Source organism: Dermacentor variabilis, unplaced genomic scaffold (genome assembly GCF_050947875.1).
Source record: "Dermacentor variabilis isolate Ectoservices unplaced genomic scaffold, ASM5094787v1 scaffold_12, whole genome shotgun sequence".
NCBI lineage: Eukaryota > Metazoa > Arthropoda > Arachnida > Ixodida > Ixodidae > Dermacentor > Dermacentor variabilis.
The window spans coordinates 31,152,018-31,221,464 of NW_027460280.1; the positions used below are offsets into that span (position 1 = coordinate 31,152,018).

Genomic DNA, 69,447 nt, shown 5'->3' on the forward strand with positions numbered 1-69,447 from the left:
TATATAAAGCCACACTGCTGTTTGTGCCCAGCTTTCTTTTTGTGCTTGTTTCATGAACTTGGATGCACCATTCCTGTTTATGTGCATACATGTATTACATGTGATGGGTGGGGAGTAGATAGTGACTCAAAATATTATGGTATTTCTCGTGCGGCCAGCAGTCATAAAAATAGGCCAGGTTTTCTTTTTCCTTATTTGTTCTATGCCGGTCTTATTTTTTATTTTCTTTTATCTGTTTCTCAGCATTTCTAGCATAACACTTCTAGGCTGAGGATAACATTGTGAAAATTTTCATTCACCTGTGTATGATTAATTTATTATGCATTTCGGTGCATAATTACCCACTGTAGCAAGTTAAAGCAATGCATAATTGTAGTAATCAGCTCAGTTGGGTATTTATGCAAGAGCTGATTGTCGATGCAAGTAATTGATTGCATTAAGATGCGAGCCGTACTCAGGTGTTGCGTTGCCAGTGCTGATGCAAAGGGCAGTTATATGAGCTGAAGTTGATAATGGGCACTCAAGGAATTGTTTCACTCAGGTGCAGAGGGATCAAATCGGTCACTCAGCCAATAACCTACTTTTGATAGCTGTATCACGCGCATGCATGCACAAACACACACAAAGTGAAGTTCACAATGCATCACACTTTCAGTTCATTAAGATCACGAATGCCAACATACATGCTGGTTTCTTTTGTTCAGTGGTAAACTTTCTTATAATACTCTCAGTATTAGGTGTCCTCATAAGTTTTATCACTTCAGTTGTTAGCTAAAAAATTGGTGGAAAGTAATGCTGAGAATGAACTGAAAAAAAGATTGCAAATATACTCAGGTGTGTTTACAAGTGTTCCATTTTAGTCCACATTATCATCTTAAGTCATGCCTTTTGCACCATCTGGCAAAAACTGCCATTGTATGCACAGTTTATGAGAACAGTCTGCATATGACAGACGAGTTCACATAATTTTTAACATTCTGCATGGTGGTGCTGGTTTTGTCTGGTGCAAAAGCTATGCCTTGTTAATTGTGCGTGCCAGTGTGCTCATCACAGTTTGCTCTGACATGCAGGAAGTCTTGTGAAGTGAGTGAGGCACCCAAGAGCGTTGCCCAGTGGAGTCCCTGTACATAGGTGACAGATACTGGTGTGTGGAGTGCAGTGTGGACAGAAACACCTATAGTTGGTGCATATTGGGCTGTGCCCTTGGTTTGATATTTGTATGAATTGCACTGGTATTAGTTGAAGTTGGTCGTTTAACATCGTGTTGAGCCAGAATCTGAACTCATCAGATTTCTGCATTGAATAGTGCAGTGGTGGTTGATTGTTTTGAGAATGCACTCCTACTTAAATGTTCTGCCATGGTACAAAGCTCATTGCATGCTGTTTTAATGTAGTGTGCTTTCAACCTTTATAGTCGCATGACAGTTTGCAAGGCTTGAAAAGCCCTACAAGTAGTCTTGCACCATAATGCCTTTGAATGAATGCTGCAGTGCAAACTCTGGAATTTCAATTATCAGACGTTTCTACTGTTGATTGGATTGCTCCCACATGGCAGCCATTTGGCATGTAACCGTTAGTTTAAGATTTGTCTGTGTTTTGTGCTTAAATAAGAAGTGTCTGAATGTGTTAGAATGCAAAGAATTTAGGTTTTAGAATTCCCATTTCTGAACGTACAGTGCAGCAAAGCTATCTACACAGGAGCCTTACCATTTACCATAGAGTGGCTTTATAATGTTGTTGCGATTGTAAAGCAAGCCAGACCAGGGCAAACATTTTGGATGTAGCAAGTGCAAGCAGTGTTTAGTTATGCAATGTGTGAACAGTATTGCAGTGTTGGACATATTGTGTGGAAAGAAGTTATTGTATCAACTAGACCACACTGCACAATATTACTTTCTCTAGAAAGCAGAGATATTGGAGGATCCATGTTAACATTTCTTTTTACCAGTATTAGACTTATGACAAAACAAAAATAAGGTGATGTGCATGCTAGCTTCTTGCAGTTCTTTGCATGTGATACAGAGGTAATCTAAAGTTGTGATCCAAGCGCACAACAGAATGGCACTACGTATGTAGAAGACGGCAAGGCAAGCATATGCCCAATTCTTCTAGGTTCTGCATAAGTGATCCTCCTGCCACAACTTCTTGCTGTGCATGTTTGTTTCTGTAAGTGCCTATTTATAGACATTATGCATCTATTCATATCTTGTGTTTTTCATCTGTGAACAGGAGACATGTGGTTCCTTAAAGAAAAATGTTGCCATTTCATCTGCATGGCATCTGCAGGCCAAGCATTTCTAGTTCATGTGGCAGTTGTTGCAACACAGTGCTGTCATAGACTAGACCAAACAATTACTTTAATAGCGTTCAGTCTTGCAAGAGCATAAAGTTTTTTGCCTGTGTCTGTGTGCAATATAGACAAGCTGCACATTTTTTGTGCAGGACTACCACTAGTGCAGTTTCAAAGTGTGAATGTCACAGTTTTATTTTGTTCTTGTACATATGTATTTACTGTGTTGAGCAAACGTCGCTTCTGTGAACAAGTATATAAGAAAAATATATAAATATATATATATATAGACTTATACATATGTACATAATAAACTGTTTATTTATGAAGCGTGTGTTGGCCCATTTTTACTCCAAAGAACATGATGGGGGGTATAAGGTTGCAAGAACAAGAAGCATACAGGAACTTGGAATCCCTTTTCCTGCCCTGCAAGTCCCTTATGTTTTTGTCTCGTATAGTTCATTGCTTCGATCTAAATTGAAATGTGTGGCCTACGTCCCTGTGACCAGCAGTGCTGAAAACCAGTCGCCCATCATGTTGCGATAAAAGACATGATGTGTAGACTGCACAGTATTGCACAACAATTTCATTTTAAAAGTATTGGTGAAACAAAATATTGTAAAGTGCCATGAAAGGTTTCGGTGAACCTGGATAACATGCCTGCGATTAGCAGTTTCGAACTAACAAAATCAAAACAAATCCAAGCATTATCGTCAAAAGAGAACCTGCATTGAGTATCTAAAATAGTGCTGTGTTAGAGTGCAGATCGCTATTATTGCATCTACACTCTGCAGAGCTTTCAGTAATTTTTATCATATATATGCTGCAATATTTATTGGAATGCCAACTCACAATTTCTTCATCTAAAATCACTGGAGTGTTTAAGAGATGTGCGCAACATAAATTTGTAATTGGAAACATGAAAAAACAAGCTTCATACTTGGTAACCATAAAGACTAGGCCTTCATGGTTGCTAATGCACATAGACTGCACAGCACATTTTTTTCATTAGACAGAAGTATGCTCCATGACTGAAAGTGATTCAGAGGCATATGCAACCTAAGCTAGTACCCGGAATTCTTGAAAAGCTGCAATTATACTAGCAGTTGCGGAGGCAAAGCCATCATGGTTGCTAGTGCACATACAGAGGAACTTTTTTTCATGTTCCAAGAGCGTTTTAAGTTCGTTCTATAAGTAGATATCAAAATGAACACACACCTTTCTAGCTTTAGCAGAATAAAAGAATTGTATAATATGTACCGCAGGACACTGCTAGAGCATCAGGAGAGTTAGCTGAAGCATGGGAAGTGACGCACTTTCTGCAAAATTTGGACACCAGTCTGATTCATGCCAAGCTGGTAGCATTGTGCTGTGACCATCGCCGTACAGTGCTTGCGTTCATTCTTTTTTCCGCTAACCTCACATTCCACACTTCCAAGCTCTGAACTGCAATCATGCCATGCACCTATAAGGCTATAGTAAAATACTCTGCTTTTGTTCGAAAGTGTGAAGAAAGGCTTAGCGAAAAGGAAATTTGGCTCGGAGTAGACTTGCAGCCTGAAACTGAAAGTGACCTGCAGACTCCTTGCTGCATATTTGTTTCTATAAGTGCTTACTTGTGGGCATTGTGTGTGTTAATTGCTTTTTTTACTCTTTTTTATTTGTGAGCATGACATGGTTCCCCTGAAAAATCTCTCTGCCATAGCATCCAAATAGCATATGGAGGCCACAAATTGCGAGTGCTTGTAACAGTTGCGATAGGTTAGACCAGTGACTTGAATATCATTCAGTCATGCAAGATGAGATGTACATTTACAGAGAACTACCACTAGTGAAATGTGAATATAACAGTTTAGTTTTGTACTTGCTTATTTGTTTTGAGCAAAGGTATCACTAACATGCTGCTCGAGCACAAATGCACACACATATATGTGCATAGGCAGACAGACTTCCACCTTGATGCACAAGTTGCTTGCTTGTAAAGCTCGTGCCCCTCTAAAGGAGATGGATAGTAGTGCATAAAATTGAGGAAAGTGCAAGAACTGAACTACTTTTCTTCCCTGCACGCTTGTTGCAGTTTTGCCTCTCGATTTACTGCTTTGATCATAAGACGACAATATAAATTCTGTGGAAACCCAATAGGTGGAAGAAGATTCATAAAAAGAGAAGGAATAGCGATTTGGGCGAGTTGGTCAAAGTTCATGGCATGACTTTCAGCGCAAAGCACCAAAACGCAGAAAGAAAATAACAAAGGGTTAGCAAAAGGACAAACACAAGCGCTGTTATTTTACTACCAAGTGGATTTATTGGTCAAGAAGAAAGATATATACACAAGCTTATAGGGTTATCACACACTGTATCAGAGGCATATCATCAATAGGTCATTGAACCAGCAGTAAAAGCTTGTAAAAAATTCATGTATGACAAGAATTTGTAGATAGGTTAAAACCAGACTCAATTAGGGTTGACATAGATTCAAAAGCACAAGCTTATTGTGTAAAGCCACTGATGGTTGACTCATGCACTTGTCACAGTATTTTTTTATATAATAGGCCTCAGAAATTTCCTGTGTTCTACATGGCAAATTTTGTGTTCCCCGCAAAAGAAAAAAAGCGCTCGTGTTTGTCCTTTTGCTAACCCTCCATTATTTTCTTTCTGCACATCATGCCATGAAAAAGAAAGTTGGCATTCACAAGAATGTAGAAATCTACAAAGGAAAGTCATATGTGTTCCTCTTAAAGGAAGGTTTACAGTTCAAGAAAAAATTTTCCCGTTCCAGGGATTGAACCTGGCATCACCTTTTTGGTGTAGTCGCTCTACCAACTGAGCCAACCAAGAGGCGAGCAATTGGCTGTGGGAGATCGACAAAATTAATTCTGCAAAAAACTCTCAAGGTGGAGGAAGATTCATGGAATGTAAAGTTAGAATCCACCAGTCTGTTGGATGCCAGCTTTCAGTTTTATATTAAGTGGAATTGGTGCAAGTGTTAACAGCATCACGAGCACAGACTGCACTCTGTTGCAAGAATTTAATTCTTTAGAGTGCAGACTGCACATCCCACATTTAGGCAATCTGTTTATATTGCAAGACTATGCACTTTTTATGGAACTCGTGACTGACAATGTTTCACCAAGAGTACATGTGCATAATGGCAAAACACCACTGTAAGCCATGCACCAATATATTATAATCGCATCTCCAGAAAAGAATGTGCAACCTGCTGGTAAAGAATGAAGCAGATCAAGTGAAGTTCTAATAGTTCAAAGCTTGTGTGCAATGTAAAAGCAGCACAGGATTTGCCAGTCTTAACTAGCTCCCACTTGCTCGCTATAGTGGCTATACAAACATGCCATAAGTTCACTCAAAACATTTTTGTCATCTTTGTGAAATTTGCAATAGAATATCGTGTTTGCCAGGCAAAGTAGCCCTGGCCCGTAAGTGTTTGTGTTCAGCTTTTTTTAGGCTATTAAAGAGAAAAATTGAGAACAGCAGATATTTTGAAGCAGGGGCAGTATAATGTAAGGATTCCTTTCGCTTGATACTATTCCTTCGTCGTCCACTGCTCGTAACTAGCCAATTGTGGTGATAACGGGAGTGAAGAACTGCTCAGTTCACTAACAAAGTGCAAGGACAAATAAAATTGGAATAAGAATTGTTACATTATGCCAGCCCAGCAGTACGTGTAGTAGCACAAGCGTAATGATGTGAATTTTTTTGCTTTCACAATCGTAGCATTTGTGATATTTCCTTGCCTATTGAAAGTCATTACTTCGTACAGATATGACCCAAAGTTGACAAATGGACAGTTTAAAGATTGGAACTAAAGGACATATCTGTACTTCGTACAGATATGACCCAAAGGTGACAAATGGACAGTTTAAAGATTGGAACTGAAGGACATAGCAATGCATGTACTCAAGATTTTAATACATCTCAGTACACTTCAGGTGAATACACAAAGCAGATATGTGCAATTTTTTACTAGAACGGTAATTTGGGCTATATTAATCGTGGTCACCTAACAGTATGTAAAAGGAGGGATATAACAAATACTGTGCGTCTTTCTTTTTTGTTATATCGCTAGTTCTACACGCTATTAGATTTGCAATGCATATAAAATTGGTTTATTCTTTGTTCACCCTAATGGGGCACTGATAAACTTTTTTTGAACACAGTAAGAAAATGCCCTCAATCTGTAGAAACTGCTGCAGTGAACATGCAAATATTGCTCTGCTGCATGCAGCAGGGAACCTACAATCTTACAGAATAGATTACTTGCTCTCTCCTACAGCTTTCAAGGCTGCCAATGATTCTTTCCGTCTTGTGCGATGTCAGCAATGATGTCACAGCAGGCACTGAGCTGTCGTTAATGACAATGAATCACTCGTAAGCAATGTATGCAAGCACATCCCTCTACATCTTTGGGCTCTAGACATGAGGGACCGTGTTAAATAAGGTTTTCTCTCCAGATTTTCTAGGAAATGCCGAAGTAATAAAGCATCCCACCTGTCCCATCGTCACTCCTTCGTCACTCTTGGGCACCTTCGTTAGAAACCAACATTGAGGAGTTAGCATAAGCACCCCAGCTGAGAAAAACCGATGAGTTGTGGAGGAATGAGGAAAATAAACTTTGTACTTTTATGTCCCCATTCATATTGGGACTTTTTCAAAATTTGTTCGGGAACGTGCTCCATGAAAAGCATCACACTCATTCCAACATGATGCCGAGGTTTCAGAAAAATGTTTCAGGGCTTCTTCAAGCCTAAGAGATGTCCGATAAGTTGCCTAGTATGCATTTAACTTAGAAAAAGTCATGCATAACTTTAAACAAACAGCTGAATGTACTAGCGAACAGCAGTAGGTCACGCAACAAGGGATTTGTGTTCAGTGCACACTAAAGCAAACAATTAATGTATACAGTTGTATTGTGCTATGGAAGTTGTGCAACATTTATTTTGTGCCAGGAACTTGGTTGCAGAGAAAATCATGACTGTTCTTCCAAAATTCAAATCGCAGATGATAAATCAGATGCCAAAGCTCTGGAACACATCCTATTCCACCATCTGCTGCTGTTAGGACAGTGGAGCCAGGAAGTGAAACCACCAGCATATTAATAAACAAAACAAAGCAGGTAAAGCATTGATTATGCATGTATGTTACAACATCACAATTTTAGAACACTTGTTGCAATGGACTTCATTGACGCAACTGTAAACGGGAGTCTGGGTTGTACTGGTGACCTCCGAGGTTATGCTCCGCTGGTCAGTAGCAAGCCTTTTCCTCGGTAAGAGTGATGCTTAAGACATTTTGGTGTACCAGTCTATCAATAGAATTACTGCTTGCCTTTAGTGTCCCCTTGAGATAAAGTGCACAACCAGTGGAGAGTCATGCCAAGAAAAGCTTCCGTGTTAAATTCCCAAGCATGAGATACCACATAGATTATACATTCTATTAGGTTCTATAAAGTGCAACACACATCTGGGCACATAAGAATGCAAATCAGCATTTCTCATTTCCCAAGTGCCAATGATCAGTTCAGAATCAACAGTTCCTGGGACCATGCCACTTTATTAATGAAGTTCTAGAGATACAAGCCCTTTCAAGTCACATGTGCACACTGCTGAGAGTGTAAATAGTTTAATAAAAACATACTTTCATACAAAATGCATGCAAAAATATGGTGGCTTATAGAGCAGTAACAGGTACAAAATTCCAATATATGCATACATATATGCTCCTTTGGTATAGTTCCCAGGTGCTGTGGACATTACAAAAAAAAAAGTAACTTCATAGCTATTATTGCTGACCTTAAAAATCAATGTTATCATGGCGTAGAGAATGGCTGTTGCTTGTCTCCAATTTTACTAATTTGAATAAAGGGACACCAGTAAAATAAACTTTCATTGTATCCTTTCATTTTCACAGTTCCAATAGTGTACATTGCATACAAATATGATCAACTTATGTATAGGACATATAAGTTAGAGTGTTGCCTTATAAGGCAAAGCAGTCTTATTTGATAGGTGCTCCCTTTAGCGAAGCACATGTGACAGGTTGGCCATTCACAATGAATGCACAACCTCCCCACTCGGCCACAAGTGATGCAGAAACCTTCATGTCCACCTGCAGCTTCTCCCAAATCTTCTTTTTCGGATTTAGCTGGCTGTCTGGCTGGATGCTGGCATCCTCGTAGCCTTCAATGAATACTCGGTCTCCTGGACTGCAGTTGCTGCGAACAATAAATTGGCTTAATACCATCAAATGAGCTATGCAATTGTAGGCTGCTGTCACACTAGTGACCAACACCGATAATTACTAGAACAACATATTTTCCAGCTATTTGGGAATGCTTAAGCAGTCAAAAACAGGTACCAGCAAGTGGACAGAGACAAGCGCCAAGTATGTCTAGTTATTTCTTAACAATGCTGAACCTCAACGCTCGACAAGTTCATTTCCAGCTATGCCTGGTTCCTTGTCCACTTTTCGTTGGTGGTGTTTGTACCGTTCGGCTTATTTAAGTACTAAAGTAAAAAAAATTATGCTTCATCTGCAGCATCTGTTAGTCTGGCTTGACACAACGAACGGCAAGCTGTAAAATGCCACCTTCAAAATTAAAACGACAGAAAGCTGAGCTAGTTGGTAAGGATTCATTATGCAAAATAGAAGTGAGGCGTGCAGACAGGACACAAGAGTAGAGAAGTGGACAACACGAACGTTTGTGTTGTCCACTTCTCTACTCTTGTGTCCTGTCTGCACGCCTCACTTCTATTTTGCATAATGACTTCAAAATTAAGTCTTGAAATTGGCACTGATATTGAAGTGTTCCTGACGGCTGCCCAATTATGTACTTAAATGTGCAGTTTACTACAAGACTGGTGAATGTACTGTTTGATAGCATGGTAGCATATTCGTGCACATTATGCAGGTATCATTAAACACACCACAGTGAAATACAAAACCACATTTTTCTCAAATGCTTGTGAATTATGGATGAAAGAATGGCTCTGGTACATTAGAAGCTTGCTACAATGTCACATAGGCACAATACAGCTGTACATGTTGCTGCTTACTCACCTGGGTGGCTTTAGGGGCTCAACTTGCCGTGGCTCCTGCACAGATGCGCAGAGCACCATTGCTTGCGATTCCACGCCCCGCATCTTAGACGGCTTCAAGTTGCAAAGCAGAACAACGTTCTGGTTGAGAAGTGCTTCCTTAGGTACCAAGTTTCGTAGGCCACTCACAACTGTACGGGGTCCAGTAGGTTCAGCCAAGTCAACACGTGACACATAAAGTGCATCTGCATCTGGATGGTCATTAACTTCCACGATACGTCCTACCCTCAAGTCAAGGCGCTGTGGGGTTATTTCATCAAAAACCAATTTTGTTGGAGGTGGGTAGGCATCTGCAGCCAGCTTCTGAAGCTTCGGATCATTGAAGGTTTCTCTGATTGGATCTAGCAGCCGATTCAGCTGTACTTCGACCATGGCCTTCAAATCACCTGGGTGCAGCTTGAGGTTCTTGAAATCTTCCTCCAGCTGTTCATAGCTCGAGTACGTTATATTACCACCGTGTGCCTCGTCACGCTCTATTACCAGATCAGTGCGCTTCTGAAGAGGAATAAGGACATGCTTCACAAAGGCAAGAACACCGTTGTCCTCTAGGTTTCCTGGCTCGCAGAAAGCCTTCTTGAGTTTCTTTTTCACGGCTGCCGGGGTGTCCAGCAAGTCGATCTTCGAATCTTCTTCCGAAGAACTCATCTTGCCGCCCGACAGGCCAGGCACCATGGGGTTCATTAGATGAATGCGTTTTTCATAACCCAGTTGAGGTAAGTACTTCTCGGCAAACGTGAAAATCTTGCGCTGGTCAACACCGCCGAACTGCGCATCAACATGCAAGTACTCCTCATCCAAGGCTTGCAATAATGGGTAGAGCATGCTACTAAGGAGAGGGTGCTCGACTTGCTTCACAACCTCAGCCCCGGCTTTCTTTGCGTCATGCTCAGTCACCAAAGACACCAGGCGATAGACATCCATAGAGAACTCTTTGCTCAACTGGTAAGTGGAGCCCTTCACAAACTTCAGCTTCTCCAGCGGCACGTCAATGGACTTCAACATTGCCTTGATTACGTGCTCGTAGTACTGCGTTCGAAGTTCGAGCAAACCCCAAGGAGCCTTCATATTATCCAAATATGCGTGCAAATCTGCGAAAAGAATGGTTACCTCACAACCCGCTTTCAAAAAGTCGGCGATCTTCGACATCGGGACGAAATAGGCAACGTGAGGCTTGCCGGTTGTTGCTGTACCCCAGTAGATTTTCAGATCTCGATCCTTCATGATTTCATTCATTCGTGCTTCACCGAGCACTTCCTGAAGGTTTCTCGTAACGTAGTCCACTTTTGCTGAAACAGCTGCGGTGCCGGCGTTCTCTTCAACGGTGTGCTCAGCCATTATAGACACTGATGTGCACAAAGGGAAAAGCTAAACTGCTGATATTATACAAGCACGACAACCCGTAATGAGCATACGGTGGGCTGACACGTGTAGCAGGCGAACAAGCGCTCCACGCAACACTTCAAAGACATTGACGCGAAAAACAGGCAGCCAACGGCGCCTGAGGGCGCTCTAGGCAATAACGCACGTCATGAGCAATAAGTGAGTACTTACCCAAATTACATGCTACTCAAGACACTTAATTTGCTTCGAAAATTTTGGCGGGAATATAACAAAGTAAAAATTACTTATTTACTCACTTCTAAGAGTTCTGCGCGTTTTGTTTGGTTTCAGTTTCGTTTTCGGAGGTGTTGCGGTTTTTTTTTTATCTAAACTTTTGTTTTATACTAGGCATGCGTAACTCAGCGGATGCTCGCGGATCATGACCGTTCAAATAAGATGTACATGTTTTCAAGGCAGTTTTGAATTGTAGGAAATGACGCAGTTTGTAAAGCTTGTAAATCTCCGCTATATGTTTTTCGTTTCCATTCTTTACATCCAACTCGCTGTTTGTTCTCTCACTAACTTCCCGATTCATCTGTCTATCTGCACTTTCAATTACCCTGTAACTGTGTCCACGCTTTTTAGGTACAGATACTTGTGCATTTTAGCCGCCCATTTCTTTTGATTCATGTTCCTGCGCCTTTCTTCCAAACAAATTTTGCTCTGCGCTTCTCTGACTTCAAACGAGGCCGAACTCGTGTCCCCTTGCACTGCCTCGTTTGTGCTTTTACCGCGGGCTCCCATGGAAAGCCAACCGGCCCATCGATCTTTGGTTAACTTTCAACGCCGACAATATATCAGATTTTAGTCACATAATGGCATATGCGAACGTTAGCGCTGGCACCATGACTCTTTTTCAGATCCCATGCACCACTTCATATTTATTGTGGCCCCAAAGTACCCTATGTTTCATTACCGTTGCATTCCGCTTCCCTTCTATTTTCAGGCTATCGTAGTCGGTGCCTGAGTAAGTCTTTCCTTCGTTTATGTATTCGCCGAGGTATTTAGACCGTAGCGCCGCGGCAGCGCCAGTAGCACGACGACAAATTCAATTCGCGTTTGGAGCAGTGGTTTATGCAAACCCCGCGACACTACCCCCAGGAGCGTAGCCAAAGGTGCGACAACACCCGCCTGCCCTCCTCCCCCCCTCCGCCAGTCAAGTGTGAGCCCGCTCCTCGTAGGTGTTTGTCTTTGTACTACCCCTCCCCCCCCCCCTCCACTGCTTCCGGAGAAGCTGTCTAGAACCCCTAAATACATCTATTGCATTTTATTTGGGGGGGGGGGGGGGGAGTGCGTCACTGGTGCGACATTTTTGTGCACAAATATCTGCACCTGAAAAGCGTGGACACAGAATGGAGGAAGAAGTCAAAAAAGTTGGCAAGTGAGTACAGGGTAAATGAAAGTGTAAATAGACAAGCAAAGGGTCATGAAAAAGAACGTGAGAGAAACAGAGACATCAAATTGGATGCAACGAATAATAAAAGAAGGACCAGGGATATTTACAAGAATGGGAAGAAAGAAATTGGCATTGAAAATCTGTACGATAACACATAGCGCAGTGCCTTGTTATCTGAAGCTAGAGCTGGTTGCCTACGGACAAAAACCATACCAGAGCAAATACTTTCAGCAAGTTGAGGCATGACATGTATGCTGCAGCAAAAATCAGATCACTCAATACATCCTAAATGGAATGCGAAGGGAATCACCCGGCGAGACCCGTAGGTAATTAACGTACACTTTCCAGAAGCGTTTGGACATGAAGTGGACGGAAGGATCATCCGGTCAGCAGTCGATAAATGCAAGAGATGTGCAGAGTACTGGTGCAAAAAAAGCAGGGAAGAGATTGATGCGACCGGATCCGTTACAGGCATATATAGCAGTACAAGGCAGATAATGAAGTTTTGAGCAAGAGAAGAAAGACCAAGGAGGTATGTAAAGCACTGAAGATAAAAATGCGATTCATTAGAAACCGAATTATCGGGAACGGCGGACGTTCGGGAAACAGGTTGCGTACTAGGTTTCTCGCTAATTAATGAATACAATAATTAATCTATTAAATTAGCGCAGTTAACGGGAGACGTCAGAAAACTTCAACAGCCGATTTTTTCTTTTCTTTTTCTTTTTTTTTTTTTTTTTTGGATACGTGGTTTCCTGAGCTACTCAAACGCTCAGTTTCACTTTCCCAGCGAAAAACTTCGAAGCTTTCTCGTGGTACAGGGCCTAGGGGAAGGACTTCTTGCGCGATTTAAAAAGTGATATGACATCACCTCGTCAGTAGCTACAAACTTTACATTGTCAGTAGCCGCGCGTGTAATTGCGCAACTTATTACATTACTTAATGTGTTCAACTAATTAGCGAGCAAATTAGAACATTCATCCTGTTTTTGAGGAACTTTCGGCAGCCTTGGCAAAAGCACCGTATACAGGGTGTCCCAACTATCATGCAGCAAGATTTTAAAATACGCAAATGCCACGTAGACGGACAGAACTACGATAATACTGTATGGCGTCGCTTGGAGATACTCATTATTTTTTGCATTCCGCCTAATTACATAATTAGTCTTACCTAATTAATAAACTTCTCAAATGTTATAATTATTTTAGTAGTGTCAACGAGAAAATTGCAGAGCAACACGAAAAACTCCCGATACAGCTTTCTGTTGCTCAATACGTGCTACATGAAAGTGTTTTTCCGAGCTAAGCCCGCTACACGCAAAATTGCCGCGCGACTGGCCACTTGAGGCACTGCAAGATAAAGGCGGCGTGATACGAGGGAGCTGTGACCATGCTTTTATACAGGGTGCGTTGCGAGGCCCGTCGGAAACGCAGCTTTGCTGTGCGGTTTTGCGCAGCACGTTTGAGGCAGCCTGGCGTATACCTCAGTCGTAGCGCGCTAGGCTAGAACGCAGCGTGTCTGTGGCCTATTCCGACTATCATCCGGAAATGGCCCTTAATTTACTAAGTGGCGCACCATCGGCGAAGGGAGCTTGGGGGTGATAGTATGCCATTTAGTGTTTATGACAGTCTAGTCATGCAGCAGTTTTATGTTTTATACTACAACCAGTAATGTTTTCCTTAGAACGGGCCCTATTACAGGTCTCTACGGCACAGAAGTCCTTCAGCAACTTATTTTTCTCAACTTTTCACTTTTTTGGTAACCGTTTATTTGGCATTTATGCAAATCCGGTCATAAAGCAGCCATTTATTCTTGGAAAGTTTGTTTGCAATCAGGCTCTATTATATATACATATATATAGACATGTTGAGAGGTTACTCTTTCAGTTTTAATGACAATTGCTAATGTTGCGCTTAAATGTGATCGTAATTGTCTGGTAGTTCGTGGTCTTTTTTTTTTTCTCGCTTGTTGCAGTGGAATTGTGGTACCTAAATATACGGAAATAAATATTGCTGCTGTAAATATATGCGTCTGCATTTGACTATTCTATATTCGATTCGATATTCGATACCTACTATTCGTATTCGATTCGAATCCCGAATGATTGCTTCTGCATCAGTAAATTACCGTTCTACAACACCAAAAACACCACTCTTACAACGATAAGACGTTTGGTAAGCCAGAAAAAGCGCAAGAACGAAATACGGGTGGCGACGCCTACTTGTTCCCGCACCTGGGGGCTTTGACGTCTTGGATTTTGATGGCATCTTCTAGGGCCTACTAATTATACATAGCGGTACAGATTGACTACATTGTGCTCCAAGGGAACAAAATATTCAACATGGCAAGTTTCGGGAACCTTTAGTCAGCCAACGCGGCCCAAATGCGAAAACATGCTTTGGAGTCCCTGACGTCACACTGACGTACCGGCGTCGGGGTTTCGGCGCGAAATTCAAATACTAATACTTCGACCTTCATTTTCTTATCTAATAACGAAACTATTATTTTGAAATGACTACCTGCAGGGTTCTCAAACAATGCTTTATTAGTCTAAGCTGATTTGTTGTTTCGCTTTAGTGTCCCTTTAAGAACCCCAGGGGGTCGAAATTAACCCGGAGTCCCCCATTACGGTGTGCCTCTTAATCAGATCGTGATTCTGGCACGTAAAACCCCAGAATTAAAATTTTTTTATTCCTATTCGAAAAATTTCATATTTGCTTACCTCTAGTTTTATTCCAGGTCACTGCAGTGCAGTCTCTGAAGGAGGTTCCCCACTGCTGTCTTTTTTATAAATGTATGGTCATTGTTAGCGAGTAGAAAGCGCTCCTTAAAGTGTATTCATGAAACCAAGAAATCCTACAGCGAGTCCATGTCTTCGTTTACAACAGAGCTCTGTTGCCTGAACTGCTATAATGCCTCGCTTATGTATGCGTGCACAGGTCCCGAAACGAGTTATTCATTCGAGATGAACTGGAGACGCAGGAAAGGTTTTCATGAGGTTTGACAGCTTCACTCTGCCGTCAGCGCTGAGGCTCGTCGGTGAACCTGACGTTAGACTTCGCGCAGACCCTACCTCTTGCGTGGATGTCAAGCTTTTCATTGAATTCGAATGTCCCTGGTGCCACGCTGACTTAGGTAATCTCGGGTTTTTATTTGTTCCGTGCACAACGAAATCGCTACGCCACGGCATCCACTCCCGCATTGTGCCATTGTTTACACACTTTGGGAGCGAGCGACGCAAGGGCCGAGAGACGAAAGAGTGGCTTTTCACTCTGTGCAAGCCGCGTTGTAAGCAGCGAACACTCTACAGCACACGCCAGTCGTACAACAGCCAACAACTCCGCCGCTGACCGTTTATCTCGCCCACGGTCGCCGCCTGGCCACCGGAGCGCGAAAGAAAGCGTGTCACGTTTTGGGCGACTCAATTGCGCAGTCACCTCAAAGATGAAACGGGTTTAGCAGCGAGAACGACGACGGGGAAGCGAGAGCAGAGGCGAATAAGAAAGAGAGACAAGGGCAGCAGAAGCGCGCAACAGCGCGGGAGGAGGACTGGAAGCACTATACCATTATGTCTGTCTGTCGATGGAATCGATACCGACGACGAAAAGTATACCTGGTCTGTGCAGCGCCCAGTGGTGTGGAGCAGGCGGGTCCGTTCCTGGCGCCATTGCTTTGTTTATTTTTCAACTTTTTGTTCTTTTTTCTTTATCGGGGGAACCGGCGTGACTGGTCTAGGGACATTCCGTCGCGCTGACTTTGCCGCAGCCGAGCCAAGGCCGAAGAATAAAGCACCCACACAGCGTACGCACGTACAGTGATAAAAAATTGAAACGTGAACAGCCACGAACACCTTTGATGCGTATAATAATATGGAAGTGTGACGTGTAATCGCTCTGTAACCAGTTGCATGGAGTTGATAGTGTACTAAAATTTTACTAAGACTGCCACTTTATTTTTAAAAAATACTTACACTAAGCGTACGTTTTGGAGTTTGAATTAAGCTGCTGTTACAAATAAACATAGGCGAAACTGGGAAGGACACAATTTGAGACAGCATTTTTAGCTTTAATATTTCTACCACATGAATGAAAATCTAAATACTAGCTATAGACAAGCGATAACAATCAATATAGCTGAGCGAAGTGTGGCACACCAACTAATAATGTGCCGAACAAGGTTAAAATGGAAAAAGCAACAAAGCAACACTCACATTGATTTCTGACTGAAAAGACGACGCCTCAGTTGTGACATATAGGCGTACGTATACCGGGTTTTTCAACGAACACTTTCAAAAATTTTTTTATAGATTTCCAATGGCAGATAGCGCAATTCTAGTTCATCAGCTGGTCTACTCGAAGAGGCGGATATTACTTGCACAAAACAGAAATGCATAATCGACTAATTAACAAAAATGTACTAATTAAAGTTTTAACTAATTCTAAGGATGACACTAGTTTCGATATATTAATTCCTGAACTTTGTGGAGAAATGCACGGGCGTTCTAGGTACTTTTGTGCTCCAATGCATAAGACGACGTTTTGCTAAGAAAGTAAGCTTGTTTGTTTGAGAGTTCTTTATTGTGCATAATAATAAGGTTACAAATGGGGATTATACATACATACAGAGGGAGGTCCCATAGTCAACAGACTGTACAGAGGACCTCCCATTACAAATGGAACGACAGTGCATATTTACCGCAATTTTGACAGCGCATATCTCGTAGATGCTGTCATCTACACAATTCTTTTCCAGTGGATATGCCGCACTACATCTGCAGGCTTGGAGTGACGCCAGACACCGGCGAAAGATGCCGAGTATGAGTGGGGCTATACTAATCCAGACTTCAATGCAAAAGTGAGGGAAAAGCAAGCGGTTGAACAGGCAATTGACAACTACGACGTCGATTCTAGAAACGCTAGAGGAAAGATGCCGGTAGAATTCGCAGAAAGGAATAAGCTGAGAATAATGAACACCTTCTTCAGGAATCGTAGCAACAAAAAGTGGGCCAGGAAAAGCCCTAATGGTGAAACAAGAAATGAAGTTGATTTCATACTTTCTGCCGATCCCAGCGTAGTGCAGGACGTAGAAGTGATAGGTAGGGTAAAGTGCAGTGATCATAGGTTAGTGAAGGATAAGATTCACCTCAATTTGAACGGAGAAAGAGTAAAATTGGTCAAGAAGAAACAGGTCAACTTACAGGCAGTAAGGGTAAAAGCAGACAAATTTAAGCTGGTACTTGCAAACAATATGCAGCCTTAGAACAGAGAGATAATGATGATGACATAGAGGTAATGAATGAAACCGTAACGAGGCTGGCTTCAGAGGCCGCAATTAAAGTGGGAGACAAGGAACCAAGGCAACCAGCAGGCAAGCTCTCCCAGGTAACAAAGGACCTAATAAAGAAACGACAAAGAATGAAAGTTTCCAACTCAAGAGATAAGATCGAATTCGCGGAACTGTCAAAACTGATCAACAAGGCGAAAATATTCGAAATTGATATGATGAAGGTGATATTCGAAGTTATAACGTGAGAAAGACTGAAGAAGCCGAAAAAAATGGACGCAGCCTGAAATCAGTGCGAAGGAAACTTGGCATAGGACAAACCAAGATGTATGCGCTGAAAGATAAGCAGGGTAACATCATCAGCAATCTCGAAGGTATAATAAAAGCAGCGGAAGAATTCTATACTGAACTCTAGAGTTTGTGAAGGAGTGCTTTTACCTAGGTAAACTAATCACAGGGAACCCTGACCATAAGAAGGAAATTCACAAAATAAAAATGTGTTGGGTCACATAAGGCAGACATCGTGAGCTCCTGACTGGAAGCTTACCGTTATCACTGAAAAGGAAGGCGTACAATCAGTGCATTTTACCGGTGCTGACATATGGGGCAAAGACTTGGAGACTGACAAAGAAGCTTGAGACCAAGTTAAAGGGACACTAAAGGTTACCAGAAACTCAAGTTAAAGTGGTAGAGCAATGTTCTAGAACGTCTAAGGCGTCAATATAATCGCGAACAGAGCTTTAGTAACCGAGAAATTGAGGTAAATGCATGACACGATTTGAGACCCCCCAGCGACATTCCGGTACTAGCCCGATGACGAAAGGTCTCCTCATAATTTGTGTTACTAATACTCAACTACTCGTATTAAAAATATCATTTCATTCGATTATAAGCCGGAAAAAATGCTACTTGTCTACGTCTATTCGATTCTAGGAAAAAATAACATTTTGACGTTACCCTTCAGTAATATGGGTGTTCGAAAGGTTTCGTTTTCGCTCGACTCTGCGCCGCGCACGCTTTGGAGTTTCAGTAGTTTCGTTACCGCGTCGTGCTGTGAGGGTTCTGCTCGCGAAACTTTCATTTGGAACAAGCAGCGAGAATGCCACGTCCATGTGATGTCGTGGGAAGCCCTCGTTGCTTTCCCGCTCCGGAGAGCCGGTGTCGAGGCCGCCGTCGTAGTACGCAACGACGCCGGCAGTGCGAGCCCTCAGAAGCAGGTCGCGCTCGTCGGTGCTCAAATCGCTGAAGTTGAGCCCACCATCGCGAGCCAATCTGTCGGTGTCAGGGTCCATTGCGACGAGCGTCGAAGTTAGCGTCATAGAATGAAGTACCAGCTTATGGGCGTCTTGCGCTGGAGTGTGAGGTATAGTAGCGGCGCCTGGTGGCGGTGCGGGAAACGACATCTGGGTCGTGCCAGCTTGGGTCGTATTGAGCCCTGGCTGTGGCGAAGCACGTTTCTAGGCCGAGTTTTGCGTCGATTCGCACATTTTTATGCCCTGTTGCGAGTGCGAAAAGGCTCGTCGCTTCTCATAGACCACGCCGACCACGCTGCGAGCTCGCTGCAGCCTATAGTTTAACGAAAACGGACTCTCCGTGTGCCGTGGGACGTAACGTGGGACGTAATTCGTTTCTCCTTCCGCTAGCCACCATACTCCCGCTTTCGCTCTGCTGTCGGCTCTGTCTTGGCTCTGTTTCTGGCCGCGCGTTCGCGTTTTGCGCAGAAAAGCCGTAGCGCCGTCTGCGGACGCCGTTCTACTCACCGATGGCGCAACGTCACTATGAGACCATGATGTCAGTTCTCCTCGATCGGAGGGCGGGCGATTTGAACTGCGCTAGAGGTACGCGGACGCTTCAGAACGCATTTTCTCTTAAAATAAGTCTCTCCTTGGCACGAAACAAGCGTTTCGAGGTTTCTGGGATGGTATTTCAACAGTCCACGTTGACTTAATAGTAACCTTTAGTGTCCCTTTAAGGACCGCGCGAAGAGCGACGGAACGAAGAATGCTAGGCATAACTTTAGGAGACAGAAAGAGAGCGGTTTGGATCAGAGAGCAAACGGGGATAGACGATAGTCTAATTGACATTAAGAGAAAGAAATAGCGCTGGGCAGGTAATGTAATGCGCACATTAGATAACCGTTGGATTATTAGGGTGAGAGAATGGGTACCAGAGAAGGGAAGCGCAGGAGAGGACGGCAGAAGACTAGGTGGTGCGACGAAATTAGGAAATTTGCGGGTGCTAGTTGGAATCGGTTGGCGCAGGACAGTGGTAATTCGAGACCGCAGGGAGAGTCCTTCGTCCTGCAGTGGACATAAAATAGAATGATGATGATGATGATGATGATGATGATGATGATGATGCCGGGCATTCTCACCCACTACAATTTGTAAATTGCAATATGTGCCATAAGGTAATTAGTTAAAAACTCATAGTGAATTTTTGTCGACTAGTCGATTATGCATTTAAAAGGTTTGTTCAAGTTATGTCCGCCTCATGGATTAGAATTATGCCATCTGCCACAGCTAATAAAAAAATGGGAGGGTTCGTTGAAACGCCCTGCATAATTTCTTACTGTTCATTGCATGCCTAGCCTGGACTTTTTGCCGGTCCATAAAATCAGACCAGTAAACCAAGTGCCTTAAAGCTTCCCGCGTCCGGCGTGCACAGAAGTAGTCTATACCACAATCAAACGAGATACCAGAGGAATTTCTTAGTCGATAGACGAGAAATATAATCTTATAATTCAGTGTTCTGCAATTTTTTCGCCGAGAAATGTCTTTAAAGCGCTGAAGCGATTGCGTCGTACACGAATGATAATTAATGTTCACATGAGCATGGCAGTACTTGGGAACCATTAATTGCGTCATGTGGTGCACCTTTGTGACATAAATCAGAATAGCAAAAACAACATATCATGGCAAAAACAACGTGCAGATCAATATACAGGAGGAGGTCCGAGAGCACGCCGTAGTCGGACCTCCTGCCAAAGGTTACAAACAAGAGTAGTTGCTAAACTAAAACAGCATAATAGCAGCAGTAAGCTTAGTTGTGTTAGAACAAGAAAATTAACGCACATAAAATAAAGAAGTACGAAACTAAAACTATGAGCAATGAACATTATTCTAAGAGGTCGATATAAACCTAATAATTCAGTGAGAATACAAGTCTTTTTCAAATGTACCAAGTGATGAACAGCGTTTAAGATAAGTTGTTAGAGTGTTTCAAATAGATAAAGCAGAAAAATATGTGGTAGGTCGACTATATAAAATTCGTATTACAGGTATTAAACGTTTCCATCTTACGCAAATCTAGTAGGATCGGTGTTAAGATCAACACTACAATATACACTTGATCGTGTAAGATGATGCAATGATTTGATCACGATAATCGCAAGATAATATTTAAGTAAACTAGAAATTGACAATATATATATATATCAAAACTGTGAAGCAACGAGGAGGCACTGTTGTGCCATGAACTGCACTTTAGTATTCTGATGGTTTGCTTTTGTATGCGCTATTTAGGAGATAAATAAGATAAGTATTGCCTCATGTCGTGATTCAGTAGTTAATGTGACTGTGAATGAAGGCGTGGTATAGTGTAATTGTATAGTGTATAGTGTATAGTGTAGAGCTATGGAAAGAATAATGATAGGTGTAACGTTAAGGGATAAGAAAAGAGCAGATTGGGTGAGGGAACAAACGCGAGTTAATTACATCTTAGTTGAAATCAAGAAAAAGAAATGGGCATGGGCAGGACATGTAATGAGGAGGGAAGATAACCGATGGTCATTAAGGGTTACGGACTGGATCCCAAGGGAAGGGAAGCGTAGCAGGGAGCGACAGAAAGTTAGGTGGGCGGATGAGATTAAGAAGTTTGCAGGGACGGCATGGCCACAATTAGTACATGACCGGGGTTGTTGGAGAAGTATGGGAGAGGCCTTTGCCCTGCAGTGGGCGTAACCAGGCTGATGATGATGATGATGATGATGATGATGATAGTGTAATTAAAGTCCGAGTGAGGTTCTCCGGTTTAAGTGCCATAAGCTAGTTTTCTTCGTAAGTACGCAGCGTGGTTAGCGCATTTTAAAGGGACATCAAGAATAACGCCTAGGAAGGAGCATTCGTTAATGGTAAAAATGCGCATGTCATTGAGTTTGATCATAGGTTATAATGTGAAAGAACCTTGTGATTTGAATGGAAAACTATGAACTTAGTCTTTGAAAGGTTAATACTAAAAGAGTTATATCGGGCCCAGGTTACAATTTTTTTTTACGCCTGTGTTTAGTTTTAGAGTCACTGCGTAGATGGATTCGCCAGAAGCAAGTTTAGACGTGTCACCTGCATAGAGAAAATGTTCAGAGTTATTGACAATCTGAGGAAGGTCATTTGTGTAAATAAAAAAAGATATAAGTAGGCCGAGTAATGATCTTTGAGGAACGCCTTTATCAATAATAATAAAATTTGGTAGTGTAGGGCGAATGTGTGCAGCCTGTTGCCGATTAGATAATTAGCTATTAATTAGTGTTAAAGTAGGGCCAACAATTCGAATGGCTTGAAGTTCAGCTTACAAAGTGATGTGATTAACAGAATCAAAAGCTATTGTTAGATCTATCAATAAGGATGCAGAAAACTTACCAGGACCAATAGCTTTCTGTTAAATCCTTTAAAGATCAGTAGGAAAAGCTGATCGGAAGCCGAACAGATGAGTTAAAATGGCGAACTTAGATAAGTATTTAGTTAGACGTTTCTCGATACCCTTCTCAATTGTTTTACTAAAAAATGCGAGAATCGCAATAGGACCATAATTTAAGATGCATGTTCTGTCGCCTTTCTTAAGCACTGGGATAGCTCTCTTTAGGTTGGAATGGAAATGACCATCTTAAAAATTAAACTAAAGATGCTCGAAAGGGGGACATTGTACTTGCTCGTTCTTGCGTTACATTTGCTTTTTTCGTACATTGAATTACCATGTAAGCCGAACACGCTTAGGAGCAAGAGCCCCTGTCAGGCCATATGGCCTTTAGCTCATGTTTCCTCTTTCTGTAACAAAGAAAGAAATAAACTTCAAACTTCAAACTTCAATGTGGTGAGTAATGATTTTAATGTTGTATGAATAACTTTCATCAAGCCCGCCACTATTGATATTTAGTTTATAATGTCCATTATTTCATTAGGGCCTGTGGGAAAGAGGTGGAATGACTGTGAAGAACGCGCGAACGATTGTATGAAATGAAGAAAGGGGGAATTCAAGCAAAATGATAATTGCTTTAGAGATCGATATTGAGGCGTTGTTTCTAGAAGGGCGCTCTGCTTTTGTGAGGAAAACTGTCCCGCAACATTGCCCGGGACTGGTGGCTAAAAACGCCACGTATGTGCTAAAACACGTGCACACGCGCACGCAAGCATACATGCGCTTTGTACCATTCTGCATGGTAACAATACTCATCAACACGAATGGCATTGGTTGCGGCAAGATCGGGACGTGACCATGTGATCTTGCAATATGACCCAGATATTGGACACAGAACTGAAGAGCATATACACGTTCGAAATGTACATAAGTACAGTTTAAGACCTAGTTTATTTCCTTGGCGCTCTTTGGCCACGTCTAATTCTTGCGCCAATAAACCCCACTAATCATCAACATCATTCACATCGTTCAGTTTATTTCTGTTCTTCGGCAAGAGATTCTCGTTCGTCGGTGAAGCCCAGCCTGACGAAAGAGTCGAACGGCGCCGTTTGTTGCAACGCCTGGAAAGTGGCAAGGGAAACGTGGCAACATGAGAGATAGAACGCTGTTATTACCGATGAACCTTGATTTATGTGACAGAACCAAGATTCACCGTATATTGAACAAATTAACAAGTGCATGAGACTAACACTGGACGATAATGGAGAAAATGCCACTATTTATGTAATGAAGAGCCCATGCATTCACGGTTCTCTGTAACAGCCAATGTGCATGGAAACGATTTTTTAGCTCTTGCAAAGTGTCAGCCAAGATCTAAAATGCGCCTGCTTATTATAACGCAGCAATAAAAGTAAGCCAATTAAGTGACCTGCTACCATCTCGTATTCTGTTGGCCGATTTCTAAGAAACCAGCGCCACCGGCCATCGCAAATGCTACGGCATTTGTTTTCTGAATGTCACCGAATACTTCGCTCCATCACCAATCTAAACTGACGCGCTTTCTAAATAACCAACAAACGGTGCTTTCAAACTCAGCTTTAGATCAATATGCCACTCGAATAGTTTCGAAATTTCGCAATTCGACGCTGTCAAATTGCGAAACCCGAATATAGCAAATTACAAATAATGTCGAGCTTTTCCTCACTTTCGCGGGAGCCTGTTAGAGCAAAGTTAGATACAGTGAGGTAATTCTTAAGGGAAGCGACAAAATGTCTCAGGATGGTGCATACCCTTAAACCGGCGACGAAGTTGCTGAATGCCGACGAGGAATTGAAGTCCCGTCTGTGCAGAACGACGCTAATTTCTTTCAGCCTTGGGCAGCCTCCTGCAGAAATCAGGCCTGTATCAAGCCTCAGCCATGGCTATATGCATGAATATATAATAAGAAAAAAAGTATGAGAGTAGGCGGAGTAGGCGGAATGGAGACATGAGAGTAGGCGGAGGTGAAAGCTTTCACCACGACTTGGCGGAGTGCATTCTCTTACATGAAGTCACGTGAACATCATAAGCGGTCTCAGAAGTTTATTTTGTGCGATTTCATCACTGACCGAGCTGCAAATAAACTTGCAATTCATCTGAGCATTGCTTCGCGGCTGTGAAGAATGTATAAGACAGCCAGCTGCATCCATCGTCACCCTGGCCTCTTTTCCACTTTCCCTCTCCCAACGGAAAGCAACAGGCGAAACCAGACTGCCTCCCGCCGGTCTCTATAAAATTCTACACATCTCTCTCTCTCTCTCTCTCTCTCTCTCTCTCTCTCTCTCTCTCTTTTTTTTTCTTTTCTTTTTTTACATAGCACTGACAAACATCGGCAAAAGTGCAAAAACTTATCGCCGATGTTTTAATATCAGCAGTTAATATGCGTTTTGTAAAGCTTGCTTACTTATCGTCGAGGGGCGCGCGGGCCCACAGTGGAAGAGGCTCAGTAAATGGCAAATGCGAAATTGTGGGTTATAGCCACCCCGCTCGCTCACACATCACACACACGCACACGCGCGCGCGCGCGCGCACGCACACACACACACACACACACACACACACACACACACACACACACACACACACACACACACACACACACAATATATATATATATATATATATATATATATATATATATATATATATATATATATATATATATATATATATATATATATATATATGACATTGCCTTAGTAACTCAGGGGACCAATTGCAATGCATGCTCACTGACCTGGAGAGGCAAAGCAGAAGTGTGGGTCTAAAAATTAATCTGCAGAAAACTAAAGTAATGTTTACAGCCTCGGTAGAGAACAGCAGTTTACGATAGGTAGCGAGGCACTGGAAGTGGTAAGGCAATACATCTACTTAGGACAGGTAGTGACCGCGGATCCGTATCATGAGACTGAAATAATCAGAAGAATAAGAATGGGCTGGGGTGCGTTTGGCAGGCATTCTCAGATCATGAACAGCAGGTTGCCATTATCCCTCAAGAGAAAAGTGTATAACAGCTGTGTCTTACCAGTACTCACGTACGGGGAAGGAACCTGGAGGCGTACGAAAAGGGTTCTACTCAAATGGAGGACGACGCAACGAGCTATGGAAAGTAGAATGATGGTTGTAACGTTAAGGGATAAGAAAAGCGCAGATTGGGTGAGGGAACAAACGCGAGTTAATGACATCCTAGTTGAAATCAAGAAACAGAAATGGGGGGGCATGGGCAGGACACGTAATGAGGAGGGAAGATAACCGATGGTCATTAAGGGTTACGGACTGGATTCCAAGAGAAGGGAAGCGTAGCAGGGAAGTTAGGCGGGCGGATGAGATTAAGAAGTTTGCAGGGACAGCATGGCCACAATTAGTACATGACCGGGGTAGTTGGAGAAGTATGGGAGAGGCCTTTGCCCTGCAGTGGGCGTAACCAGGCCGATGATATATATATATATATATATATATATATATATATATATATATATATATATATATATATATATATATATATATATATATATATATATATATATATATATATATATATACATACAACGCTGAGTGGTATACTTGGCTTTACGTGCGCTTCGGAAAAACCCCGGTTGACAAAATTAATCCGAAACACACCACTGCGGCGTTCCTCGTAGCCCCATCGCAATGTTGTTTTGGCATGTTAAAAGAGTTGAAACCTATGAGTGAGTGAATAAATCAGCAAGCATCTGCGCGGGTACTTTTTTCTATTCCATTTGTGGCTACACCATTTCCTTGTTTATCGCAGCGAACCTTACAACCAGCGGAAGCCGGCGCTATACTTACGGCTCGAAGCAGAGTTGAAGGCTGCCAGTTTAACACCAAGTTATTATCATGGCATGTCAACGATAGGCGTTAATATGAATAATTGAAGGAAACGCGGATGACTTAAGAAGAGAAGGAATCCAAGAGCCTAACCGACTGCACCAATCAAGATGTCTGCGAAGTGTGAGCCCTGTCGTGATAAGTGCTTCGTGAAGCATAGCTGTTGCAGTGTACGCTATGGTTCACAGGGCATCAAGGTGAAGTGGAAAGCGAATACGAAAAAAGAAGCGCAGACCGTGCGTCTTACACATACAGAAAATAGGGTGACCATAGCTGTGGATTTAAAGTGGAAGCGCTGCAGGGTATGATGAGACATTTTGTTGAGTTCGGTTTTATCGCAGATCTCCACACGAGCGCCACTGTAGGTGCTGGTTAAGTGTTTATCACAGTGTACATAATAATCATCACCCAGCACCGGGAGCAGCATGTCAGGCGAACAGCCAGGCTAGCGTCTCCAGCATATCATTAAAGCTTGTATCTCTCGCTCGCGCGTACTGTAATCGCCTGACAGCGGAGCAAGAGAGGCTCTTGCTACTTGCATCATCACGTTCCCGGCGAAAATTCACGCAGCAAGCAAGTAGATACTCGCCGTACATTATTTGATCCATACACTCTTGGGACCATGGTTGATCATTTAGGTAGAGCTGAAAAAGGTTCACAGCGCACAGTGTTACGTCTCAACACCACGAAGGCGTTAATTAGACGTTTAACACAAGTCAAATCACCACCTATCCATTAGCGCCTATCCAGAGGTCAACGCCGCGTGGACACCAACTCTTGACGGGTCCCACAAAAGGCGCTCGCCCGCCCTTTACCTGTCAGCCTGAGCGAAGGATGAAAAGGAGGGGAACAACGACGACGATTTGTGAGTCACAGTTAATTAGATGTTCAGCAAAAGTCAAATCACCACCAATCCATCAGCGCATATCGAGAGGTCAACATCGCGTGGACACCGACTGAAAGGATTCCGCGAAATGCTCTCGTCCCGCCCTTTACCTGGCGGCCTGACCGAAGCGAAAAAAAAGGAGGAACAACGTCGACGACTTGAGAGGCACAGGTTGCTTTCTTGCCACCTATTCCAAGCCAGTCTCTTCGGAGGCTTGGTATCGCAACGGAGTCGACGATGGTGATTTGCTGCTGTACACTCTTGTGATTCCCTAATCGACTCGCCTAGGCAAGACGACGGTATTAAAAGCGAATACTTTTCGAATGTGATGACAGAGGGTCCTGATGTGAACTGAGACGTTTAACTTGTTCCTGCATGGAGTGGGATTCCGTACTGGAGCCGTGTAACTAAGCTAAATAAACCCTTTTCTCTTCATTTTCTTCAACCTGACGTAGTAGCCGATGGGCTTGGTTGATTCCTTGCCCTGAACGCCACCCTAGCCAAGACAAACTGGTTGGCAGTGGTGAGATCAAGAAGACAGTCCTCGCGATCTGGGATCGGCGGACCTGTGTACGTGGCTCCGGGAGACACGAAATTTGCAAGTCCGAGGGAAACTACGGACGGAAGAGCGACTTCAGTGGATCCGGGATCAGCAGACCTCCTCTTCGTGGCTCAGGGAGGCACAACCACCGCAGTAACGGCGTGGAGTATTGGGCGACTAGAGGAAACTGGAAGGAAGAGCAGCAGAAGGGCATTTCCACCATCTGGGATCGGTGGACCTGGGAACGGGGCTCCGGGAGACCGACCTTCGCAAGCTCAACGTTGGGTGAGTGCTTGAGCGACTACGTTTTGCCGGACGATGAGGACATGTTTTTACCGGGCAATTAGCTGTGATTGACCGCCACCGGGTGTGCGGACAGTACAGGGGAAGTTGTAGGCAGCTCTCGAAAAGCATGGATATTACTGTGTTAAAGAGGAGCTGTTGCTCTTAGCTGCAGAGCTCGGCATGGAGATTAAGCATAAGTTGAGGAAGCTCGAAATTCGTACTGCGATTGACGAAGTGGGTTTCGATGAGGAGGAGTTCACGGATGCCTAGGAAAAGATATGTCGCGAAAAGTAAGAGCAGGAACGTCAGAGGAAAGAAAGAGCGGAAGAGAAGAAGCGTGAGATAATGGAGCAAGAGAAGGAGAGGCAGCGTGAACTTGAGCTCGCGAAAATGAGACGAGATAGCGAGATTAACGCGCAGGGCGGATGCGGCGCCGCCACAAACGCAAAGCGTAGAAATGACGAGTTTGCTTCAGCCGTACAAAACAGGCGATGACATCGGTCTCTACCTGATTAATTTAGAACGGATTTGTGAGATGCGATCATTTCACCAGGACACATGACCGGAGCGGTTCTTTGAGTTGATGCCGGGAGAAGTTGCGCCGGTCGTAGCCCGACTGAGCGCATCCGAAGCAGGCAGGTACAGTTTAGTGAAGGCGGGTTTGCTCGCTAAACATCACCTCTCCACAGAGGAATTTCGGGAGGAACCGATTTTCTCGACCGAAATTCAGGGAGAAGGTCTGGCGCTGTGTTACGACGCGGAACACAGTGCAAAGAAAGACGATGAAGTTAGCTAGCTCGGGAAGCGCAGTTAAGCCGGAGGAGGAAATCCTTCCGATTTCCTCGACAGAAATTCAGAAAGAGCAGCAGGCGCTGTGTTGCGGCGCGGAACACAGTGCAGAGAAGGAGGTTGAAGTAACTAGCTCGGGAGATAAACGAGAAGAAAGAGGGTTAACCGAGGGGCCCGATTTTTATTAGTCATATCATAAGAAGCCAACAAACACTGACACCAAGGACAACGTGGGGGAAATTACTTGTGCTTAATAAATGAGATAAAGAAACGATAAATCAATGGAAATTAAAGTGGATGAAAAAACAACTTGCCGCAGGTGGGAACCGAATCCGGCAACATTGATGCCTTTAGGTAGCATGTGTGGGTTTATTGACCAGTTGCCTTCACCCAAAAAGATCACGTTCTCGTGACGCCTGCGGCAAAAAGCACGTTCCACGTCTGCCGCCAAGGTCTGTGAGTCGTGGCGCTGGCTGACACTCCAAGGGTTCTACTAAAACACATAAATACCCAAGAAAGTGGATGGGGTAACGGCGCCGCGGTAGCTCAATTGGTAGAGCATCGCACGCGAAATGCGAAGGTTGTGGGTTCGGTTCTCACCTTTTCATCCACTTTAATTTCCATTGATTTATCGTTTCTTTATTTCATTTATTAAGCACAAGTAATTTCCCCCATGTTGTCCTTGGTGTCAGTGTTTCTTGGCTTCTTATGATATAGCTCGGGAGATGTAGTTCAGTCGGAGGAGGAAATCTTGCCGATTTCCCCTTCCGAAAGTCGGGAAGAGAGTCAGGCGCTGAACTACGACGAAGAACTCAGTGCGAAGAAGGAAGATCAAACAGCTAGCTCTGAAGGCATATTTTTAATCGGAGGATGACATCTTTCTGATTTCCCCGACCGAAATTAAAGAAGTTGGTCAGGCTGAGGAACCGCCAACGGAAAGAAAAGAAAGGCACTCGGAACGGCGCACCAGAAACAGTGTCAAGAGAAAGAGGCGTTGCAAATTCAGAATTGCGGCCGAGAAGACAACGCGGCCGAATAAATCTAAAGCCACAGAACCCTGTGGGGATCGCAGAGAAAGATTTAGAAAGGCGCGTTTGTCGGTTGGAATGTTTCGATCAGAGCGCGTCCGAATCGTCACTACGAGGTTGAAAAGAAAGCGACGTTCGGCGCGGAGGACGAAAGCCAGGGGGCAATTACGTTCCCCCTCGCTTAGTTCTTTTCAAGGTGTAGCCTTTCTGACAGGGGAGAACGCCGCAGTCAGACGACGTGACGTAGTCATACCAGGCAGTGCATTCCGAGGGCAATACCAAAAAGGGAGGTGGAGAGCACGAAAGGTATCGGGGCTCTGCAGCGAGGGGAATTACATACGTGCCTTATGTATTCCCGGGTTGACAAGTTTGACGGGAGCTTTCAGACAGCGCCCACCTCAAGTACAGTATAAGGAGACGGTTTTCGCGCGCGTAAAGTTTGGAAACTGTTCTTTCGATATGTCGTTTTTTTTTTCAGATAGGCTTCATTTTTTTTTTAGATACGCTTGCACCACTAAGTCTAGGTTAGTTGTCTAAACCTGTAGTGGCGCGCTTAGGTATCAGTTCACTCTTCGGAAGTGGTCGCGAGATTTTTTTTTTTCTTTTGGAAGAAAGACGCGTTATTTAGCGGAGCCACTGTTAACCGCACGATTTAGAAAGCGTTAGTACTGTCTCTTTGATGCGTGTCGTGCTCGGACACAAAGAAGCAAGGCGTTGGTGCGTGTCTCGCACGTGTATTCATAAGATAGCAGCGTTTGAGAATTGGTTAGAGCGTGCGTGGTAGAAATTAGAATTAAGCTCGAATCTTCGTGAAACTTCAAGTGCGTAAGTTACGCAACATATTTTGGTTCTTTTGTTAGTGCGAGTCCTTTGTGCACAAGAGAAAGACAGTGATAGTGCGTGAGTCGCACGAAAGTTGAAGATTAGCGGAGCTTATTCCGAAAATGTGGATTCCTTGACAAGGAAGTTTCGTCTTCACGGCCTGTACTTGCCTCGCCAGACTTCTACAGAGAATGCATTCTCTGGTGTGACGCCAGCAACCGTGGTCAAGATTTCGTCTTTGCCCCAATTAGCGAAAGCGGTGAAGCGCATCCTGTGCTGTACCCCAGTCGAAAACCAACACCTTGAGAAGAGGCTTTTAGCACCTCGGAAAAAGAGCGTTTTGCATGGAATGGGCAATTCAAAAGCTAGGATACGATATTCAAGGCGAGAATATCGCCTTGAATATTCAAGGGAGGCGAATTCACGGTCGAGAGCGACCATGGCCCTCTTGTACTGCTGAAGCAAAAGTCAGAAAGAAACGGGAGACGAATGAGATGGTCGCATTTGGCCGGAATAAGAATGCAGACGAGCTGGGCTGGGGGCACGAGCTCAGAGTTCTTTTTTATGAACTTTTGTACGTATCGCTAGTGATGTTATTGAGTAGCCACCAATTTCTGTCTTGTAGAGAGCTGACCACGACTAGCAAGGAGGAAGACATAGAGAGGGGTAAAACATTGTAAAGCGATACGGGGATCCTAGCGTCCGGTAGGCGTGTCGCTCGGGTACGCCAACGAGTGCGTGTGTGTGCCTGTGTATTCTCAGGGAGGTGGACACAACGAAGCGAGGTCTGGGCCCTCGGGCTGCCGTGTGACATCAGCCATCACATCTAGAGCGATCGCCGAGGCCGCGACCGAACATCGACGTTTGGGCAACCTTACATCTGGTCGCCCTCGGGTCGAATCTCTTGGTGGCGGAGGTGTTTGTTACGTCCCAACACCACAAAGGCGTTAATTGGACGTTTAACACCAAGTCGAATCACCACCCATTTATTAGCGCCTATCCAGAGGTCAACGCCGCGTGTACAACGACTGAAAGGATTCCAAGAAAGACCCTCACCCCACCCTTCACATGGCAGCCTGAGCGAAGGGAAATGGAGGGGCACAACGTCGACGACTTGTGAGGCGCAGGTTGCTTTCTTGCCGCATATTCCAAACGAGTCTCTTCGGAGGCAGAGTTATTGCGGGTTATTGCGAGCATGGGCGTGGTATCGCAACGGAGTCGACGATGGTGATTTGCTGCTGGACAGTCTTGAGATTCCCTAGTCGACTCGCCTAGCGAAGACGACGGTATTAAAAGCGGAGACTTTTCGAGTGTGAGGATAGAGGGTCCTGATGTGAACTGAGACGTTTAACTTGCTCCTGCATGGAGTAGGATTCCGTACTGGAGTCGTGTAACTAAGCTAAATAAACCCTTTTTCCTTCATTTTCTATAACCTGACGTAGTAGTTGATGGGCTTGGTGGATTCCATGCTCTGAACGCCACCATAGCCGCTACAACAGTATCAGCATAGTCTTGTATTCCCTGACAATGACCGTGTTTGGTTTTTCCTGAAATAGTTTAAGTGTTGATTGATTAAAATTATTGCCTAAAACACAACCAATTCTTTAGTTACTGGAGATGAAACTAACGTAAATTAGAAACATTTACAAAATGTTCGTTGAATAAATTAGGAAGATCTGAAATTTTCACTAACATATACTTGAACCATGACAGTGTCTTATATTGGCAGATGAAAGTCGATGGAGTTTTTGCAGAGGCTACAAGCAGACTGCAGAGTTCTCAGCGTGATAGTATGTCACACATGTCATCATCTCACAAAAATTGCGGACCAAACATGTAATGTTCTTTTTCTTACCATGCAATATCATGACAGCTCCGGGTGAGATGACGGTGTGCGTTAAGTACAGCTGCTGGATTCGCTGTAACCCAGCTTCAGCCAGAACAACGGCAGATCCCTCATCGATGTCTCGTCCCCTGTCAATCTCGAAAGACGACAGGTTCACGCAAGACCTCACTGTGACATGGGCAGAGAGAGGAATAGAAAAGGCGAAACGCCACAAGTTTGATGGCACACATTTTCGTAGGAACTTTGGCAAAGAGAAGTAATCATCTTATAATTTTGTCCCGTAAAGTAACCTTTTCACCCCAAGTAAAGTGGAAATGTGTGAATCTGCTGACCCGTCCTAGTACTAATACACTGCTCAGTCACTAGAAAATTATAGTGACAATTACAAAGACACTGGTGGAACTAAAACAAGCTGGTTTTAAGAGACAATCAATAAAAAATTCAGTGCCATTCCACTCTTTGAAGGTTGATGACCAGCGAAGCGTCTAGCGCACTACACATAGGTGACCCAGAATATTGAACAAATTTAGGTACGAACATATTTATTGTCCTAATCTGTGGTCATCGTGGCGATATAGGTACGCACACACATTCGCGTATCACCTCTGTTATTAAATGTGTCCGTCACGAAAGACAATGAATGGCGCATACCCTCTTAAGCAATGGCCCTTACCCCCGTAAACGCGGCCTCCCCATTACGATGACAGAAGTGAAATTCTACGCTGGAATGATGAGCCGCAACGGAGCCAGCTGTGGAAGACGACGACGCTTGAGCCATTGCTGATGATGATAGTTTTTTGCACAACGGAGCCAGCTGTGGAAGAAGACAACGACGACTAACGAGCGAGAAGCGGCACTAGCACGTTTTAGCGGTTAGCGCCAAGAATGCTTAAACAATCCTTTTTGAAAAAGTTGTACAAAACTCTTTTAAAAATATCTGCTATTACCCTTGTGCCTGTAACCTCTTTGGGTCCCGCGTGTGACAAGGGTAGTTCAAGGGCGCGTTACAGGTCCCCGAGCCCACGGGGGCATGTGCCATTGAGCTTGGACCCTTTGTGCACTATCACCAGGATCGGCCCACATGATGATTTGTTTTTCTTAACATCTCGGGGACACATTATTTTTCCAGATCCTAGCCATAGACAGCTTCGCTGTAATATATGAAATTAGGCGAAATTCGTAGCTGGATGTCTCCAATTACAAACAGCTTAGTGTTATCATCAGTAGAATCTTGGTATGTATGTGTAGATATGTGTGTATGTATGTAGAATCTTGGTATGTAAGTGCTCTCTGTAATTCGCCGTCGGCCTTTGCTAATATCATGTACAACGTTACGATTGACTGGCCGTTGATCCTACGACCAGTTCTAGCGCGAAAACATTTTTGAGAAATATTTTAGTGTTGCTGCTACCATACAGTAGCGCTATTTTGTACATGCACACATCTTATGTTCTATTCTCCACATTTGCATCGTATGTTCATAGCTTCGATTTTTCGAGCCGATTTCTGTTTATATACTCGTCTTTCTCCCTTCATACCTTTTTATATCCCCTTTCCCCCGTGCCGGGTAGCAAACAGTACTTTTTCTCGTTAACCTTCCTGCCCAATTTACTTTGTTTCTCTCCCTCTCTATCTCCATCGTATTTGTGGTTCCTCGGCGTGCTTTTTAAACTAGCACTAGTTCATCCCTATACTGAGATTCTTGCTCAGAAATACTTGCGCTCGTTCACTGTTATTCTGCAGAAGGGCTTATATATATATATATATATATATATATATATATATATATATATATATATATATATATATATATATATATATATATATATATATATATATATATATATATATATATTTATATATATATATATATATTTATATATATATATCATCAGCCTGGTTACGCCCACTGCAGGGCAAAGGCCTCTCCCACACTTCTCCAGCAACCCCTGTCATGTACTAATTGTGGCCATGTTGTCCCTGCAAACTTCTTAATCTCATCCGCCCACCTAACTTTCTGCCGCCTCCTGCTACGCTTCCCTTCTCTTGGAATCCAGTCCGTAACCTTTCATGACCATCGGTTATCTTCCCTCCTCATTAAATGTCCTGTTCATGCCAATTTCTATTTCTTGATTTCAACTAGGATGTCATTTACTCGCGTTTGTTCCCTCACCCAATCCGCTCTTTTCTTGTCCCTTAAAGTTACACCCATCATTATTCTTTCCATAGCCCGTTGCGTCGTCCTCAATTTAAGTAGAACCCTTTTCGTAAGCCTCCAGGTTTCTGCCCCATAGGTGAGTACTGGTAAGACACAGCTGTTATACACTTTTCTCTTGAGGGATAGTGGCAACCTGCTGTTCATGATCTGAGAATGCCTGCCAAACGCACCCCAGCCCATTCTTATTCTTCTGGTTATTTCGGTCTCATGATCCGGATCCGCGGTCACTACCTGTCCTAAGTAGATGTATTCCCTTACCACTTCCAGTGCCTCGCTACCTATCATAAACTGCTGTTCTCTTCCAAGACTGTAAACATTACTTTAGTTTCCTGCAGATTAATTTTTAGACCCACCCTTCTGCTTTGCCTCTCCAGGTCAGTGAGCATGCATTGCAATTTGTCCCCTGAGTTACTAAGCAAGGCAATATCATCAGCGAATCGTAAGTTACTAAGGTATTCTTCATTAACTCTTATCCCCAATTCTTCCCACTCCAGGTCTCTGAATACCTCCTGTAAACACGCTGTGAATAGCATTGGAGAGACCGTATCTCCTTGCCTGACGCCTTTCTTTATAGGGATTTTGTTGCTTTCTTTATGGAGGACTACGGTGGCTGTGGAGGCGCTATAGATATCCTTCAGTATTTTTACATATGGCTTGTCTACACCCTGATTCCATAATGACTCTATGACTGCTGAGGTTTCGACTGAATCAAACGCTTTTTCTTAATCAATGAAAGCTATATATAAGGGTTGGTTATATTCCGCACATTTCTCTATCCCCTGATTGATAGTGTGAATATGGTCTATTGTTGAGTAGCCTTTACGGAATCCTGCCTGGTCCTTTGGTTGACAGAAGTCTAAGGTGTTCCTGATTCTATTTGCGATTAGCTTAGTAAATACTTTGTAGGCAACGGACAGTAAGCTGATCGGTCTATAATTTTTCAGGTCCTTGGCGTCCCCTTTCCTAAGGATTAGGATTATGTTAACGTTCTTACAAGATTCCGGTACGCTCGAGGTCATTAGGCATTGTGTATACAGGGTGGCCAGTTTTTCTAGAACAATGTGCCCCCCATCCTTCAACAAATCTGCTGTTACCTGATCCTCCCCAGCTGCCTTCCCCCTTTGCATAGCTCCCAAGGCGTTCTTTACTTCTTCCGGCGTTACTTGTGGGATTTCAAGTTCCTCTAGACTATTGTCTCTCACATTATCGTTGTGGGTGTTACTGATACTGTATAAATCTCTATCGAACTCCTCAGCCACTTGAACTATCTCATCCATATTAGTAACGATATTGGCGGCTTTGTCTCTTAACGCACACCTCTGATTCTTGCCTATTCCTAGTTTCTTCGTCACTGCTTTTAGGCTTCCTCCGTTCCTGAGAGCATGTTCAATTCTATCCATATTATACTTCCTTATGTCAGCTGTCTTACGCTTGTTGATTAACTTCGAAAGTTCTGCCAGTTCTATTCTAGCTGTAGGGTTAGAGGCTTTCATACATTGGCGTTTCTTGATCGGATCTTTCGTCTCCTGCGATAGCTTACTGGTCTCCTATCTAACGGAGTTACCACCGACTTCTATTGCGCACACCTTAATGATGCCCATAAGACTGCCGTTCATTGTTTCAACACTAAGGTCCTCTTCCTGAGTTAAAGCCGAATACGTATTCTGTAGCTTGATCCGGAATTCCTCTAGTTTCCCTCTTACCGCTAACTCATTTATTGGCTTCTTATGTACCAGTTTCTTCCGTTCCCTCCTCAAGTCTAGGCTAATTCGAGTTCATACCATCCTATGGTCACTGCAGCGCACCTTGCCGAGCACGTCTACATCTTGTATGATGCCAGGGTTAGCGCAGAGTATGAAGTCGATTTCATTTCTAGTCTCACCATTCGGGCTCCTCCACGTCCACTTTCGACTAACCCGCTTGCGGAAAAAGGTGTTCATTATCCGCATATTATTCTGTTCTGCAAACTCTACTAATAACTCTCCCCTGCTATTTATAGAGCCTATGCCATATTCCCCCACTGACTTGTCTCCAGCCTGCTTCTTGCCTACCCTGGCATTGAAGTCGCCCATCAGTATAGTGTATTTTGTTTTGACTTCACCCATCGTCGATTCCACGTCTTCATAAAAGCTTTCGACTTCCTGGTCATCATGACTGGATGTAGGGGCGTAGACCTGTACTACCTTCAATTTGTACCTCTTATTAAGTTTCGCAACAAGACCTGCCACTCTCTCGTTAATGCTATAGAATTCCTGAATGTTACCAGCTATATCCTTATTAATCAGGAATCCGACTCCTAGTTCGCGTCTCTCCGCTAAGACCCGGTAGCATAGGACGTGCCCACTTTTTAGCACTGTATATGCTTCTTTTGTCTTCCAAACCTCACTGAGCCCTGTTATATCCCATTTACTACCCTCTAGTTCCTCCAATAACACTGCTAGACTCGCCTCACTAGATAACGTGCTAACGTTAAATGTTGCCAGGTTCAGATTCAAATGGCGGCCTGTCCGGAACCAGGGATATATATATATCCGCATATTATATATATATTAATATTATATTAATATATATATATATATATATCTTTCTGATTGTGCGACCTTCCGAGTTGGATTGAACTTTTATGACATGTGATTTTATTTTTGTATTCCCACCTGCTTGATCCAATGTGAGCTCAGCATATTGTAAATAAATAAATAAATAAATAAATAAATAAATAAATAAATAAATAAATAAATAAATATTGCTCTGTTTCAGAGGCACGATAAATAAAAACGAAATTGAAGGCTTTTTAACACCTTCACCTGCACTCTGAATCACCCGAAGGCATGTGGAGGTGCTTTTTAGGAATAGCAAGTTATTCAAAGCTGTATCGTTGTTTAATAATTAAAGACAAAACATGCAGGTATAGCCCACTTTTGAGATAGCTATCCAAAGTATGCCAAGGTTATAGAAAGCAAGCCGAAGGATATGACAACGAGTCGAAAGATATCGGAGTCATATCGAAGCTGGGAGGAAATTGTATACGAATGAAATGGGAAAATCAGAGACAAAGTAGATGTCGTCTACTTTTTTTTCTTATTCATTTCATTGTATACCATTTCTTTCTGTGCTTCAGGGTTTGCGCTCACCCGCCGTGGTTGCTCAGTGGCTATGGTGTTGGGCTGCTGAGCACGAGGTCGCGGGATCGAATCCCGGCCACGGCGGCCGCATTTCGATGGGGGCGAAATGCGAAAACACCCGTGTGCTTAGATTTAGGTGCACGTTAAAGAACCCCAGGCGGTCAAAATTTCCGGAGTCCTCCACTACGGCGTGCCTCATAATCAGAAAGTGGTTTTGGCACGTAAAACCCCAAATATAAAAAAAAATAATAGGGTTTGCGCTGCTGAGTCTTGAACTTCGACTAATTTTCCCAAATTGCTGTTCTGGTTCAGTGCATGTCGAAGTCTATCAAAGGTAAACAAAAGGCTGAGGAAAGAAGCACGAGGCGAAAGATTAGCTATATAGCCTGCCAAATTCGATCGCATGTCAGCGCGAAGCATCCGTAGATTACTGCTGTTCTTTTCACTTAGCGAAAATAAAACGAAAGAAAAATACATACAAATGCAGCAGAGGCTTGCCAGTGTGAGGTTCCTTCCACCGATGCACAGGACCTGTAGTTCAGGCCAGCACTTTCCCAACATCTGGCAAACTCTATGACCAGCGTAGCCTTGCTTCTTTCTGCATTTAGAAAGACATGGATATGATCATTGCATTAAAAAATTGGTTGACTCAACTGTAGTCGACGTGTATGTAATCTGAACCATTGATGATTCGTGAAGAAGCGTTAAATGAAAAATTTAACTGTTGTGGTAGCGAACGGTTATTTAGATATTACATGCTGTAGTGTTTATATTTATAATAAGTAAGGCAGACTGTTTCTAATAACAAGATATAAGGATGAAAGCAAACTAAAGCACAGTGTGACACATGCCCATTCTTCCCTTGTGGCACTGACAATTTCAGATTGCACTATCACCGGCATCGCGGACCACCAGGAGAACGAGGTGCCCCGCCCGACCGCAATAAAGTGATTGCAATCGGATAAGAAGGTTTCGCATTGAGATCGGTTTGCAGCAATGTACGATGTAAACGAACCAAACAGGTATGGCAAGCTTAATGCGCAGCATTTCCGAGACTTCATTTGTCCTGCTTAGAACAGTAACACGACATGACACCTGATGTTCAATGCTCCTATTTCATATTGATTAAATTGTTTTGCACTACACGGCTGCACACGCGGCGGTAACATTCCGGCAAAATACTTTTCCGTCCTAGAGCGCAGCAAAAGACGCGAGAAACTAAGACATACAACACCGCCTCTCGTCTTTTGCTGCGCTCTAGCTTTTTGATGAGAATACAACACCAACTAGCCTAACTTTCCATCCTATTGCAAGGAACACTTCGGGAGAGGGGGAAGGGGGTGTACATCTGGCAACTTTGAGGGAAACAACGTCATGCACTGATTTCTAAGCAATCATTATTTGAAGTGGCAAAATGCTATACGATACGCTGGACAACACGGTGCATCTCCAAAAGACGACGACGTAACAGTGCTTGCTCAAGGAGGCATGACGACTGAATGTTACGGTCACACTCCGAGGTTGTCTTTGTGCAAAAAAAAAAAAAAAGATCATTTATTAAATGGGCGCCGCGCGAGGTCGTCCGATGGGTGGAAAAAACTCGAGATACTGCACTGAGCATTAACACTGTAATCATTTGAGAATGCTGTCACTGTGCGTGTGCACTATATCTACTATTGGGTCATTTCATGCATCACCCTTGTCATTTCGTGTAGAATGCTTAGCGCATGGGCATGAAAATATCTCCAGCATCTATTAAACAGTGTCTCTCAGAGCGGTTGGTTGCTCTGAAGCGTCATTGCACAGTGCAAGTAATCTTAATGCGATTAGCATTATTAGGGTACTTCACCCACTTTTCGGGGTGTGTCCGTCCATCCGTCTGCCCCCACCCCCACCCGCCTCTGTATTCTATTGTGCACGAAACCAAATAGCCAGTTAGCACTACCCATTACAGTAGAGCGCCTCTGCAACGAACGCCTCTACAACGAAAATACATGTATAATGAAGAAACAATCCTGTCTCGGTTATACTGTGAGTGGTGCGGTGCGGGACCTTAGCAACGAAGTCACCCTTATAACAAATGATTTAGGAGGCCCCAAGTACTACGTTATGCATGCGTTCGACTGTGTTCACAATAAAATGCTTAAGCAATGGCTCACAGAGGGTTTAGGGGCGGCACAATGAGCGTCTTGACACGCCTGCATCCTGCTCCAAGGGACCACAGCGCTTCTGGAAGGGTCACATGAGAGGCCGTTATGTAGGTCACCACTTCCAGGAACGGACACGCGCTCGCCAGCCAAATGACCCTGCAAGTAGTGACAAACACACTGCGCAAGCGGGACACTAATTTCCACTCATTTTATTGACTGCCTCACCATGACTCGTTACACAAGGATTTATTACTAAAACCTACTGGAATTCAACTGACAAGTGTGACCAGTGCCACAAACGACTGCAAGTTACCTCCCGAAACAAGGAATCATTAATTAATTGCATATTTTGAAGTGCAACTTACGGATGCCTTATCCGTTGAAATTAAACCTTAAGTTGTCTTATTGTTCTATTCCATTGCAGGTGTGCATGCCTACGACGTATTGTATTTCTGACGGTATCAAATAACCAGTACGTTTCCGTTCTTCATTTCATAACTCGTTATTTACGTCTGATAAAATCCGCATCGTATGCCGGGAGGGGCTAAATACAAAAATGCTCGGGCACCAAGACATGGGCGCTAGTTAAATAACTCAAGTGACCAAAATATTTCCTGAGCCCACGGCTACGGCTCTCGCATCGCCCCTGTGTTGCTTTGTGAAGTTAAATCAATCAATCAATCAATCAATCAATCAATCAATCAATCAATCAATCAATCAATCAATCAATCAATCAATCAATCAATCAATCAATCAATCAATCAATCAATCGCGTCGTTTAGCCATAACTTACATATTAGGAATTTCTTAATGAAAATACGCGGTGACTTTTGCCAAGAAACTTGCCTGTCTGTAAGCACATTGTCGCAGCCGATGATCGTAAGCACCTTCAACGTATTGGAACAAGCCTTCAGGAGCTCGTCGAAACCGTGCTCAAGGTGAGCCCTGCAGAAATTACAGTTCAACTCTTGTCACGTACTATACAGCGGAACCAACTTGGAAAGCTTTGAAGACATCACTGGCTTTATACTCATTTCTGTATTTACGCGTGGAGATTTGACTGTCATCCTTACTTTTACATTGAGCGGTCGGGCTTTACTATATCCTCGTAAGTCTCAAATACAGCTCAGGGACACCATCACTTTTCAAGTCGATTCTCATTACTGACTGGCATGTTGCGAACATGAAAATCACACTTTGTTAATATACCCAGCCTGGTTATATTCTGGAGGCAGCATTTACATATACGGTGTAGTTCGCTGTTAAAGGTAGCACGAGCACAATTACCTAGATCAAGATCGTGTCAATTTTTCAAAAGTTGACGGCAAGAACATGCTTAAACTTCCATCAGTTCTGCATGCATCCGACTTGATATGAAGTATAAATATTTTACGTAATCGTTTCCGAGTTAATATTGAGAAGGATTGAAGGAATGTGCATTACAATGTACCAGGTATCGCACGAGGATATTATGACTAACGAACAGGCTCAATTTGCGCGGCCGCGTGCATGCATGCGTATTTCTGCACTGAAAGCACGATGCGCACCTAGCGTTGGCTGGTGCTTGCTTGAGATCCCCAGAAGCCGCTTCAAGAGCTGTGAACAGTGAACAGAGAGATGAGGCAGTGTGTTCGCGGTAGCCCCGGCTGCGATACCGCGGTTGAATTGAAGTGGGCGTAGAAATTTTGTGTGACATCAGAAGAAAAAAAAATGAAAATAGATACCTTCAAGCGATATGCTCTGGACGGCTGAGCACCATCTTGCCATTTCGCGGAAAATCTGAAACAAGAAACGTGGCGCGACAGCGTACGAAACTTACCTCGTGTGCGTGAACGAGAGAGAGAGAGAGAGAGAGAGAACAACCACGCAACTATGTGAACAGTTTTTCTTTCCTCGATGCATTGAAGTACGTTTTCATCATTTTACGCATGCTCTCCAGAAATACAAGAAGGAAAGAGGTGTTGATTTTATACGCGGAGCAGTGTAATAAATGTACTACTATTAGCCCCCCCCCCCCCCACACACACACACACACAAAAAAAAAAAAGGTTTCTGGAATCTATGTGTACAAAACAACGCCTGTGGCTTTGTACTGCGCAGTGTCGCCATGCAGAACTGAAAATATTTGAACCCCTACAAAAACAAAAAGAGTACGAAAAAGAGCATAATTTCGCACTGAGGCTCCTTTTTTAGGAGAATTCGTGCCAACACGATGATTTATTCAGAGCTGGATGTGTCATTCTTTAGGCCTAAACGATACTGCTATAAAGCACCTATATGGAGCGAGGTAACCGAAATAATAAAATGCAATTATTTTAATTAGCGAAAATCACATGTGCTATCCCTGCGCGAGGGGATACCGGGACGTCACAGCTGTTATCGTGGATGGCATGCTGAAATGCTGAACTTTTTTTTTTTTCATGCTGCTATTCGGGTTGCTGACAGCCGCGATGTGCTAAAACATTGCAGTCTTCTGGATCCACCTGTCGTACGATCAGTGCCTCTGATGGGGACCTGGATATGATATTTGTGCTTACCTGGGCGGAGACGATCGCATGCTTGAGTTTAATGTGGAGCCAGTGCTGGGGTCTCTCAATGACGCGTTTCCAAGCCCGGCACACTCGACGGCAAACCAGCAGGTCCTCGGTAGACAGATATTTGACGATTGATTGCAAGACCTTTTCTATATTACAAAACAATGCAGCTTAAATGAGCTGACACTATAAATAATCGAACAACAACTTGTACTACTTCACAACCAGCATCGCCCACACCGACAAACACAGACGAATAGGAAGAAAACGGGCAGTAAGTCTGCTCATCCCCGTAAGCACTGCAGCTTAATCAGAAAGTATTGCCAAGGCTCCCAGTTTTCAGCCCTCTTGATAGATCTTTACTAATATTAGGGTAATATGGATGCCATCGCGAGTATCAATGAACTAGTACGGGGCCAGTGAATAATACGCGAACCTTCGACGGTCAGTTGTCTCTGCGCGAATATGCGTAACTAAGTGCTACTTTAATAACAAGGGCTATAAAGCGATATTGTAAAAAAATAAAATTATGATTGTGGTTTTGTTCACAGGTGGCACGTTATAACTACATTCATTCAATCATATTGTTGTAAGCGATAGCACTTGATAACAATATGACAGTATGAATGCTGTTTTCGTCAAAGGCGGTACGCATGCAATCATGGCACTCTGGAAACACCTGCTTGACATTTGCTTAGGGAGCCATATTGCAATAGCGACATAGAAACGCTGTGTTGGGGGAACTGTACATCACCCCGCCACTGAGTAGAAGCCGCTGGGAAATTTTCATACGGAGTGGTGATTTTGTCCTTCTCACACGCTTCTTACCTATACGGCGCGTGTGTCTTGGAGGTCTACACGGTGGTTTTGACTGCACCGTTACCGGAGCGTCGAATGCAAACGTCACCCGATGCTTTACTGCGTGTCGTGTCGGACGTGGATTAGTCTGAACGGCTCGAGTGACGGCCTTTGCTTTGACACGGTAGCTGGCATCATCAGCCACGTTCCCAGCGGCTGAGTATGAGTCTTTGGGGATTGTGAATGGTGCGGAGCTCTGGTAAGAAGCGGCTTCGGTGGCTTGGTCGGTGGCTCCCGTTTTCATCCGACAGCTAATGTCGCGAGAATCCGCCACGGTGTTTTCCGGAGACAGTTCCTCTTTGAAAATTGTGCGGGGCCAAAATTCTTCATAAACAGCTGCTGGAGGTGGCCCTTCTCTGCAGTGAAACCGCGATCCTGCAGTGTCTTGGTCCAACATCATTCTAGATTCGGTGCGGTGAAAGAATTCGTCGATCTTGGCACGCAGCTTGGCCTGTTCCCGTACGTAGGCGTCTCGTTTTCTCACCAGGTTGTAATTGGGAATGCTCTGAAAGGCGGAATTAAATGGTCAGGATGAGTGGGGTACCGGCTCCGTTGCGAGCGATTCCTCAATACAGCGTCTTCACTGCATGAATTATCAACGTGCAGTGAAGACGTCTTACGACACCGGGACGGTGACCCAAACTCTGACTTGCTTTTTGTTGTCACTTGTTGCAGAACTAGTTCCTATTGGCTTGTTTGAAATAAATTTGGTTATGTCCGACCACAATATTTTACTTTTAGTTGGGTCACCTCACTGTGAAATTTATGGCTGAATACACAGTACAAATGAAAACATTTGCCACTTCCGTACACGCGCTTTTATGATGCACTTCGTTTTCATCGGGTACTAAAGCATCTAAAATCAGTTATTGAAATCATTTTCCGTAGAAGCAATTATTAAACCACTTGTTAAGTAAGCATGCATTTCTAGAAAGAAAGTATAGCGGCATGAGCAGCATTGTACTTTGTCTGCGATTACATATACAGAACATACACAAATTACCACAGAAGTGCTTTGTATTGTTGCGCGAATGAAGCACTTAATACACAGCACACTATTTTCAAGGTACAATTACATATGGAATTGTGACGCTGAGCAGAGCTCCTCCAAGGGTCAGTTCGTCGTCGTCTCCTTCTTCGGGACCATAGGGCACTATAACAAAGCACTAAATAATCCAGCCGTATTCAATGAGCCAAGATCATTTTTAGAAGAACACTACAAGAGAAGAACTTTACGAAATGATCCTTATATGCCTATATGTGTTACCTCCCACTGTGAAATTGAAGTAGCGTTTTGAAAGGGAAAGCTTCTTCTTTCTTCTTTTTATATATCTTTAAGGCTCAATCGTTCGGCGTTTCGGAAGGAGGAAAGTGCACGAGAAATGGACAAAGCGTTTCGGACAAGCGCTGCGAAAGGACAGAAACGCTGGCTCACGTTGCCTTGGCCGCGTGGCTGCGGAGTCGGTGGGGCATCCCGACAGAAGCCATGCCACCACTGCACGTGGTGCAGCAGTGAACGGAAACTCTGGCTGGTCTCCGCACAGATCGGACAGCGGTATTCCGCCGGCGCCATGCCGCGCCCTGGCTGACAACACTCGGCGCTGCCATGGTTACGCGCCTCCACGGCCTTGCGCGCGCGAGCTTCGAAGCTATACGAGCGAGCCTTTTTATCAGCGAATTAAGGATCGACAAAAATGCCCAAGAAACAGCAGGAGTAGCTAAAGCATATACACTATCGTTTGTTCGGACAAAAAAAGAGACAACAGGGAGACGCTGTCAGCGAAACTAGAAATAACTACAGCAAGTAGTGTGCCTCAAAGTCAGCGGCTTGTGTATGGATGCTAGATTTTGAGACCCGAAAATTAATATAGCAACGCTTTGTAGGATAACGCCATTTATACTAAGGGCAGACGGCATTCGGGGAAGGAGTGGGCTTGACAATAAAGTAAATCGTAGTACTACTTCATTCGGGCGTGGTTGCTAGCAGTGCTCTTTCACTTCACGTGAAAGCGTGAAGTGAAAGGAAAAGGAAAGGCCATGGTTTTAAGAGGTATTCGCGCTATCCCTGACACCATGCTACCATTCCAGACACAGTGTTAAGGAGCACTTGGTAGAGAAAGATAAGAAAGGAGCACCATCAAGCTCTCGATAAAGCGCACAACATATTTCAGTGGCTACCATGGCATGCTGGTACTGATAGTGATATCGTCGACAAGGCAGCCGGTGCTCCTGTAAGGGAACCCGAACGGTTACGATCTCCCTATTCAAGAATGACGCCCAAGAAAAATACATCCCGGCTCGAACCATTACGCGCACTTACTGGCCGTCTCCTAGTCTCTCGAAGTGCCCACCTAAACTGGATCCTTCTTTAAAGCTCCAACTACCATCACGCTTTCCTGCTTCGATGTGACATTGTTATGCCTCCTCTGGATTGGAGTGGCATTCACAAAAGCTTCCTCTTTCCGCATTGGAATGGGTGAAACACCTGTATGCGATTCTTGCGGAACTTAGGAGTCTATTGAACATCTGCTGCGTTACGATTTCCAGCACCGTTCTTTCCGGAGAGCATTAAGGGGGTTAGACTCGAAACAGTTTCCCGAAACGAAGACCCCTGCACCATGGTCGGGTTCTGTGCTGGCGCAGAAAGCAACCTAAAATTGACAGGTCTCTAACCGCTTGCAGACTAACCGCTTACAGACCTGATGCAGACAGCAAACCAGGCGTGTGGCTGCACTGTAAAAAAAAAAAAAAAACTCTTAATGGAAAGAAAATTTACAGAAATATTCTGCACCGCAAAATAATTTTTCTGTGAATGCTCTATGACAGAAACCTGTTACAAGAAAGAACATAAATTTTCGGTTTTTCTTGATCTCTAGCTTATAAATGGAGTCAAAACTAAAATATAACCGTTTTAAATTATTGTAACTGCGTAAAAAATATAAAATATAATTTTAGAGCTTTTTTCTCTTTTCATACACGCCGTTTTTTCGCACATACCACGCAGGACGCGCTGTTTGCGGTGCTTCTTTGATGCCCCATGCCATAATCAAGATTGCGGCTCTTCGACTGTCAACCCACGTCAACACTGCTCCGTTTCTGTATTCGAAAATTGTACGGGGTGAGTAGTTTTCTTTTCAAGTACTTTACAAACAGTGCACGACGTATTCTTTTACCCTAGAGTTTCCGCGTGTTCATGACACGGAACAGGACTACAATGTAGCCCGCAAAGAAAATTCAGGCGGGCAGTGACAAAATTTAGGAACTACGTGTTCCGACATTTCAGCGTACGTTGCACTTTGTGAGGTAACGTCGGATTTGGCTATTAAATTTAACTTTATTTTTTTGTTATAGCATAAGTAAGGGCTAACCAGCGGGCTTGACAAATGTATTATTGTCTATTCTTGCCTTTTCAGAATGTACTTGTTTTTGTTGTGGCTGCGAGAAAGAAAAAAAAACATACGTGAGTTCTCAACAAAGCTCACTCAGCCACGTTAACTGTTAGCTATGATCAAGTGTTAAGTTTATTGAAGGGACCGGAAAGTGCTACTTCTTTTTTTGTTGTGTAATATTTTATTTGCTTTGATTCTGGCATATCAGCCCGCCGCACATGAAGGCACATGGCATCTGTTATTGATTTTGTCGCTTCGTTAGCTGCGCTTCCCAGTGTTTTAGTGCGTTACCGTAGGGAAATGATTTTGCCTGGCCATTGACTACGTCGTTCCATTTCGAAAATAGTTAGCGGAAACACTGGACTACGTGGCTTAGTGTACTTTCTGCGCATTTTAAAAGCACAGCGCGGTAGGGGCTTGTACCCGAGCCGCGAAGGTATATGCTGTGATCACACTCGTGGCCACAGTGAATCACTCGAATGTCGTCTGCTAGCATCACTTCCTGACTCTGACAAAGAATAACTAAGTGTACAAATGGTGGCCTGCAAAAATCAGAAACAAATGGTCAAAATTTGCATAAATTGAACTGCAGCAACACATTTAGTAAAAGAAGTAAAAGGGCAGCATGTGGCATTGTTTCACGTAACTAATATTATGCAGTTAACCGAATGTGTCCACCGCTTCAAATTATCAGGACTATTTTCTACCTTGTGCCATTCTGCTAGGCATCGTTACAATAGCTGACGTGTGATTCGTTTGTGACTGCGCATTCCGCGACCGGGCGCAAGGGGAACTGACGGAGGCAGCGCGGGAGGAAGGGGTGGGGTGAGGGGGGGGGGTGGCTTCGACTTCGCCAAGAGTGTACTTTGCGCGCACGACCACCCGCCGTATCTTGAAATCGATCTGTAGACCGCTCATGCCTTTGCGCTCGCTATGTCATGCTGGGTTCTCGCAGCTCTTGCGTTGAACCAGTAGATAGCACGTAGGTCACTTCGCTCGCTGCTGCTGCTGCGCTTGCTCACACCAGTGTGAGCAAGCGCAGCAGCAGCAGCGCTTGCTCACAACAGCAGCAGCTTGCTCACACCAGTGTACACTCGGCGAAAACTGTCAACAGGAAACACGTTACGCCTAGTGTTAATCCCATCCGTTAGTTGACGCGAGCATCGGGAAAAAAAAAAGAATGTGAAATGAACTTACAGACGTTTTATTTCTTTTCTTTCCCACTAGAACTAAGAAGTTTTGCGTATAAATCAACTTATACTTCGCGACCTATTTTCCTTGTGTTACCTAGCAACAAGCTACACCCTTAAGCAAAATTATACCCTTTTGCTACACAACAATAATCGTCATCTGTCTTGTCCGCATTTCCTTTCTTTAACGCGGCGAGCCCGGTACTTCCTAATAACGAACGGCATGCGCGTCATCAGCATATGACATAGCATTGCCGACAGGAAAGTAGCGGACAAGGCGTTTTCAAGAAAGGAAGTGCAAGCAAGGCAGCTGACGATTATTTCTGTGTGGCAGAGATACACCCCAAAGGGTGTAACGTTCCTAAGAGTGTAGAGTGATGGAGCGCAAGCTGGGGGAAGCCATGAAGTTGCAGGAGCAGGCCTGCTGCATGCGTTGAAGCAACCAGACATCTACCGATTGTTGTTCACTGTCTTTACGTACTCGACCAAAACAGTCAAAGCACTTTCAAGTCCGTGATGAGCTCTCATTAAGGCGACAGCTAGAGACCTCCTAGCCCATCAAATCATCGAGGTACGAGAGAGGACTTGGTCGCCAGAAGCAGAGATGTTCACGCAGCAGTTCGCGTAGCTTCCTACTTTCCCTCCCATCCCGCCTTTCCCAATCGTTCCGCGGGGAAATCCTGACGGAACATTTTCCATCAGGGTTCCCTTTCACCCGCTCTGCTCCGTCGAGGCGCAGACGTGACGTGGCGTCGCTGCCAATCGGAATTTAGGTGCCGTTTCGCGGCTACAGACGCCGGCTTTTTCACTCAATGGGCCATTTGATGCTTTCGCATCAAAAAACATGGAAGAAAGGGATACAACCGGAGCCGTTACAGGCATAGGTAGGGATACAAGGTATCTATAGAAGTTTTGAGGGAAAAATAGAAAACAATATGGAGAAATGCTAGAATGAAAAGCATGTACAGTATAACAGATTAAATCAGGCAGGCTAGGTGAGCTATTTGTCACCACCCTGTTTCAAAGGCGATACCACTAAATCGTCAAATACAGAGTTAATATTGCTGTAATCAAGTGTATTCTATTGCGCTGTTGGCGTAAATTTTCGACAGCGACGTAATCGTGTTGCTGCCGAAAATTTACACCAGCAGCAAAGTAAAATACTTTGTAACTGCAATATTAGCTGTCTGGTTGAGATCTGCGTCACCAGGTGGCTGCATCGAGCAGGCCGTTCCCGTTTGCACCTCCGCTCATGCGGTAAGACGTCCAGACCGCTTGTGTTTATTGGAAAGATGTACAGGCTCAAACTCTAGAAAAACTTACTCCTGCACAGAGAAGTTGACTGGCGATCATAAATTTTTGTTCCCTTGCCAGGCTATTCAACATTCTTTGTCTTCGTATTACTATTCAACCCTAATCTTACATTTTCTTGGGTAAGGTCCCGAATCGTTTCTTGCAATTCATCCCCAGTGTTGCTGAACAGGAGGATGTCACCTGTAAACCGAAGATTGTTGAGATATTCGTCATTGATCCTCACTCCTAAGCCTTCCCGGACTAATAACTTGACTATTTCTAGACATGCCGGGAATAGCATTGTAGTCTTCTAGTCTGACACCTTTCTTGATAGGTAATTCTACTTTTTTAGCATTGCCATTTGTTGGGCGTGTTGGTAAATTGAAAGCATATTTAGCGCCGGCAAACAAGGACGGAATGGAGACGACAACACAATGCGCTAACTTCAACAACGTGATTTTCAGGAAATACACCTATATAACCCATGCACAGTGGCGCCACCTTATCCAAATCTTACCCGTCCAAAAAAGCGGTTTCCTTATCTAACAGGTCGATTGAAGGGGCACTAACACACGTGTCTCTATTCCGCCAGATAGCCTGAGCTTCAATGATCTCTCGCACGTCTTTATCTTTGTGCTTCGCAAGAACCCGGCAGGATTCATACACCGGCGCACAGCCGCATTCTTGACAGTGGGTTGACAGATGACCGTATTGCTTATTTTTCACAGTTTGGCAATGTTCCCGTAATCGGTAATGAAGACATCTCCCTGTCTGTCCGATGTATTTTTTCCCACAGGACAGCGGAAGCTCATATACAACAGTCTCTACGCATCCCACTGGCGCTTTTCGATTCGTAGAGCATCCGGCAGCTGGCTTACGGTACGGGTCCGTCAATCGACATATTTTTGCCAGCTTTTCTGGTGCGGAAAAGACCACTTTTGTGTCCACCCGGCTAGCCATTTTCTTAAGTTTATGTGCCGTTCTATGCAGGTAGGGCACTACCGCTACCTTCCTTCTACGTTCCGTTCCTTGATTTGCCGGGTCCTGAATTGTGCTATCTGACCTGCACCTCTTTAGCAGCCCCTCGACGACCGAAACTTGCACTGATTCCGGAAACCCTGCTGCCGATAACCTTCCCGATTGATCCATAAGGCTCGTATAGATCTTGTGGTGGCAAGACTTCTTTAGAGCATTTCCAAAGCATAAGTTGGCAATGCTCCTTTTGACGAGCTTCGAGTGGGCTGACCTCCTATACGATAACAGGGGCTTATTAGCTCTAGGTTTATACTCCCAACACGTGTGCCGTTCCATGAACTCGAGCTGAATATCTAGGAAGCGCAGCACGTTATTGGAGGGTTCTTCAACCGTGAGAGTAAGTGGGCTAAGGCCTGCAGAAGATACTTCGTAAAGCTTGCCTACTGTAAAACGTGCGTCTGGTTCAAAAAGAACGAGATAGTCGTCAACGTATCTGACAACTTTAACCACCCTGTGCTCCGACAAGGTACGGGACAGGTTTCTGTTATGGTGAGCTACAAAAATATCACTTAGTATGGGCGCCAAAGATGAACCGATGTAAACCCCTTGCTTTTGAATGAATATGTCGTCATTACATGCTGCATATGTAGAGTGAAGGTAGCAACGAAGCATATCTAAAAAGCCCTGAACGGACAAGCCGGCTGAATTTTGGAACGAAACCACGCCATACTCGTCTATGCACTCTTCTACACAAGTTATTAGTTTCTTTTGAGGCAAGGAGTAGTACAAGTCCCTTTATGTCAAAGGAGCAAGATGATAAGCTTTTGTCAGAATATTCTTTCAGGAAATCTACGATTTCTGCAGAGCTCCTAACCAAAAATGGGTCGTCAATATTAAGAATTCGGAGCTTATCTTGCAAGAAAAGAGCGAACTTTTTCTGCCATGACCCTGTTTCTGAAACTATTACCCTTAATGGGCAATCGGGTTTGTGCGTCTTCGCACTAAACAGAATTTGAAGGCAACCAGACTTTGCGTTGTGAATTTCACGAACCAACTGACTAAGGTCTGCCTTCTTACAAAGACGCTTTGCTTCTAGCTTGATTTTTCTGAGAGATACATTACTACAGTGGTCGAACACAGAGGCAATCGCAGAGCAGGCTTTCGTATTAAAATCACCTTCCTTGAGGACAACAAAGCCACCTTCCTTCCTACATTCGCTGCAAACATTTGCCCAACGAAGTCCTGCGGTTGTTTGGTGGCCTTGCTCCTTCCGTTGGCCATGGCATCAGAGTCCTAAAGATAATGAGAAGTGAGTGGCAAAGGCAAGCCAGGGTGGTGAAAGGTTTGCTGAGAGCGACGATGGACGCTCCAGGGAGACAACAGGGTGCCTGCAGGAAGTGGACCGACTTCCTGGCGATCATCAGTAGCGGCACGGAATTCCTGTGGCAGAGGACCTTACCCGGCCTGCGTGACAGCATCCCTAAGAAGAAACCTACCGGACCTTGTGGCGTCAGGACCTTCGGCGAGGTTAGTCTTCCAGACTACGTTGAAGGTGTTCTTGAACTTGGCCCCAAGTTCGCCGTAGAACCAAGGTTGAGCGCATCGGAACTTCTAAGCATTGTGCGAAGGATTTCAAAGTGCGCCCCACAAGGTGAAGTGAATCGATGTATCTCCGAAGGGGTCGATGTGGTTTCGCGCAACAAACCGATGGTCTCACGTGTACCGGTTAAGCGCGCAACTTTGTTTTTGAGGCAGAACGGTCTGTGTGTTTTGCCAACGGACAAGGAAGGTGGCTTTGTTTTTTTTTTTTGCAGTGCATGGTTAGCATCCCTGATTCTCACAATTTCTCCGAGGCGCAGTGTTTTCAGCTAACGAATTGTTTACATTACTCCAAACACATTTGATCCATTTGTGTTCATCGAGGCTCCCCCCCCCCCCCCACAACATTTACCATTCTTTTTACAGAACACTCTTAAGCAAACGTACACCCTTTGGGGTGTATAGTTGCCACACAACGATAATCGTCATCCTTCTTGCTTGCCTTTCCTTCCTTGAAAACGCTGCGCTCGCTACTTTCCTGTCGAGAATGCTCCGTCATGCTGATAACGAGCATATGCCGTTCGTGACTTGGAAGTACCGGGCTCGCCGCGTCAAAGAAAGGAAATGCGAACAAGACATGATTATTGTTGTGTGGCCAAAGGATGCAATTTTGCTTAAGAGTGAAGGAGCAAAAACGGGCTGTAACGCTGCGAGACACCGGGATAAGCTGACCAAGATGAAGTGGCGCTAAGGTGACACACCAGAACACGAGCCAACGTAGCCAGAGAACAGAAGCCTTTCATCAAATATACTCCAGCTGTGACAGCTCGTTTCTATCGGGAAGCTGCTCCTGAACACGCTAGTTGAGTAGAGCGATTGCTCAAGAACATCATTATGCTTGATTGCCGTGTTACAGCGTCGCCATAAATATTACGTTGATGTGTAAACTGAGGCTCTCAAGATACAGGCGCATCACTCAAGGCCTGTCGACTGCAGTTATCTAAAGCTTAGCGTACCACAGTCCACTCCTCACAATCATCGCACAAAGATCATATTGTCACGTAGTAGTGACGGTGAAGAATGCAGCGAAGCTGCGAATGGCGAAATTGTGCGGTGTTTTATTCGGCGAACCTGTGCGGTCAAAGACAGGCTACACTGAAAGCACGATAGCGGCGAACACAAGCGGCGAAAATCCGTTCAACGGCTCAAGCGCGTCGGCTTTTATACGTCAGTCATCGAAGGTTCCAGAGGGATTGCTGGTGCCCGCGTGTCTGCCAGAAAATTCTACACCATTCGCGTCGCGCATACATGAAATCAGATTACACAAGGTTCGGTGACAACAGGAAGCGGATAGAACCATCGATAACTTCGGAGAAAATTCCGATAATGTAGGTGTATACTGTGCTGTGCGATGACTTTTGTTAGTGAAACGTGGTCACCCGATAAAGATAAACAAGTACACGCGTCAATGTTTATTGATCAGCCATATCAGTAAAAGCAATGTTTTTGCGTTAGCACTAATAAACTGCAGATATGTTATTTGCACATTGAATCGAACACTCATTCGGCGTTTGAAACAGCTGACTTCAGAGCCCCCTGTTTGGGGCGACATAAAATACCAAATTAACAATGGTTCAAGCACATGGGCTGAGGTCTTGAAAACGTAAATACGAGCTATAGATGGTATGGTGACCCACAGCGCAATCACAGCGCGTGATAGGTACGAGGGAGAAACGCAGAAATAAGAGACGCAGAGCGGTTATTTCCAACGTATTTATTAACATAGCATATATACGTGCATACACATCGCACAGCGAAGAAAGAAGTCCAAGAAACTTGCGCATGCGCCGAAAGGTTTTCGCAACCCATGGGCGCTTCGTGATTTGGAGTGTGATTTCACACTCTAAATGACCGGCACCGTCAGCTTACCTGACGGACCTGGGCGCGATGCAAGGTCTGTCTGTCTGTCTGTCACAGAAACGCGCATTTTGAATGTTTGTAGGATTGAACATAGCCTAATATATTTCACTTATTATTTACCCTCTAAATCAAGGTTTTGTTTCTACGCTGATTACTGGCATGTAGTTTCCCCCCCCCCCCTTGGTGGAGCGTTTTGGCTGAGAACATCTGTTCGACTAAATTTTCTTCAAGGATTACTCTTGCAACACTCTGGCCAATCCAGGAGCGCGGAAAAGCGGCGCACGCCTGCGCAAGTCTACACACCCTCTTGAGCAAGTTTTGGGATCATTCCAGTTGCAATGATAACCAGCTACAGCGATCAGATTTCAAGATTTTGTGAATGTGGTTTTAAGTATATAACCGTAACGAGGAAGAGTGACGAGGTAAAACAAATTATATATAGCCTAAAACTCAATAGAAAGTTCCAATCAGAGGTTTTGGTGTGGCGCGCAGATGCAGCTGTCATCGCGTTTTAGAGGGTTAACTCTGAGTAATGACAGTATTTCTTGGTGTTATAAAATTATTCACTTTAATAGAATAGCAGAACTGCAGCCTGCCCTTTTATTTCCATACGGTAAGATATGACAGGATAATCACAGAATCAATGAAGCATTTGACACTGATTATGCGCAAGAAAATTTTTGACTACAGGAAATAGAAGATACGTTTTGGGAACGATGTATAACACTAATTAGGTAACGCTAGGTAAAATTTAGAACTCATGTAGTACACAACGCGCAGCCGAATTCGGACTATCACAGTCTTAAAGGAACGTCAGAAAGGTTTAAGTATTTGCCAATCTCACTGAGAAGAACATTTCTGAGTTCGTAGTGCTGGTTTCTATGATCACGACGCGGGGAGGGACATGCGCGTTGCTTATTCAAACACTCCACCTTGAAAAGTTCGCTTTGGATTCTAGACAGCACTTCTGCGAGTTTCTCATTGACGACGTCACTGCTTGATTTCATCCGAGATCGTAAAATCGACATCATGGAATCACACGATAGTACTCGCTCTAGAGAATGCACAGCCCCTCTGCTAAGCCTCCCACCTAAAAGCAACTTCGCTGCAAGCAACGCCACCGTGCGGTTCACGCGGAGCGATTGCATAATAGCCGTGTCCTGGAACACGATAACGTCGCGACCGTACAAGATGTTCAGCTCTGCGACGCTATGATTTTCGACCAAACCTATCGCAAGGTGCTTCCGGAGAATGTCAAGGTCTCCCGAATCGCCTTGCACAAGAATCAATTCCACGATGCTCGAATTGACGCGGAGCAAGTCTTCAAAAGCGAGTGGCACTGCATCGTCATCCCCTCCGATCGCCCAGCCGACCAAGGTGAGGGACGTGATGGAGCGAGATTGTGCAAGACCTTGAAGCAAAACCAGTGAAGTGTCGGGAGTTGAGGGAAATTTGAGCTCGACATTCTCTAGAATCAGGCTGTCACTGAATAGTTTGGCTAGGGACTCGGCGCCCGTGTCACACATTTCTTCATTACTATCGATGGACAGGGTAGTCAGAGTATCCTTGAGGAAAGGAAGAGCCTCAAACACAGCGTTCGCTTCCGGAGCGTATGTGCAAAGGAATTTAAAATTGCGGAATCGAATTCCGTCGATTGTTATGGCTTTCACCAACAACTCAGCTTGACAACACTCGTAACGAACCGAAACCCTGTGGCACAAAGAGTTCTTGATCAAGAACCGTAGCAAGTGCTCATACTCCGCATCAACGCCCTCTATATTCATGATGCCCAGTAGCTGTAGTGTCGAGTTGCGGGACAGACCATCAAACAACACCAGCGCGCTGTGGCAAGGAATCGCACAACCACTGAAGTGAAGTTCTTGCAGCGACCAATTCCTGGCAATTGCGTCTGACATGGCCGCCGGTGACACATCTACCAAAGAAGGCACATTTATTGTAAGCGTGCGAAGCGCACGGCATTGAGCGATAATGTCTGCAAGGTCTTCCCAGTCGGGGTAATTTTCGTTGGCTACTGCGCATGATGCGTCCAGGATAAGCTCGAGGCATTTAAGCGTTTCGCTAGTGGCCACTGCGCGCGCCAGGGGACTCAGAGCGGAATGGAACGTGGAGCGCGAGGTGATCTTGAGTTGAGCGGGCGTTACTTTCGTGGCGAGGGCATGCAAAGCTGCTTCCCAGTTGCAGTCTACATTCAAGTGCAGTTCCGTGATGCGTGCCTCAAGCAACTGAGAAACTGTGTTACTTGCGGTCGACTTTCGACGTTCTGTCAGTTCCACCTCGTTGAGTTGATCGTGATCTTTGATACTGGCGATAATCGAGTGCAGTGACTGTGCGTCAACGTTCAGATTTATCAGGGCTAGTTTGCCGAGACTCCTGTTGCGTTCCAAGAGCGCTACCAGGTCACTTGCATCTGACTCGGACAAGGAGAAATCAGCTAGTACGAGCTCGCTTAGTTGCTCCGCGCCGTCACGGAACAAGCTGCGAATACAGAGGCTCTCTACATTATGCTCGGAATTTCGGAGCTCGACCGACATAGTACGCTTGCTGAGCTGAAGAAGCTTCCAGAAAATTGCAGAATGTTGCGGCCTTACGACGTGCGCGGTCATGGTCACGGCACGTACACATTGGTGCTGGCGGAGTAACCACAAGCACAAGGTGAGTATCTGGATGTCTTCAGATGTTCGAAGTTCTTCGGGAACGTTTGATATGGTGCTGCAGGAGAGTGCGTTCTCGGCAAGCTCTAACAATTCGACGCCGCCATCGTTCAATAGCTGGTTCCACCATCGCTGGTAGTTGAGTGCCCAACACCGAGTACGCTCGCCATCACCGTTGCATGGGGCCGTAAGGGGAGGTAAGGAGTCGTTTCCACGGAAACGCTGGTCGGCGAGTTGGAAGATCTGCAGAACGCGTTCGGCAGACTCGAACACGCTGGCATCTGTCTTATGTAGGAGTTGGCTGAACTCGAGCGAAGCAACGTTGGTAGTCCTGCTCTGGACCTGAAATGAGAACAAAAAATCCATAATTGGCATTGTTGGAGGGATTTGTTGTCACTCGTGTTGCGCAAACGTAACTTGAATATGGCTGTTAAGCACTTGCACTTACATTCAAAACATACTAAAGCACACGTATAAGCCTATATAATATAATCCCGATTTTTCTTTCTTTTTTCTATTCAAGTGCCCGGTATGAGAGCATAATGTTCGGGCGGGGTTCTCATGGTTAATCGTTAACTAAAGGCAAGTAGAAGGTAGAGGGAGAACGTTAAATAAATAAATGAGAAGAAAAAAAAACGTATGTAAACGAGGAAATTAAACCCAGTTTGACCCGGAAAAGCTACGCTAAGGCAATGGTTATAGAACAGCTAAAGAGTAGATTAGTGATAAGCGGTGGGTTCATCTATGTTGCAAGGTCGTGATGTGCTTCTTAATCATTCATACAGTATCGAAAATTACCACCGGCTGTTGTCTGGTGCTCACACTAAGGACATGTGTCGACCAAAGCTTCTAGAGCGCCTGAACAGTGCAGAACAAACGAATCAGCTAATGCCAATCATAGACGTTCGCCAACGGTTAGTGCCACTGAAAAATTGTGACGGGCACTTCGTTTATCAGGGTCTGACCTCGGACCCAGCACTTTGCTCACTGTGAGAGGGCGTCTAAGGATTTTGACAACGCTCACGCAGGAGAGCCCGTTCTTCAGCCCATTCCTTGCAGAGTTTGTAATGCATGGCGTGTAGCACATTCTTGGCGTCAGCTAAGCTGAATGCAACGGGAATCACAGCAGCTATTCGTTCGCTGCAGTAACTAATCCGACTGCCAACTCATTTCTTGCGATACCCAGCTGACTCGGTAGCAGAGGTGGGCAAACGACCTCAAGATACTTGACTTCACCTCAACCTCTAATTAGATTTAAGGAGCTCACTGAACCTGTTCCACTGAGGTTGAAGTACGTTTACGAGACCGCACTTTAACCTCATAATTGAAATTAAAGTCAAATCGTAAACCTCAAAATTTCTTGAAGTTGGTGGTCGCGTTTACAATGTCAGCTATGTTACCCGTATACAAACTAAAGTAAACATGTTCTGGTGCCTCTGATACGAGCAGCGCAGTCATGATTACTTCATGTATTATTGAAGTGGGAGGTAAGGTACCAAGGCAACCAGCAGGTGAGCTATCCCAAGTAACAAAGGACCTAATGAAGACACGACAAAGCATGAAACTCGAGAGATCAGATAGAATTCGCTCAACTGTCCAAGCTGATGAAAAATAAAGGTGGCCATATGCGAAATTGTAACGTCAGAAAAATTGAGGAAGCAGTAATAAATGGCCGCAGCATGAGATCAGTGAGGAGAAAACTTGGCATAGGACAGAACAAGATGTATGCAGGGAATGTCATCAGCAATTTCTATGACATAGTAAAAACAGCAATCTAATTCTATGTCTACATTTAGATTTCCCGGAGAAGCCACGCAATCTTGATGGAAGTACACTCTGAAACAAATGCACATCCTTTCGGTCGTATCTTGCTACACAATGATAATCGTCATCAATCTTGCGTGCGTTTGCTGTCTTGAATACGCTGCGCTCGCTACTTTCCTTTCAAGAACGCTCTGTCGTGCTTATAACGCGCATGCAGTTCGTGACTTGGAACTACCGGGTTCGCAGCTTTAAAAAATGCTGACAAGACAGATGGCGATTATCGTTGAGGCAAATATACACCCCAAAGGGCGCAACAGTTTGAAGAGTAGTGATGAATAGCATACAGAGGCTCCTTCTATAACTACACTCTAAAAAAAGTTTGCGCCCTTTGGAGTGTATATCTGCCACACAACAATAATCGTCATCTGCCTTGATGCGTTTCCTTTCTTTAACGCTGTAAGCCTGGTACTTCCCAGTAACGAATTACATGCGCGTTATTAGCATAACATAGCATTACCGACAGGAAAGTAGCGGGCGCGGCGTTTTCAATAAAGGAAACGCATCAAGGCAGATGCCGATTATGGTTGTGTGGCAGATATACACCCCAAAGGGTGCAAACTTTTTTAAAGTGAATAATCGTCATCTGTCTTGCCCGCATTTCCTTTCTTGAAAACGCTGCGCTCGTTGCTTTCCTGTCGGGAATGCTATGTCATTCTGATAACGCGCATGCCGTTCGATACCGGGAAGTACCGGGCTCGCAGCGTCAAAGAAAGGAAATGCGGACAAGACAGATAACGTTTATCGATGTGTAGCAAGATACGACTCAAAGGGTGTAAACTTTTCTTAGAGTGTAGTCATGAAGTTAGAAGCGCCTTGCAAGATATCTCCTTAGGAAAAGCGACAGGAGACACGGCAACACTTGACTTTAATCAACCAAGAGAACAGGCTGTCTTCAGGAAGGGATATTCTACGATGAATCAAACATCTATGCCATCAATCAAGTAATGGAGAATGCTACGGAGTACAATCAACCTCTCGATATAGCTTTCATAGATTATGAGAAGACATTTGATTTGGTAGACAAAGCAGCAGTCATGAAAGCATTGCGTAACCAAGGAGTACAGGAGGCATACGTGAATATCTTGAGAAATATCTACAGAGATTCCACAGGCTGCCTTGGTTCTCCACAAGAAAAATAGAATTACCTATCAAGAAAGGTGTCAGACTAGAAGACTACAATGCTATTCCCGGCATGCCTAGAAGTAGTCAAGTTATTAGTCTGGGAAGGCTTAGGAGTGAGGATCAATGACGAATATCTCAACAATCTTCGGTTTACAGGTGACATCCTCCTGTTCAGCAACACTGGGGATGAATTGCAACAAATGAGTCGGGACCTTACCCAAGAAAATGTAAGATTAGGGTTGAATAGTAATACGAAGACAAAGAATGTTGAATAGCCTGGCAAGGGAACAAGAATTTATGATCGCCAGTCAACTTCTCTGTGGAGGATTTAGTTTATCTAGAGTTTGAGCCTGTACATCTTTCCAGTAAACACAAGTGGATTGGACGTCTTACCGCATGAGTGGAGGTGCAAACGGGAACGGCTTGCGCGATGCAGCCATCTGGTGACGCAGATCTCAACCAGACAGCTAATACTGCAGTAACAAAGTATTTTACTTTGCTGCTGGTGTAAATTTTTGGCAGCAACAAGATTACGCTGCTGTCGAAAATTTACACCAACAGCGAAATAGAATACACTTGATTACAGCAATATTAACTCTATTTGACAATTTATTGGTATCGCCTTTGAAACAGGGCGGTACTAGCCTGCTTGATTTAATACTGTTATACTGTACATGCTTTTCATTCTAGCATTTCTCCATATTGTTTTCTATTTTGTCCTCAGAACTTCTCTAGATACCTTGTATCCCTACCTATGCCTGTAACGGCTCCGGTTGTATCCCGTTTTTCCTTGCGTTTTGATGCGGAAGCATCAAATGGCCCATTGAGTGAAAAAGCCGGCCTCTGTAGCCGCGAAACGGCACCTAAATTCCGATTGGCTGCTAGGCCATGTCACGTCCGCGCGTTGACGGAGCAGAGCGGGCGAAAGGGAACCCTGATGGAAAATGTTCCGTCTGGATTTCATCAAATGTTCCATCGAACAGCAACCAACTAGCCCATCTAAGTCTCTGAAAGGGAACCCCTTGCGGCCGCGCTGGCGCGCCAGGTGTTACGTGCAGGGAGAGGGCATCACCGCGACGCCACATCACCCTCGCTTTCGGAAGCCTGGGTTATCCGCGCGTTTCTTGTCCGCGAAAGCTCTGGCCTGCGTTATCACTTCGCCTTGGCAATCGCTATAAAGAAAGTAATCTTTTGAACCTACGACCTCACGCTCAGAAGCCGAGTGTCTTACCCACTGGGCTAAAGCAACGCTTCCTAGATAGCAGGCCTGTGCACTCTGCTTTATGACATGCTGCTTGGCCCGAAATTCCATTGCCAAGCCCGGCGTGACGGAAGCGGTGACGCCAAAATCGCCGCGGCTCACTCGAGAACGTCCCTATTAGATTCTATGGCAGTCGGGCAAGGTAGTATGACGTCACGGATCGAAGTGCACCAGCCTTGTGCTAAGAGGAATTGGCCAAGCGTCTTAACGCGTGCACCTGCCCGCGAGGAATTCATAAGTCGAAGGACTGCTCAGCGGTGTTTAAGTGGACATTACCGATTTCGCATTCACAACTCGTAAGTGCTTAGGTGTCCTCGTATTTTTTCCACCAATACTCTAAACATATCTTGCGTATCTCGACTGCTGACCGGTTGATGCTTCCGTCCACTCTAAATCCAAACGCTTCTGGAAGGTGAACATTACCTCAGGGACTCACTGGGTGAATCCCTTCGCATCCCATTAGGATGTGCTGACTGGTCTGGCGATTTTTGCTGCAGCATACACATGCCTCATCTTCTTGCGAATATTTGCTCCGGTATAATTTTGTCCTTATGCAATGAGCGCGAGCCTCAAATAGCAAGGCACTGCCCATTGTGTTATGGTACAAATTTTCCATTCTAATTTCTTCCCATTCTCGTAAATTTCCAAGGTCTTTTTGTCTGCATTCTTTGCCTCTGTTTCTCCAACTTTATTTATCATGGTTGTCTATTTACACTTGCAATTACCCTGTATTTGGTCGCCAACTTTCTTGATCTCTTCTTCCATTCTGTGTATACGCTTTTTGTCTCTGAGAATTTAAAGCTACTTTGTGGGAGACGCCACTCCCTTAACTACGGCGATGGACGTGGAGTCGCCTGGAGAGGTTCCTGGTCCCTCTACGTCAACAGCGACCGCACCGAGAAAGCGGTCTAGTCGCCCGAGTGACACCTACAGCGAGGACACTGTGATCTACTCAGGGACCAGTGATGAAACCTCGGATGACAGCGACTTCGTGCCCGTAGCGAAGCACAAAGCTAAGAGAAGGCTCGTCAGGACGTCTCCTTCCACAAGTAAGGCAACTGTGATCCCGACGCGAAAGCCATCAGACCTCACCATTTTATATGTGCCTGTGGCTGCTAGCGACAATCTGAACCGGATCAACCGCCAAGCCACATCTGTATCGCTCGAGGCACTTGTTCCGGGTCAGATCAAAGATATAAGGATCAACGGCCGTAAGAACATCCTCGCTATAGATGTCACAAACCGCAGCGCGCTAGACATTCTGAGCAACGTTAAGGTGCTGGATAGCATCAACGTACGCTGCTATAAACAAGACCATCATGACTCTACGGCCGGCGTTGTGTATGACGTAGATAATTCCATAAGCGATGCTGACCTGCATATACTCATCAAGCCGGCGACAGAGGGAATTGCCATATTGCAAGCCCGCCGCCTGGGAAACTCGCAGTGTGTCAAGTTAACTTTCAAAGGAGACAGCCTACCGTCCCACGTCAAGGTCGGTCACTTCCGACACATTGTACGGCCTTTTGTGCCAAAGCCGCTTCAGTGCAGGAAGTGTCAAAGGATAGGGCACGTTAGTGCGGTTTGCACAAACGCTGCCGTATGCTCACGGTGCTCTGGTTCGCACAGCTCCGACGCCTGTCGTGCAGAAAACCAAAAGTGCGCAAATTGTCAGGGCTCTCACGATGCAACTTCGAAGAATTGCCCACATGTGAAAAATGAGGCGAAAGTCTTGAGGCAAATGGTCAGGGATGGTTCCTCGCACAGGGAGGCTGCCGCTAAGGTGCGACGTCGACGTTCACGTCGCCGGAGATCTAGGAAACCCACTGCTATTGCTAAGGATGCACCGCGTCCACTGACAGTCCAGCAACTTCTGCATACAACTAGCAATAGCAGCAATGAGATTCCTCAGCAGAATGTCTCCCATATCATTGCCTCAAGCGAGGAGTGGCCACGGCTAGATCCACCAGCGGAGCGACAAGATGTAGCACGCTCGCCGAATCATGCTTCACCTTCTGGCAGCAACCAAGACAACGACAAACAAGTTGTCACCATGATAAGGGCCCTTATGAACACTCTACGAGCACTGCTGACCGCCATACACACTCCGGCGGCTCGAGGCGCACTTCAAATACTGGATGCCCTGTATCCGGTACTGTCCGGTCTTGAGAAGCACCATGGCTGCTCCTCTACATTCGTTCCTTAAAGAGGTCAAGGAAGCGTCTATCTTCCAATGGAATGTCAGAGGCATTAAATCGCGTATTTCGGACTTTCGTCCGTTTGTTTTTAAGAACAAATTTCCAATCATCGTCATTTGTGAACCCAACGTTGAGAGCGCCATCCGCCTATCAGGATATGAAGCTTTCATGTCTGCCACCTGTACCGACCGCAGCAAAGTCATCGTTTATATCAGATGCGATTTCACATATGTTTTACACCCAGTGGCACCTGATGACGACAATCAGTATGTGTGTTTGACTATAAAATGCAAGAACGTTGCACTCACGCTCATAGGTGCCTACATTTCACCTAATAGTCGATTTGACAACGCACGACTGGGTGCAATTTTAACAGCGACACCTGGACCATGGGTTATTACCGGCGACTTCAATGCGCATCATCCGCTATGGGGAAGCTTAAAGATGGACTGTCGAGGCAGACGTGTACTATCCTTCGCGTCGGACCATGAGCTCTGCTGCCTAAATGATGGCAGTCCCACTTTTCTGCGGGGATTGACATACAGCAGCTGCCTGGACTTGACATTTGTTTCAAGATGCCTCAGTGCCAGTGTGAAATGGTTCACGGACAACGAAACGCATGGTAGTGACCACGTTCCAACATATGTCAAAATCGACGGCATACGCAAGTCACACTCTACTACAGTTCTTCATCACATCGACTGGCCTAAATACACATTGCTCATGGAGAAGAATTGCCAAGAGATCCAGGACTGTCTGCCTGGCAACATCGAGAAGCTAATTAACGCTGCTGCTCAAGAAGCCACAAGATCTTTCAGGCCTATTCCTAAATTTTCTGAATTCGAAGCAGAATTGGAGCGGCTTCGAGCAATCCGCCGTCGCGCGGAAAGAAGGTACAGGCGCACCAAGTCCATCTACGACCTACGGGAGGCGAGACGCATACAGAAGAAGATCCAGCGTCGGATCAACTCCCTGCAGTCTCTAAGATGGAAGACCTTCTGTGATACCCTTGATCCACGTAAACCCCTGTCACATATATGGAGAACAGTGCGTGGTCTTCGAACATCACCGCAACAACGCCACCCCTTCAAATGCCTGGCTCTCTACCAAGGTCGCAGAGAGATCGACGTAGCGGAGGACTTCTGTTTCAAAGTTGCTGGTTTACCGCCATCGTTCGCTATACGTGATCCCCGTGATGTTCCAATCTCGCGGGATTCTCGTATGGACAATCTGTTTTCCATCGAGGAGTTGCAGGCGGCGTTGGCAGCGTGCAGACGTTCCTCATCGCCTGGGCCTGACGGGGTGACATACGCAGCTCTTGGAAACCTCGGTCACACAGCCCGGCATGCACTTCTAGACGTGTACAATAATTCATGGCGTGATGGAGAAGTTCCAGCTGCATGGAAGTCCAGCCGCCTTGTGCCTTTGCTCAAGCCAGGTAAATCACCCCTAGATGTGGCGTCTTATCGTCCCATTGCTCTGGCCAGTTGTCTAGGAAAGGTGATGGAGAGGATGGTGCTGACGCGTCTAGAGTGGTATCTAGAACACTACCGGTTATATCCTGACGCTATGGCAGGCTTTCGACGCGGACGCTCTTCTATAGACAACGTTATAGATCTTGTCTCGTCTGTTCAGCACGAAAAAAGCCTCAGGAGACTGTCAGCGGTGATGTTCCTGGATGTCAAAGGCGCATATGACAACGTAACCCATCAAGCCATCCTGGACGCCTTGGGTGAGGTCGGCCTAGGCGGCCTTGTTTTTCGGTGGATATCCAGCTTCTTGAAGGACAGGTCATTCTTTGTGCAAACAGAGGACGGTGCGTCATCACAACGCAACACGTACCGAGGCGTACCACAAGGCGGAGTTTTGAGCCCCACTCTATTTAACCTGGTGCTCATCGACCTGGTCCATACCCTTCCGGAATCCGTCCATGTGTCGATCTATGCAGACGATATATGCATTTGGTCATCAGGAGCGACGCGTCCTCAGGTGCGCGCCAGACTTCAAAAAGCGGCCACATTAACATCAGGTTATCTTCGAGCACGAGGTCTGGAGCTGTCCTGCGAGAAGTGCTCTATAGTCGCTTTCACGCGTAAAGCAATGAAACCGTACGTTATCAGAATTAATGGACAGCCAATTGCCTACGAGAAGACGCACCGGTTTCTAGGAGTGATAATAGATCGCGACCTTTCCTGGAGTCCTCAAATATCCTACCTAAAAAGGAAATTAGTCATGATAACCCACGTGCTCAGATTTCTTGCGGGCAAGTCATGGGGTGCGTCTGTGAGTGCGATGCTCCAACTCTATAACGCACTGTTCCTCGGTCTCCTGCGCTATAGCTTACCTGTACTGGGTGGGACCGGCAAGACCAACCTCCGTGCCCTCCAATCTGTACAAGCGCAAGCTCTGCGAATTTGCCTTGGTCTTCCCAGATGTGCGTCCACGGCAGCAACAATAGCCATCGCGCATGACCACCCCATCAACACGTATCTTCAAGTCGACACTTTAAGGATGCATATCAGGCACTTCGCCCGCCTTCCATCGCATCATCTCGCCTCCCTTCCTGCCGCTCGACCTCGTTCAGCGTTTAGCAAGATTATTGCCGCCAACCATGGAATTTTACCGTCAAACTTCACGCCTGCAGCACGACCACCTCAACCGCTGTGGTGCCTCCATCCACTCCAGGCTCTTCTTGCTATTCCCGGTATCAAAAGGAAAACGGAGATGTCCACTTTCGCCCTCAAACAAACCGTGCTTTCAGTGCTACATGAACAGCACAGAGGACGCATCCATGTTTACACAGACGGTTCTGTATCCTCTAATAGTTCAGCTGGAGCAGTGGTGATTCCCGCAGAGTGCGTCACCCTCAAGTTCAAGACATCTCACATTACGTCATCGACGGCTGCAGAACTCGCAGCTATCCGTGCTGCTCTGGAGTTTATAGTTCACAAATCATCACATTCATGGTCCATCTTATGTGACTCAAAGGCAGCTCTTCAGTGTCTGATGTCTCCTTTCAACCATGGACCAAATGAGCACCTAGTCGCAGACATCCGACTGCTCCACCATCACGCAATCAACAAGGGACACAACATCATCTACCAGTGGATACCGGGAAACTGTGGAATTTCAGGAAATGACAGTGCGGATGACGCTGCCCGGTCGGCTCATGATGGTGCCCAGATTATACCCATACCGCTGTCAAGAACAGATGCAGCCACAAGTCTTCGCTCCCTCGCCCGCGAGCTTACGCAGAATCTGTGGAACACCAGTGATTTCACGAACGCACGTCTCCACAAATTGGATCCACGTCTGCGACTCCGCCTACCACCAGGGTTGCCACGAGCGGAAGCAACACTTCTGTGCCGCCTGTGGCTCGGCGTGGCATTCACGAACTCATATTCATTCCGCATTGGCATGGCCGACAGCCCTACTTGTGACACCTGCGGCTGCGAGGAGACGATTCAACACCTCCTATGTGACTGTCCCCGTTACGCAGTGCGAAGAAAAGTGCTCGTGACCGCTCTCGCAAAACTGGACAATCGCCCCTTTACAGAGGAAAAAGCTCTAGGACATTGGTCCAGACGGGCTTCGGCACTCAAGGCCTTAAGGGCTTTGTTGAAGTTTTTAAGGAACTGCGAATTGTGCGACCGCCTTTGAACGTTGTAGCGCGTAGTTTCGCGTTACTGTGTGAATTCTCTCTTTTTTTTCCATTTTTTTCCCTCTTCTTTCTCCTTTTATTCCCTTTACCCCTTTCCCCAGCACAGGGTAGCCAGCCGGTACTTACACTGGCTAACCTCCCTGTCTTTCCTCTCCTTTGTCTCCTCCTCCTTAGCCGCCAATTTATTTTGGACCATGTTCCTGGCTCTTCAACTAATTTTGCTCTGCGCTTCGTCAAAAGGGGCGGAACACATGTCAGCGTGCACTGCCTCATTTATGGTTTTGCCGTGGGCTCCCCAAGTCAACCGGCCTACCGATATGACAACATATCCGATTTGAAGCGCAGAATCGAATTTGCAAACGTCAGCGCTGGCAAAATTACTCCTTTTCAGATTACACGCATCACCTCCTATTTAAAGAGGAAAATAACCGCGACTTCCGATGGGACGTGACGAAGGAGTCACGTCTTTCAAGTCGCGGTTCTTTTCCTTTTTAAACAAGTAGGACCAACTGGCCTAAAGCTCCCCCTCTTGCACCTCATAATTATTTGGGCCCTTGAGTGATCTATGTTTTGTTACGTTTCGCCTACGACGCGCGGTTTAGCCGGCGCGACTGCAACAAAGCGGCAGACATTTTGGCCCGTTCGGCGTCGCCGCTACGCTCCCCGCCAAGCGCGTCCAGGCATGTTCCGATGCCACGTGTCTTCATGTGCGTGTGTGAGTGTATGTGCCATTGTGCCCGACCGGAGGCGATACGACAATAGAAGTCACCTTCTCCTCCCAGCCATTGTGCCCGACCGGAGGCGATACGACAGTAGAAGTCACCTTCTCCTCCCAGCCATTGTGCCCGACCGGAGGCGATACGACAGTAGGAGTTACCTTCTCCTCCCAGTCTTTGTGCCCGACCGGCGGCGCTACGACAGTATGCGTCACCTTATCCCATTGTACAATCACGTGCTCGTCTATTGAGGGGTTCCTTCTTGCCCTCAACTGCGAGAGTATAAAAACAGCTGCCCCCGGACGCCAAAAGAGAGGGCTCCGATTTCTTCTGTTGAGTAAAGTGCTCTCCCGTCTCTCTACTTCGGTCGACCTGACCGCCAACTCTTTGCGATGTTAAAATAAACAAGTTGTTTTGTTGTTACCAGTCGACTCATGCTTTGCCGGGACCTTCGGATGCTTCCAGTTGTACCCCAGGCCGCCAGGCCAACGCTACCCTTGGGGCTTGCGACCCAGGTGCAACAACGGGCGTCAGCGCCGAGTTCCCAACAGGTCGTACCATCGGTGCGACCACAACAACCGTTGCCATCGGTGGGATTCAAACAGTTTCATTATTGCTACATTCCGCTTCTCAGTTATTTTCACATGAGGTTTGTCTGGTTGAACTCTGCACCACCAGGTGGCTGTACCGTGCAGGACGTTCAAACTTTCGCCTACACTCATCCGGTAAAACGCCCAGTCGGCTTGTGTTTACCGGAATACGGGACACACTAAAACTGTAAACGCACAGGGGACCCTGATCACGAGAAGGAAATTTACAGAAGCATAAAAATGGGTTGGAGTGCATACGGTAGGCATTACCAAATCCTGCCTGGAAGCTTACCAGTGTCATTGAAAACAAATGTGCATTCTACTCATCAATGCATTCTACCGGTGCTAACATATAAGGTAGAAACTTGGAGGTTTAACAAAGAAGCTCGAGAACAAGTTAAGGACTGTGCAAAGTGCGATCGCTGGGTAGGCCTTCGTCCTGCAGTGGACATAAATTTAACATAGACTGATTATGATAATGATATTACTTCACAAATAATTTAGTTCATTAGGATGCCCCAACAGCCAAACGGGCGATGCTTAGGTGTCTCTTCTAAACTATTGGTCTCTTGCGCAACCGATTGTTGCGGTGCAAAAGGCGTTCTGGTGACATCGCCTAAGGGAATTTCCTTTGTCTTGCACGCCACGGCTGGAAAAGCTGAATTTTCTTTCGCTCGCTCCCGCTCTGGAGAGAAAAGGAAGGTAGGAAATCTTCGCTCCCCCTTTGTGTTCGTGTAGTATGGCACTAGCCAATTACTGTATATTTTTTAACTGTTAATTTCATAAATTTCAGTATTTTGATAAAAACGAACGTTACGCTCTGTACAGCTTTTAGCCCACGTAGCCATCCAGTGCTATCTGTTGAAGAAAATGCATGAATGGACGCATGAGTGAGTTATGTATTTTTTTGTGTGCGTCTGCCTTTCTTTAACCCGCAGCCGTCGTGGTCCATGACAATATTTCGTCGCTCAGTCGCAAAACATCACGCCGAGTAAATCAATGCGACCGTAGGGCCTCAGCCACGATCTTAAGAGGAAGCTTTAGCTCGGGGCTAACTCCGATTTGCCTGTTCAAACACACGCAAAAAGCGCAAATGCTTTTTAGAGCGCAGCTCTAAAGCACCTGGCAAGCGTCGGCGTCCTCGGCGTAACCGAGCGAATGAGCACAACGAAGGATGAAGGAGCGAACGCGGAGCGCAGCGGGCGATGAAAGACGGCGATAGCGAAGAGAGCGCGGGAGGAAACCGGAGGATGAGGATGGTACGGCAAAAGCGCGAGAAGAAAAGCGTAGTGCCGCGCAAGACTGGCTCCGCGGCGATTATGGCTACGAGATGGCGCCAGAGTAGCGCGCGTCGTCTGTTCACCGATGGCGCCAAAGGTATAAGGAAACAAAGAGCTGCATTAGCCGAGGATTGTCTGCGGCGGCTGCTGCGAATCGCACCCACGCGTCACTCACTCGCTGCCTCTCGCGATTTGCGAGGCAGTCGTGCCACACTTCACTCCGTTTGCAATGTGCCGCACGAGACAGCTGATTGTCCGCGCCAGCCAATATATTGCGAAATGAAAACACGTATAGAGCTGTGTTGAAATTTCGCGTTAGGGAGTATCGTAATCGTCGGCGGTTTTTTGAGACAGCCAACCAACCGTAGTCGTTGCACTAACTTACGAAACAAATGTACATTCTAGCGACTGTGCGAAGCAAAATTTTGATTTAAAGCCTGGATTTTTTTTTATTATACCTGACGATTGCTACGTATAAAAAAAACTGAAGCACGAAGTTTACAAAATTCGTAACTCTGCACACAAAATAGACGTCGCCGACAAAGCGGACAAAATTGGAATAATAATTTTGCAGCATATGGTGAAGTTCTTGCAAAATCTGCGAGGGTTTTTCTAATGTCTTACAAATTAGTGGTATATTTCAGAGCGCGGAGCGCATGATAACCAGAATTTATCCGCGTTAGTGTATTATTAATTGCAGTTTACAAAATTACGATGTTCTAATTTCATTTTTATTCGGACGTTTCAGGAAATGCCG

The 69,447-nt window shown here is 45.1% G+C and overlaps 3 protein-coding genes across 5 annotated transcripts in view; 1 reads left to right on the top strand and 2 right to left on the bottom strand.

Annotated features, from left to right (window-relative positions):
- Positions 1-2,619, top strand: part of Meltrin (disintegrin and metalloproteinase domain-containing protein meltrin) — a 148,728-nt gene extending 146,109 nt beyond the window's left edge. For 2 of the 3 annotated variants that reach the window (XM_075676293.1, XM_075676294.1), the window contains one exon: positions 1,071-2,619. In XM_075676293.1, coding sequence (XP_075532408.1) covers positions 1,071-1,131 — 61 coding nt within the window. In that variant the 3' untranslated portion in view covers positions 1,132-2,619. The other variant, XM_075676292.1, reaches the window with a different exon arrangement.
- A 5,214-nt stretch (positions 2,620-7,833) lies between these two features.
- Positions 7,834-10,891, bottom strand: TyrRS (Tyrosyl-tRNA synthetase). The gene is made up of 2 exons (XM_075676295.1): positions 9,365-10,891; positions 7,834-8,519 (listed from the first exon to the last, which is right to left on the bottom strand). The coding sequence occupies exons 1-2, from the start codon at positions 10,735-10,737 to the stop codon at positions 8,303-8,305; spliced, it is 1,590 nt and encodes a 529-aa protein (XP_075532410.1). The 5' UTR covers positions 10,738-10,891; the 3' UTR covers positions 7,834-8,302.
- A 12,123-nt stretch (positions 10,892-23,014) lies between these two features.
- Positions 23,015-42,387, bottom strand: LOC142566250 (F-box only protein 41-like). The gene is made up of 9 exons (XM_075677091.1): positions 42,206-42,387; positions 41,393-41,447; positions 41,216-41,264; positions 40,497-40,613; positions 39,678-39,824; positions 37,998-38,116; positions 32,188-32,346; positions 23,884-23,978; positions 23,015-23,214 (listed from the first exon to the last, which is right to left on the bottom strand). Exons 2-9 carry the CDS (start codon positions 41,433-41,435, stop codon positions 23,128-23,130), a joined length of 816 nt encoding a protein of 271 aa, XP_075533206.1. The 5' UTR covers positions 41,436-41,447; positions 42,206-42,387; the 3' UTR covers positions 23,015-23,127.
- Between the last annotated feature and the right edge of the window lie 27,060 nt (positions 42,388-69,447).

Excerpts from the sequence above, each read along its gene's own strand:
- TyrRS (XM_075676295.1), bottom strand. The coding sequence starts at position 10,737 with ATGGCTGAGCACACCGTTGAAGAGAACGCCGGCACCGCAGCTGTTTCA. Across the intron at positions 8,520-9,364 it reads GAGCCCCTAAAGCCACCCAG|CAACTGCAGTCCAGGAGACC; the intron begins GTGAGTAAGCAG and ends TATTGTTCGCAG.
- LOC142566250 (XM_075677091.1), bottom strand. The coding sequence starts at position 41,435 with ATGGCAAGATGGTGCTCAGCCGTCCAGAGCATATCGCTTGAAG. Across the intron at positions 41,265-41,392 it reads CCAGAGCATATCGCTTGAAG|CTCTTGAAGCGGCTTCTGGG; the intron begins GTATCTATTTTC and ends CACTGTTCACAG. Across the intron at positions 23,979-32,187 it reads AGCTGTCATGATATTGCATG|GAGGCTGCCCAAGGCTGAAA; the intron begins GTAAGAAAAAGA and ends TGATTTCTGCAG.